At 44.7% G+C, this 64,958-nt stretch overlaps 2 protein-coding genes and 2 long non-coding RNA genes across 10 annotated transcripts; 1 reads left to right on the top strand and 3 right to left on the bottom strand.

Moving 5' to 3' along the window:
- Positions 1-11,376: 11,376 nt before the first annotated feature.
- On the bottom strand, positions 11,377-15,858 carry LOC124670670. Of its 6 annotated transcripts, XR_006992628.1 has the most exons (6): positions 15,328-15,858; positions 14,898-14,993; positions 14,544-14,817; positions 12,759-12,845; positions 12,568-12,663; positions 11,377-11,667 (listed from the first exon to the last, which is right to left on the bottom strand). It is a non-coding gene; the product is annotated as an uncharacterized LOC124670670 (long non-coding RNA). The 6 variants fall into 6 exon arrangements; XR_006992624.1 differs by having other exon boundaries at positions 11,377-11,717; positions 12,663-12,845; XR_006992627.1 differs by having other exon boundaries at positions 12,663-12,845.
- A 65-nt stretch (positions 15,859-15,923) lies between these two features.
- Positions 15,924-17,369, bottom strand: LOC124674835. Of its 2 annotated transcripts, XR_006993081.1 has the most exons (4): positions 16,970-17,369; positions 16,301-16,631; positions 16,069-16,158; positions 15,924-15,977 (listed from the first exon to the last, which is right to left on the bottom strand). It is a non-coding gene; the product is annotated as an uncharacterized LOC124674835 (long non-coding RNA). The 2 variants fall into 2 exon arrangements; XR_006993080.1 differs by having other exon boundaries at positions 15,930-16,158; positions 16,970-17,367.
- Positions 17,370-23,747: 6,378 nt separating this feature from the next.
- On the top strand, positions 23,748-28,630 carry LOC124671922 (sugar transport protein MST1-like). The gene is made up of 4 exons (XM_047208240.1): positions 23,748-23,883; positions 27,027-27,346; positions 27,445-28,077; positions 28,175-28,630. Exons 1-4 carry the CDS (start codon positions 23,748-23,750, stop codon positions 28,628-28,630), a joined length of 1,545 nt encoding a protein of 514 aa, XP_047064196.1.
- Positions 28,631-58,952: 30,322 nt separating this feature from the next.
- LOC124676028 (sugar transport protein MST1-like) lies at positions 58,953-62,852 on the bottom strand. The gene is made up of 3 exons (XM_047212111.1): positions 62,563-62,852; positions 59,727-60,679; positions 58,953-59,622 (listed from the first exon to the last, which is right to left on the bottom strand). The coding sequence occupies exons 1-3, from the start codon at positions 62,696-62,698 to the stop codon at positions 59,185-59,187; spliced, it is 1,527 nt and encodes a 508-aa protein (XP_047068067.1). The 5' UTR covers positions 62,699-62,852; the 3' UTR covers positions 58,953-59,184.
- Positions 62,853-64,958: the final 2,106 nt, after the last annotated feature.

Below are 64,958 nucleotides of genomic sequence, written 5' to 3'. Positions count from 1 at the left end.
CCGTATAACCGGAACATCCTACACGTAGTTGAGCCTAGCAGATACGAAAGATGATGGAAAACTAACCCTAGTAGTTAACCCTAAAAGAGGCCTAAAAACCAACACGGAGTCGATTCCCGGAACATCCCTTCTAGGATCGGCAAACCATACCTAACGCACTACCGGATCGTTCAACCCGTTTGCAAGGCCTAACCATACGGATATCAAACTAATCCTTGAAGAACAAGGAGCAACTATAACAGATCAAATCTACTAAATAAAGATGAAGCAAGATGCTGCCCTTACACCTAAGATAGGTGTAAGGGCAGCTAGATATCGAGGGGCAGCATAGCTAAGCAAGCATATCAGAAGAACAACGATGCAAGCCCCAAAACATCTACGATAAGTAATGTTACTCGCCATCAACAAGGCTTCAGTACGAGCAACACCAGATAACGAATAAACCTATACTGCCTAGATCGCAAGATGCGATCTAGGCAGCATGATGCTTATCCGGGAGAAACCCTCGAAACAAGGGGTGGCGATGCGCCTAGATTGTGTTTGTTGTGAACGTGATTGTCCTCCTTTCTCAATAACCCTAGGTACATATTTATAGTCGAGTGGACTTTCTAATTCGGGAATAAACCTAATCGTGTACGGGCTAAACTCTATCTCTTGATTCTAATCGAAATCTACCATAATATACAGATACACGGGCAATCTAGCCCAAAATCTCGCACGAGGCCGATTCAGAGACACTCCACGTGCATATCCTCCAAGCCCATCTCAATTACGGCCCATGTCTTGCTCTGGCTAAATTCTGGTGATAACACATGCCCCCTGGTTTTGGTAATGATAATTTCAAAACCACTCTATTTTTTCTTCGTAGGGTCACATCGTGGCAGAGCAGAACCGTCGCAGTATCCTTTCATCATGATGCCTTGCCTTCTCAACTTCTCTGCACGACTCGACAGTTTTGGCACCATGTCCTCGGAAACCGCCGTAGCATTAAATCTCCACTATATCCCCTTTATTTAACCGCGTCGAGCAGTTCGCTTCTTCATCCCCTTGCTCCGTAGTAGCCATCGGAAAACCCTCCTTCGCACCATGGATTCCTCCTCCTCCTCCTCTACCTCATCGGATCTTTCCTCTCTATCCTCTTCTTCTCGTGAGCCGACGCCGGAGTGGGGCTCGTTGGCGGCGCACGACATCCTCGCCCCAACAACGTGGGACAAGGAGGATCACGATTCCTCCGTCTGGTCCGAGGATGACAAGTCCTTGACCGACGGAGAAGACGACCTCTAGTTCCTCGTCGATGGGGAGCTGGAGGCGGAGAGCGAGGATGACTCCTTCTCCTGGGATGACTTCACCTCCTCCGACGAGGAGGAGGAAGAGGAGGATGACACCTCCTCCGATGAGCCGCCGGCGAAGCACTTCCGCGCCGGGTCGGACGACGACGACGATGAGGAGGAGGAGGAAGAGGCCCCTGCCGAGGGCTACGGCAGCAGCGACGAGGAGCTCGCTGGTAGCAGCGCCGACGGCAGCCACGACAGCGCCGACGAGGGCAGCGACGGCCCTTAGGCTAGGACTACTAACATAGGACTAGTAGTAGTAATCGGCTCTTTTGTTCTTCCTTTCCTGAGCAATCGGCTCTTCTTTGTAAAAATCCTCTTTATTAATGAAGAAAATGTTTCTACGTCGATTTTGCCTTCATACCAATTTTGCCGATTGTCAAAGCAAGTCAACGCGTAAAGAGCCGATGGCAGCGCATCGGCCTTCACCATAAAACGTGAGTAAGGCCAAATCAGTTGCTTATTTCAAATGGTAACCTGCAACCTTTGCCTGAAGAGTAAACTCAGATCCCCAAATCGCCGTTCGAACAGATCCAACTTACAGCCACGCGAATCTCAGATCTCAATCGCGCAGATTCAACTCTGCAGCGAACCCAATGGCGGAATCATCCAACGCCAACGCTACGGTCTCTGGCCTGAAGGTAATCCTCAACCGCTCCCCTCTATCCGAGCATAGCGTTAGAATTAACAGCAAACATCTGAATTAATGTCTCATTCCGTCATTAATTTTTAGGTACCAGACATTCTGCTGCCGCATCCTTCTCTTCCAAATTCTCTCTGTCTTGGCTCTCGTTCTACTGAAAGTCCTGCCCATTTGATTTCATGCGAGGCCAATAGAATTCCCTTCGTGAACCAGAATTTAGATCTAACTTCTTGGGCCGACCGCTACGAGCCTGGCCTAATCCTCCTGAAGATTGGGTTTCATGGTACAAGAGAATATCCAAAACCCACCAAGCCACCTGGGAAACCACGGGAATAGCCGATGCTTTAGCTTTATCACTGTCTCCACTTGAGAAACATGAAAACCTTCTGAAAACCATCGGCTACTTTTGGTCTGATGCTTTGAATTGCTTCATGTTTGGCCATGGCCCCATGACACCAACCCTACTAGACGTGGCCATGATCACTGGTCTAGACATTGCATCCCCAAGCCCCTCTGCTTTTATGCTGCCAAAGGTCCCTTTCACACTCTCTTCCAAAACAGAGTGTACAAACTGGGGTGCTTATCTTCGACGCCACATGAATCACAAAGGCCCTGTAACAGAGAAAGAACACACGGCCTTCCTGAATTTCTGGTTGGAACACTTCATATTCTGTGGCCCTTCACTCGCTCCAACCAAGAACTATCTCTCCTTGGCCTATGAACTTGCCAGAGGCACACAGCTGGGCATTGACAAACTGTTCTTTGGAGAGGTCTATCGATATCTCCAACTAATGTCTGTCAAGCTGTTTTCCCAAAAGACAGTCAAAACAGGAGGTCCCTGGTGGTTTATTCAACTATGGGCTCAACTGTATTTCCAGAACCATGTCCCAAACTTTCCACCTTTGGCCACTTGCACCTTTCCAGATATTAACGGGAAGCCAATCCGGTGCACTAACTACGGCCAAGCTCTATATAGCCTTCCAGGTAGTAGACTGACCCTCAAGGAAGCATCGGAGTGGTTCAGAATTTTCTACCAAGGCCTGGACAATCCTCTCTTCTTTCCTTATACGGAGTCTGAAAATTTCGAAAATCCAGTCTCCTTCAGGCTAGACAGCTTTGCCGATGACGCCAGCACTCGGCAATTGTATTCCATCATGATCCGTCCCTGCTTCCTTCCAGTTGGCATGAGCACCTCAAACAGGATCATCAAACCTGGTTATGAGTCTTATCAGCCGGTTGTAGCAGCCCGGCAAATTGGTCTTGGGAAGGTGTCTCCCCATTTCTTCCTCCACCACTTAACAGAGAGCAGAGCTGATCTGCTCGATGTCCTCACGAGTCAGAGGTGTTACTCTTTCTTTGATGCTCTAGCCATCCCAATTCCTCACAACCTCTCTTTTACCTCATCAACCGATGGTTTTGAGATTTGGTGGTCAATGTGGAAAACTCATGCCTTCAGAAGAGCTCTGGGACCATTGCTGAAACAACTTGATGCTGAATATGATATCCCTACAGAACAGGTACCACTACCCACGAATTATCTTGAAGTGGCTCACGATGATTTCTTTCCTTTTATAATCCTGCTCTGTCTTCTTTCAGCAACAAGACGGTCCAGAACCTGTACATGATGACGGCTCCCCTTTCAATTTCCTCCCACCAGCTCCGGTGGTCCTCTTCTGCCAAAACTCACCACCCTTGAAAAAGGTCGTGATACAGGGCCAACCGATTTCACCAAAATCGGCTCCCAAGAGCAGAGCATCTTCTAGGCCAGCTGCCCCCCGAGCCTCAGCTAAGGCGAGAACAGCAGTGAGGAAAGTAGCTGCCAGGAAGACCTTGAAGTGCCAAAACCCTACTCCAGCCCAAGAAAGTTTGCACGTAAGCTGATCCATGCCTTGGCTGATTTTATCTATCCTTCTAGGCTTCTGCAACATGCTTGTATTTCTTTTACAGACCTCTACTGAAGAAAACTCCAGCGAGGAGACACGATCCGGTCGAAGGGACTCGAGCTCGGGTAACTCGGGAAAACCACCACACGGAGCCAGCCGGACTTGCCACCGTCGGCTTCCAAGAAAAGGTCAGCTCCCGAACCTCGCTGCTTCCCAAGCTCCCATCACAGCAGGGCAGGGCGGGTTACGCACAAAGAGCCGATGTATCAAGAGAGCTCGCAAGGAACCGCAAACCTCTTCATCAAACCAGGAGGTTTTGGATGTAATTACTCTCCATACTCTCCTTGGCTCATATTTCATGCTAACCTGTTGCTGTTCTTATCGGCTAACCACTTCCTCTGCAGACTGATGACACCTCCAGTGGGGAAGTCGAGGAAGTATTGATGCCATCCGCCACCCTGGACCTAGCAACTCCTGACAGTGTAGCTGACAAGGTTGCCACCTTGGCCAAGCCCACAGCAGAAACACAAGAGCCGATCACCTCTTCATCGGCTGTTCCTCTGGTCTTAGGAGAGGTACACTCCCTTTCCTTAGCTCTACCTTTCTCTTTCGATGTATACTGACATTGTTCTTGTTGTTTGTCAGGGTCATGACCTTTCAAGCTTACTAACGTTCGACCCTGAATCCATCGAACCAGCTACATCTAAAGCCAGCGAAGAGCCAGGACCCAGCGCTACACATGGTCAACTCCAGCATCTCAAGGCCCTGCTCTCCTCCTCAATTGAGACACTGGTCGAAAACCCTGACGAAGTGAAGAGCATCCTTGAAGACGTCCAGCCTCATCTCCCGGTGACGTTGCAGGTGAAACTCTGGCCAGTCGTGACTCTGTCTGCCTACAGGTCAAGGGTGAAATTGGCTCGTCAGAGAATCGGTCTACGCCATGCCCAACTTCCGTTGAAAGCCGATATTGCAGTCAAATGTCAGCGGCTTAATGAGAAGAAGACAGCTTTGGACGCCAAAACTGACACCTCTGTCAGCACTGCTGAACTCGAGACCTTGCGAAAGGAGTTGGAGGACCTTGAAGAGAGGGTCCGGGCAACCAAACAGCTCATCCAAGATAAGGAAGCCCTAATTGCCCACTCCCACGAGGAAGCATAAGACCTCAAAGCTGAACTGAAGACTGATCTGGCCGAAATATGTGCCCTGAACAAGCAGCTGGTGACAGGCAAGGACGAAGATGATGAGGCCGAGATCGCCGAGGTGGATCGTGTTCGCGCTGACGCCCTCCATGCTCTTGAGGCATTCCTCCAGTAGAGCTTCTCTATGTACCCTGATAACTGCTCAATTGAGCTTGTACCTCTGTTTGTAACAGTTTGTATCTCTTGAGTCGATGGCTGCGCATCGGCTTTTTATTCTAAAATCGATGTCTGTGCATCGGCTGTACTTAAAAATTTTATTATTTTTTTACGGCCGATTGATTTATGCATCGGCCCCCATATTTCAATGTCCATCATCCCACATACTTGGGAAATATTTCTTGAGATGCTGGCCATTGACAGCCACTGGGCACATACTTCGTAGCCTCGTACCTTATCCCTTTAAGTGCCCCCCGAGCCGAATCTTTCAAGTAATTGAAGGTATCGGCTCTCCAGTCATCTTACTATGACTACGTGACGTGCTTGAGGTGAGATCATTGTTTTTTATTTTTTGGGGCCGATCGCAGGGATCGGCCTTGCCACGTACGTCTACTGACTTTGGTCTTGCTACTCTGTCAGGCCAGTGGATAAGACCAGCCTCACCCCGTTTTTTGAAGCTTCGATGCGCTCACGGCCGTCCAAAGCTGATTCCGGAGATCGGCTCTTGGTCGTCTGCATCCCATATATTCATGCCAGCTAATGAGATCTCGATCGAGTCATCTGCATGAACGACCTCCACTTCATCTCCATCCCACTGTATCAGGCATTGGTGCATCGTGGATGGAATGCAGCAGTTGGCGTGGATCCAATCCCTCCCTAGCAGGACAGCGTAGGTGCTTTTGCTGTCGACGATGAAGAACGACGTAGGGATGGTTTTCCGTCCTACGGTTAGATCCACGTTCAGAACGCCTTGCGCTTCTGATGCTTGGCCGTTGAAATCGCTTAGTGTGACGTTGGTCTTGATCAGATCTTCGGTAGAGCGTCCCAAACGCCGTAGCATGGAGTATGGCATTATATTGATCGCCGCTCCCGTGTCAACCAACATCTTGTTGACAGGCTGCCCATTGATATAACCTCTTAGGTACAGGGCCTTCAAGTGCCTGTAGCTCCTCTCTCGTGGTTTTTCAAAGATAACCGGCCGTGGGCCGCAGTCAAACTGTGCTACTGGCACTTCTTCAGTTCTTGGAGCATAAAACTCCGATGGCAGTATGAACACCATGTTTGTATCAGCCGATGCCTTTGCATCGGCTTTTGTCTGCTTGGGGCGCCATTCTTTCTTTTGCGGGCGCGTCTCCGTCTCCAATGTTTGCTGAATTTTCACGGCCAGATCGGGCCGTGCTTTCCTCAACGTGTACAGGTACTGCGCTTCGGCTTCCTCCAAGTTACGTAGCCGCTGAACCCTGCGCTTCTGGGAATGACCTGAGTCCATCGGGGCACCACCTTGGCCGGTGGTACCTATCTTCTTCTTCCTCTTCTGACTCCTCGAAGTTTTCATCTTGAGATGACTCAGCTCGTTTATTCTGAGGTGGGAGAGGCCCTAGACGCTTGAACACTGAAACCTCACTTGTGCACTTCCTCTGCTGTCTACATTCTGGGCAGTTGTCGATTGTTGGCAATCGGCTCATTCCTGAGTCCCAGCAGTGCTTAAAGAAAGGACAATCCCAGTGCCTGTCCATGTCTTCCTGCTCTCTTGACCTCCCTTTAGCGCGGTGTTCATATCCTTCGTCGTCTCTGTCATATCGACGATGTTTTCTGTTGTCTGCATCAGACCGACGATATCTGTCGTCATCTACGTTGTACCGCTGACGTCGGTCGTACTGATGCTCATATTTGTTAAGGAGATGCGCGGAGAGTGGTCGTTGGTACCGCACGCTTCTCACTTGTTCCTCGGTGAGGTACCGTTTGTCATCATATCGGGACCGGTCGCGTGGATCGGCCTCCTTCTTATCCTTGCCACGGGAGTGACTGCTCTCCTCTTTATCTTTGCCATGGCAGTCTACAGGCCCTGCCATGTTGATATCGAAAGAGAAACCCGACTGACCCTTCGTGGAATGGTTGAGCTCCACCATGTTGACGCCAAGAAATGGTTGCATGTCCACTTTCATGGCAAACTGACCGAAGATCAATCGGCCTTGTTCTATCGCCATTTGAATCTGTCGACGCAACTCTTTGTAGTCGTTGGTGATGTGGGTGAACGTGTGATGCCATTTGCAGTACGGTCTCCCATTCAACTCTTGCACCGTAGGGATTTTATGGCCTTCGGGTAACTTCAGCTGTTTTTCCTTCAGCAACAAATCGAAAATCTGCTCAGTTTTGCTTAAATCAAAGTCAAACCCTTTTGCAGGCCCTGGTTGTTTCACCCATTTGCAGGACACGGGTACTGCCCCCGAGCCCATTCAGCCACGGCGACTTCCTGATCTTCTGCAGAGTCTTCAACTTCTTCTGCCTCGACCAGGCCTATCGGGCGCTTGAACTTGTCTTGGTATAATTCTGGGTGGCGCTGCTCATACAATGTCAGTTTCTGGACCATATTCGCCAGTGAATTGTAGTCCACTAGGAAAGTCAGATCCTTTAGCGGCGCTGCGAGGCCTGCCACTGCCACCTCGACTGCTTCTTTCTCAGTTAAACGAACCGAATAACATCGGTTCTTGACAGTCCTGAAACGCTGAATGTAATCAGACACCGTCTCTCCCCGCCTTTGCCGCACCTGCGTCAGATCGGCAATGCCAGCTTCGGTAGCTTCTGAGTGATATTGTACATGAAACTGCTCTTCCAGTTGCTTCCATGTCCGAACTGAATCTGGTGGCAACGAGGTGTACCACCCAAAAGCTGGACCCGTGAGCGATTGCGCAAAGAACCTTACACGTAGCGGGTCTGATGCCGAAACCATGCCCAACTGTGCCAAATATCGGCTCACATGCTCAATTGAGCTAGACCCTTCTGATCCACTGAACTTTGTGAAGAAAGGGAGCCGATACTTGGGCGGCAGCGGGATCAGGTCATATTCGTTGGGATATGGCTTGGAATAGCCGATTGTTCTCCTCTTTGGCAGGATACCGAACTGGTCTCTCAGGATTGCACTGATTTGATCCACGGTATGAGCTGCAGGGGTTGAGCTTTCACGACTCGTTTCGGTGGCATATTTAGCTAGCCACGCCTGTTTATCAGCGTCTGCTCCAGTACTCCCTCCTGCTCCAGCAATCCCTCCTGCTCCAGCAATCACTCCTGCTATAATCTGGTTCGCGTGCGCCCAGTTGTTGCAGTCCGGCACGTATGTGCACACGTATCCATGTGGGATCTCTTTGGGCGGCTCATACAGGAATTGGTAATCGCCAGGATCACCTCCAACCTTGTAGACGACGTATGCCGGTGAACCTTGTTGCTTTGGAGCTGCAAGCGTGAATGGCAGTTGCGGTCTGGTGTGGAACGATATTTCTCCTTGGTGAGTCCCTAGGGCAGGTCCTGACGGAGAATACTGATGCTTCATGATTTCCTGAACCACACGAAGCGCAACACGCTCGAAAGCGTTCACCAGGCTCTCAGAATGACGATGTAGAGAATGAGCCACCATATAATTGGTTTCCTGGCGCAGGGCTCTGGTGCGCTCCTCCGAAGGAAGAGACAGATCTACTCCATCGAGCACGCCTTCGGGTGTGAATCCTTTGAACCTAATGCCATGTGAACGGGTTTTTTCGAAAGAGCCGATGAGATCGGCTTCGAAGAGAGCCTTAAGCTCATCATACTTCTTCTTGTGCTCTTCAGGCAGATCTTCGTACTTGACTGGGTTCGTCCGACATCTCAGCCTGCGGATGTTGACGTGGTTGCTCGCGGATTGTCCCACCGGGCGTGCCAGAATGTGTTGCCTGCCAAAACCCACCGGCGAGCAGCGACGAGCAACACGAAGAGCCGGGAGGCTCCCAGGACTGCTGGTGGGCCCTGGTCCCTCGGTCAACGGCCCGCAATGCTCTGGCACACGTCCTGACGGTCCCACCGGGCGTGCCAGAATGTGTTGCCTGCCAAAACTCACCGGCGAGCAGCGACGAGCAACACGAAGAGCCGGGAGGCTCCCAGGACTGCTGGTGGGCCCTGGTCCCTCGGTCGACGGCCCGCAATGCTCTGGCACACGTCCTGACGGTCGCAAGGGCGTGCCACCTGACCTATACCTGGTCAGGGAGGTGTTTGATCGCTTCGATTAGTTTCCTGCATGGTAGACACGTAAACATTAAATGAGCCTCGATCGGCTCTCAGGTTACCCTGCTCATCGGCTCAAAGAGCCGATTGACCCATGGTTCGTATTAGATCATGCAATAACATGGGTATCCTGATTCATTAATATTAAGCTAAATCGATCTACGACAGTTTAGGATTTTCACCGTATAACCGGAACATCCTACACGTAGTTGAGCCTAGCAGATACGAAAGATGATGGAAAACTAACCCTAAAAGAGGCCTAAAAACCAACACGGAGTCGATTCCCGGAACATCCCTTCTAGGATCGGCAAACCATACCTAACGCACTACCGGATCGTTCAACCCGTTTGCAAGGCCTAACCATACGGATATCAAACTAATCCTTGAAGAACAAGGAGCAACTATAACAGATCAAATCTACTAAATAAAGACGAAGCAAGATGCTGCCCTTACACCTAAGATAGGTGTAAGGGCAGCTAGATATCGAGGGGCAGCATAGCTAAGCAAGCATATCAGAAGAACAACGATGCAAGCCCCAAAACATCTACGATAAGTAGTGTTACTCGCCATCAACAAGGCTTCAGTACGAGCAACACCAGATAACGAATAAACCTATACTGCCTAGATCGCAAGATGCGATCTAGGCAGCATGATGCTTATCCGGGAGAAACCCTCGAAACAAGGGGTGGCGATGCGCCTAGATTGTGTTTGTTGTGAACGTGATTGTCCTCCTTTCTCAATAACCCTAGGTACATATTTATAGTCAGTGGACTTTCTAATTCGGGAATAAACCTAATCGTGTACGGGCTAAACTCTATCTCTTGATTCTAATCGAAATCTACCATAATATACAGATACACGGGCAATCTAGCCCAAAATCTCGCACGAGGCCGATTCAGAGACACTCCACGTGCATATCCTCCAAGCCCATCTCAATTACGGCCCATGTCTTGCTCTGGCTAAATTCTGGTGATAACAATATGTTGCTATTTTGTGTAAAAAATGTTCAAATTTGAAAATGTTTGACTTTCAAAAAAAAACGTAGTCTGGAATATAAGACCATTTGCACATAATTAATCATACTCCTTACTATTTATTAGTTGATTGAGTGCCTGAAATATGAGCTTGTGGCCTTATATACAAAAACAGAGGTAATATAGAATATGATGGGTTGTAGAATTTGAAATCATAGGAGTTTTTTCCTATGGTCTAATCCACATGCAGTTCAACAAAAAAAAAATACCGTAGGTCCAACTTCATGAAAAGCCTCCTTTGTTTGTATGATAACTATGACAAAAAAGAAAATACTTCAGGGAAAATCTTGTTTTGTTCCGTGCAACACAACCGAACTATGTGTACTAGATTTAGAAGTGCGCCTTGGCGCACGATCCCGTGAAACTCAAGCCGATGTGCACTTTCTATAACCATGATAAGAATTAGGTGAAATAATAATAATATATCTTTTTAGTTTTATAAAACGAAGCCAATAGGCATGAACTTGGGATAAATAACACAAAAATTACAAATGGAGTAGGAAAAAAGAATTTCAGGGACAAGCCTTGGAGCACGTTCTCCGACTTTCACACTGACAAATAATTTGGCAACTGCTATATTAATCATGTATGAAAATCTAATGTGAGTAGGCGGTAGGGAAGATACACAGAACTTAGTCGTTTAAAAAGGGAAGTACAAAAACAACTTAGCACGAACGAATGGCAAAAGCAATATCCACACAGTTGCACAAGGAGACTTGCAGCGGGAACCTAATTCGTATGTACATGTCAATTACAAAGGAAGGACAGTCTTTAGAGGACACGACATAGCTGATAAAATTGTCTTCCACACTGATTAATAATTTGTACTCCCTCCGATCCTAAAAAAGTGTCGGAAATCATAGTCTAATTAGGTTCTCTAATTAACCCCTTCTAAATCAACCAATTCTGTGCATGAAATCAGTGTCCGTGGCTCCGCTCTATGCACGCAATAGGAAGCACATTTGCGCAGCAGAAGGCCAGCACAGATAGGGGAGTGCGGGTTCATAACACAAGAAGATTGAGGATGTTTTTGTAAAATCATACACCCGACTCTTTTTTAGGATCAGAGGGAGTAAAAAATTATATTTTTCGAAAAAGGAACAAAGAGAATGTAGTTGACTTAATAACTGGGACCAGCACAAAATTACACAGATCAATTAAACAATACAAGCCGATAATAAGTAGTAATTAGTAATAAATAGACGTAAAGAAAAAATAGAGAAATATATTGTACATAGAAGCGGTAGCATAATCTTCAATGACAAGCCCATTCTGGCTATAGTTTTTCAGTATTTTCCTTTCACTCAAAACCATATATCTTGTGCTCTGACTGTTATTTGATTGGGCAGTTGCAGTTTCTTCAGCATGTCCTGGAGCATGGAACATGACCTGGATCATGACATTGGTTATAATTTTGACAACCTCCATTTAACAGCTGGCTGTTGAGTAACAACAAAGACAATATTCAGGTGATATCATACCGTACAGTAGTCAAGAGCAGCACAATATCGTGTTGAATGGATAAAAAAGGTTGGCAACAGTCTATTTTACAAGACATGAGGACGGGAAGAAACATAGTGATGTTTTATTGACATATTTAATTTTGAAGGATAGACCATTTCATCCAGATATGGTTCATAAAAGCTAAAGCAGGAGTATAAGAGACAATACGTATACACAAGTAGCGCAAAACCTGTTACCCATATTCTGGATCATATAAACTGGGAAATTAATCTTCAATACGGTGTCAAGCGGGGCGGGATGCGGGACAAATCTCTTCACTAACACTGCTAATTTTGCATCGATTACTGAGTTCAGTTTGCTCTAGTTTTGATTATGCGGGACACCGCTTGACACCCTACTCTTGATGGAAAAGAGACTCCAGGATATGTATCTATTGCACATGGGGCATCTCTGAAAGATAGGTTTAGAGATATGTACCTATTGTCTGGAGCATCTGTGAGAGATGGGGATATCAAATAAAACATTTCTGCATTTAAGGTACCTTGTATTGAAATTTCTATCAAGAATAGAACAAATTATTTATATATTGGGTTGGTAGATCAACAAACATCAGGTACTTAATGCCACCCTAGGTTTGAATGTGAACTAAATAATTTTTGCACTAAATACAGAGAGTTAGTATGGTGATTATTTATAACAACTCTCCAAAATAAAGGGAGTGGCAGTGAAAGAGGGAAAGACTATAATAGTCATATATCTGAATTAAATGAGAGAACAGAGGATGAAATAGTGGAGTTGACATCTGCAAACAAAACATATACACACATGGTTGTGAGATAATCTCATCGATAGATGGTATGCTTTCAAAATTTGACAGTGAAATGCTTCAGTCCCACAGGATACTGAAAACCAACACTTACCCTGTAAAAAAATAGTGCACCTACTCAAAAACTCCGTAAGTCTAATTAATAGGTCAATCTTGGACGACTCGATATATGGGAACAAAGAAGAAATACATCTGCGGAGATTTATCATTCCCAGTTCAAGCGGAGAAATCCTGTGATATGCTTCTGAAATATCTATGTAAGAATTATATGATTAACCTGAGAAACAAAAATCAAGTTAAACAAAGAAGGATTGAGAGCATGACCATCTGTGTAGTTTTCCTATCCTAACAAAAACGTAAACAGATAACTAAACCAGAACTTATTTCAGATCACGGAAAAAGAAACAACATCAACATCATAAAGCATATCTGAAAACAAAGGAGAACATTGAATAATAATAAATATACTAAGTGAGTTGAAGGTATCCTTTTGCCCAAAAGTCCATCTGATCCGCTAGCCAAGATCAGCAGGAGCTGCAGACAAATCCTAACGGCATTGACAACCAGAAGTGTTTTTGATTGATGTAAATTGATATGGTCAAGTGATTTACTTTTCAGCCTATCAGTAGAAGCTTTTAGCTCATAACCAAGAAAAACAAGCTGAATTTCAAATTGGTGAAATCCACCCTTTTAAGCAACCTGGTATTTTTCTGACGTAAAGTTAATAGGATCACAATTCATATACATCACAGATGGGTTTACTTTTAGTGGACATCCAAGTTGGATATATACAGACTGAACTCCTATTCTCATTTCCTCTTCAGGTCAGAAATGGCGTTGTATATGTACCAATTGGTCACAATTCTATGTCAGCTAAATTAAAATGGAACAAGAAAATATAATTTCAATCCCCTTTACTTCTGAACTCGGAATTATGCAAGAAAGCGCATGCTCAAAAAATAACCAAGCATTAGTGGGCAGACAATCATGGCATCATCACATATAAGTATATACACCAATAGCATCTATCTCCGTAGGAAAGAGAGCAAGCACCCACACATGAAATTGCATGACTGATACGGCTGTTCTGTAGGTTCCCTCATAGGCTACACCAACATATTTCAGACACAGAACAATGGTGAAGAACAGTTTAAAAATCTTACGAATCCAGTGGTCTCAAATTATTTAAGTCATGGGTTTGGCATATGCCTCTAGAAACAAAAATGGCCTATGCGGATGACCCCTACTGAATTGGGATGCACAAGCAACATTATTGCGTAATCAACACCAAAAGAATTAGAAATGTAACCCCAGTGAATTGAATGTGTGCACGTGCAAATGAACTATCAATGCGGAGTTGATTGTTTGAGCATCCATACTCTCTTACTCACAGACCAAAAGGTCAAGAAATGTAACCTATGATTAGACCAATCGGTCCAAATAATTCAGAATAACATGCATGACAGTTTTGCAGGTCACACGGATTCTAAGCAAAGTCGCACAAATGAATCAAACCCTTTTTAGTCAAAGAACCAAAAATTCCAGCGATATCAGAGTATATAATAGTGCAAATATGAAATTTGGCAAGTAATAGCTTCTTAGAAAGAAATGCCATGGAAGTAAATATAATGGGATAGTAAGAGAAAGGTAAACACAAGAAAATTAGTAACTGTGATCATGCTTAAATAGACTTGGAAATATAACAGAGAATAGAAGTAAATCTAATGGAGAATTAAGAGAAAGCTAAATTATGTCAGGTTTGCAGTAATACATAGCAGCACACACCAATTGTGGAGAGAGAACCAATCAACTAAAGGAAGAAGTATAGATGCGAAATTCAGATTGATTAAAAAGCTTACAATTGCAGAGCATATAAAAGTTTGATTGCTGAAAAACATTGCATGTTGGTGTGCAGCTAGTGTTCATAATTTAATTTATAAGAGACGAAAATTATAGTACCAGAGAGAACATATACCTAGGTGTACAGTAGAAGAGGCAAGTGTGCTTGAGTTTCCTCGACGGCCGCCGGCTGCATGCTGGCATTGCAGCACACCTTTTCTGCACTGGCCTACCACAAGCTCGCAAGACCAGAACACCATAGAGCCACCTACGACCAAGTTGTATAACTTCAGCAACAAAATCCTTCATAACAACGGAAGATGTGACCCGTGTCCACTATCTTGAAATCTCCAAGACCTTGCAAGTGATCCAAAGCCAAACAGGCGCCCCAAAAGAATGTGGTTAGCTTCCTATACAAGAATGAATATTCAAAAGTTAAGTTGGCTCACAAAAGGAGGAGAAACGTGCAGATAACCAATATGCAAGTTACCGGTCCTTTCACCGAAGCTGGATATTCTAACAAAATGGGTATCAACTTCATAACTGCTTTGCTTTGATCAAGGCAAATATTTATTAGAACCTGAACCTACAAAACAGAGTCAAAAAAGAAAATAATAGCAGATTAGTTCAAGAACTCAATTATGAAGAAATACTAAACTATAGGTAAGCTGCCTATTCGTCACTCTGTAGAGGCACTAATTATATTTCTCTTGTTACTATCAAAAACTGGGTTTCATATGAACAAAACAAAATCAATCTGTTGGAAACTTTCACTTATGACCCGGTCTATTTCAGCAACAGGCTGGGTGCAAGCTAGTATGCCTTTCTAATTATCAATGTTTCTTGTTTTAAACTTTTACATTAAGATATTTGCTTTTGATCCATAATAAATAAAAATCTAAGAAATAACCCAGTCTTACTTCAAGTTACATCACATCCCAGTATTCTGAATCTTAAGGAAGAAGCACATGACAACCCGGTATTACTTCAAGGGGCACCACTGGTAGGGAGCACGCAGGTAGATAATGTTGTGTCTCCTTTGAACGATCTTTCAAATTTGCATGGAATTACTGAATGAAGGTCAAAAAATACAACCAATCAGCAGAGCATAGTTTTAAGCCATGTTGTGACAATGCAAAGTCAACCCGAAGCATTCGACTCCTTTCCAATTATTATGAACTCAACAGTTAATCGGCTAGATTTCAAGTACTAAAAACAGAATAAAAACCAAACATTTGAGCATAGATGAAATTTCACAGATCAAGAAAAGATTATCATAAACAAATTTTATTAGAACCATCTTAAAGCCTTATAGTATAGTTTAACATCACGTGTTAATTTAAAATATCCATGTCCTTTGACTAACCTAAAGCACAGTCACCGTCAAACTAAAAATGATTATATGTATATCTGGCATGAATCACAGAGCCAAGAAAGCACCAGAGATGCCTTTCTCAATTTCACGGATAAATGGACTTAATAATTGCAGTACATATGTTCTGCAAGCTTTGAACAACAATTGTCTGTAGGCGCAGGGGCATCTGATAATTAATTGCACACAAAGCAATTCCTAGAAATATTGGAGAAGAATATAAACAAGCGCCTTTCTGTTCGGTTATCATATAGTTGAATAGTACAAAAAAAACTTATATGAAGCTTACCAAATAACATCTCCGTCGGCACTATTAATCTCAAAGCAAGCCGACCTACTGATGTTATCCCTTGCCTCTGTTCAACTCTTCTAATGAAAGCTGCAAAGCACACACTAAGCACTTGAGCAAAGCAATATCAAACTAAGGGATCAAAAAACATTGTGGGTGTGTGAGTGAACACTCATTATAACATACACATGGATTCGCATGAAGATAACAAGCAAGCATGAGGAACTAAAACCTTTATACGGAGGAGCAGCCATGGCAACCTTGTCGCTCCAGCGAGCCGCCATGGTACTATTCCTTCCTAGGCCACACACACACATGTTAGTGGAGATGGTTTTTTTTAAGGCACTAATCTGCAAATATAAAAGACTGAAAAGTTCATACATTGGTTGTCTTGTTTTTTCAGTGTAAAACTAATTACCATTGATATTTCTTTTGCACACACAGAGTAATTCAGACCAAGCTCAATACAAAAAGGGGATTTGACGTGGGAGAGGGGAACCTCGGATCCTCATCTTAACACCACCATTATTAGCATCTGTAGCTCTGTCTCAACGAATCTAGGCCTGAAACACAACCCATGAATATTAGGTAGGGAGGAAGAGGTGGGGAATGGATGGCAGGGTATTGAAGAAAAGAAGTCAGTTCAGTTCTTATCCAATAGCATGACCCATATTTTGACCTACTGCAAACAGCTAGACAAACAACTCAATTGTTTATTGAGGCTAAATTTCGGAAGTGAATTTTTTTAGTAAAAAATAGTGCAAAGAGAAGACACAAATTAATATTCTCCTACAGGTTTTTTGTCAAACACCTTGTATGCATAGATGAAACAAAATCTGCACAAACAAAGATGAGAATCTATGAGGATGAGAGTGAGAGGGAGGGAGGGGAAGGTACATACCTGCAGATGGACTTGTTCTTGACGATGAGGGCGGTGGCACGGCAGCAGCGTTGGCTGTGCTGGCCATCAGAGCTGCGCACGGCGCTGCTGCTTCGCTGCAGCCTTTTCCACACCACCTCGAGAACCCATGGCGACGGGGAGGAGAAGGGGTGGAGAGGACGGTTGCAAAGCAGCTCGGCCAGCTGCTGAAAACGACGAAGACGAGCCAGCGGAGGATGAGCTGCGCCGTCGGTCGCCCGGGAAGAAGAGGGCGCAGGAGAGGAGCTGCGGCGTGCGGTTCCCAGGCAATAGCGACATCTCGGCCTGACCTAGGAGCGAGGGAGTGGCGGCGGCTGGCGGCCAGTGGAGGGAGCGAGGAGGGAAGGGGAGGAGACGAGGCTCACGAGACAGAGGATAAGGTTTGGTTGGTTGTTGCCCTTTTCCCCTCGTCCGATCCCTTTTCTTTTTCTCCTCGAGCCAATACTCGCGCGACAGATGGCCCAATCTCTGGAGACAAAGCGAGACGAGCCAGCCAACCCACGCGCGCGAGGTGGCTGCCGTGGATAGCCTTGTTGGTCTCCATGGGGGTGCAGCAATTATACCTTTAGATTGTGTTTTCAGTTCCAGTAGGATTCAACATATTATCACACTATATTCTAGTTTTTCCTATGCCTGCATTTTGAAATTTTAGTGTCTGTACTATAAAGCCTGCCATTTTGCGATGCCTTGGCGTGCATTGAGATTCAAGTGCTGCTTTGTCACTTCCTGGTGTGGGGAATAGTTGATCCACATCATCAAAGGATTTTGTCCTTTGGAGAATTACAACCCCCCCTCCCCCCCTCCAAATTATAAAGACTAACATTTATACAAACATTCGGAGGTGGTGTTTTGGCACATAGGTGCATATAAACCTATCATATAAAATATAGAATAAATATAATTTAAAAATGTTAAAAAATTCTGAGATAAAATTTCTCATGTACATATGGACATTCTATATTCACACACAAGTTTTCGAAGGAAACAGACATTTTATGTGGTCTATATAAAAAGACAAAAAAATGTCTTCATGTTTTGAACATCAATTTTTTTTTGCATGGGACACAAAAAATCTTCCTTTTCCCCGAAAACTTATGTGCGAACATAGAATGTCTAAATGTACATGAGTAATTTTGTTTCATAATTTTCTGATATTTTAAAATGTGTTTTTACATAGTGGTTCATATGCACTCGTGAGCCGAAATGAATATCCCCAAACATTCATTCTTCCTACTGCCTAATCTCTTCGTGAGCTTTTCTTGATTTATGAGATTTATTTCTTCCCAATTATGATAGATTTTAGTATTGTAGCATTTATACAAACCATGATAGGTTGCTAAACATATTATCATTAGTTTTTTTTTAGAAAAATGCTAATTCCAATCTATCCCTTAACACATTGTCATTAATTTGGAGAAAAGAAACCTTCCAACTTTGTAATGACAAATTAGTTATTACACTTATATTCCATATAAATTAATTTATACAACTTCCTCCGTTCCAATTTACTAGGTATTTAAGGAGAAGAGACACGATATAGGTAGGAGCCAATTGGCAGAGAAAAAAGAGAGATGACGTTGTAAATCCCTCCTTTTTCTTGCTCAATTAATTAGCGATCTAAATTGGAGACATGCAACTAGCCTTGTTTTGTCTTCACATAACATTCAGTGACAGCTTCACATGGGAAGGGAGGAAATCGTGGGATTTAAGAGGAGTTGATTTAACACTAATATGCTTGAGAATGAAAACAAGCATATTGACAACACATATCTCCCAAAACAAGCCACGTGTATGTAGTTGTTCATGCACCGACACTACATGCAAATAAATCCAAACAATCATGTGAAAATGAAAGGTCCGTGCTAATCCTCCATGCTACCACCATAAATTTGACTAACTCCGTGGTTAGAAATCATCGGAAATAATGCTCATGTAGTAGAATTGTTACAAATATCCATTTAGTACAACTTCCTAGGATAGAAACCTCCCAAATTTGCGATCACAATAAATCATAGCATTTTATCTATATTCCGTATGACTTGACTTTATAGTGATCTGTTTGTGGATGGAAACAGTGATAAGATTATTTTTGTCAATCAATCATGTCATCATGGGCTTGGTATTGACTTTTTTTTCAGAAATAGTGAGCAATTAATTATATGCAAGTTGTATCATCATTCCACTTATATTCTAGATGAGTTGACTCAATACTAATTTACTTGTGAAGTAAAAACTACAACATGAATTCTTTTGGTCAGCCAAACATGCCAGCATGGGTTGTGAGTTGAATTTTTGTAGAGTAATGAATTATACACAAGGTGTATATGTTATATTGATAGCACATATCCCAACACAAGCCACATGTGTTGTGCAGATGTGCATGTACCAACAATACAAGCAGACAAATAAAAAAATCATGTGAAAATGAAAAATTTATGCTAATCCTCCGTGTTACAATAAAAAATCTAACTAACTCTACGGGTTTTAACTCATCAAAAAAAATATTGTAGTAGAATTTTCAAGAATAGCCATCTCGTACAACTTCCTAGGATAGAACAAATGTTTGGTTGTTAGATCACAAGGGATTTTATTAATAATTTCTAAAATAGGGGAAGGATGTCACAACAAATCAATAGTGAGAGATAAGTGCGCTCCCCCTCCCCAGGGTTTATGAAACCTAAATATGATAGAAAGACTTGTTGAAAGTAATATATGCTTACTTAGAAAGCAGGAGAATCGTCCTATTTTGGCTTACTTCATGAAAAATTTCCTTCGTTTATATGACAACTATGGCAAACACGAAATACTTCCGGGGAACATCCTATTTTGTTCCATGCAAGACAACCAAACTATGTGCATTAAAAATTTGTGTGTTTTCAATTCCAGTATGAAAAACATATTATGACACTATATTTAAAGTTTTTCCTATGCCTGCATTTTGAAATATTGGTGTATGTACTATAAAGCCCAACATTTTGAGATGCCTTGTTGTGCTTTGAGATTTAAGTGTTGCATGACCACCTTCTAGTGTGGAACCATCAAAGGATTTTGTACTTTTGGAGAAAAAAAACTTCCCTCTCCAAATTAATAATAACTAAAATTTATAAAAACATTCATTCTTCCAACCGCCAAATATCTCCCCTCCAGCTTTTCTTCGTTCGGAGATTGATTCCTTGTCAATTATCACAGATTTTAGTATTGTAGCATTTGTACAAACCATAGTAGGTTGCTAAACACATTATCATTCGTTTTTTAGAACAAATACGAACTACAATGTATCCCTTAACATATTGTCATTAATTTGGAGAATAGAAACCTTCCAACTTTGCGATCACAACCTAATTATAGTATTTCACCCGGTCTCTAGCAAACTCACACTGTTAAACTCCGTGATTCGGTCTCTGCCCATGTATGCAATGTGCTCATTCAAAGTGTTGTTTACTATTTTTATTCATTTTGAAAAGAGTGGGAGGCAATTCCTTTGGTCTGATAGAGAGAATAAAATTTAAGGAAAATGCCTAGCTAGCTGGGAAATGATGTGCAGGCCAAAGGATCAAGGAGGCTTGGGAATTTTGAATCTCAGAGTACAGAAGCAAGCACTCCTAATGAAGAACTTGCATAAATTCTATAATCATGCAGATATTCCTTGGGTTAAATTGATCTGGCATGCCTATTATGAAAACAGAGGCACTCCACAAACAATCAATACAAAGGCTTTATTTTGGTGGAGGGATTGTCTGGCATTTCATGACAAATATAAGGAAATGGCAGATGTGGATGTACAAAATGGGAAATCAGTCATCCTGTGGAAGGATAGTTGGAACAGTGATATCAGACAAGATCTTTACCCTTATTTACACTCTTTTGCTAGAAACCAGAAAATCACAATTGACAAGGCAGTAGAGGCAACAAGTGATAATATCTATGATATGTTTCATCTTCCTCTTAGTACTATTGGTCATGAGGAGTTGCATAATTTGAAACAAGAACTGTTGGATTTGAATATTACAGAAGATTATGACATCTGATCTTTTAAATGGGGAAGCAATTTCTTCACAAGAAAAGTATACAGGGAACTTATTGGAAATCATGTAACACCAAACTGCATCTCTGCAATACGGAAAGCTTGTAGTATTCCAAGACACAAATTCTTTGCCTGGTTACTACTCAATGATAGACTGAATATAAAAGAGATGATGAAGCACAAATATTTTTATGTGGAGTTCTCAGATTGCATCCTATGTGATACCAGCCCTAAAGAAACAAATATGCACCTCTTCTTTGAGTGCACTTTCAGTCAAAGCTTCTGGTGATCTCTTGGTATAGAATGGAATGTGGATATGAACCTTTATCAAACGATAGATGAAGCTAAACAGAGGATATCCTTGGACTTCTTTATGGAAATACTTTGCTGGATGCTGGAGCAGTTGGGACCAAAGAAATGATGCTATTTTCAATGGGAATCTTCCCAATATCCAGAGATGTATTGGCAAATTTAAATCCACCTTTACTCTTACTATGCATAGAGTTAAGCCTAGTCTTAAGGAAGGGATGCAATCCTGGATTGACACTCTATGAGCATGTAATAAGTGATACCCCATTGTCAATACTCCACCCATTATTAATAGAAAATGATACAGTTCCCTATTGTATTTGTGTCAAAAAAATGTATATTCAGAACGTCTCTTCAAGAGAAATGTTTGCCATTATTATTGTCGAAGGGCCTGAGGCCGAACTCCCATTAAGATAGAAAAAAGGAGGTATAATGTTCTTGGTACAACATCGGCTGAGGTAGCCGAAGAGGGGGAAAACAAACAAAAAGACCACCGGCACTCTAAAACCCCAACGAAGGTTTTAGTACAACAACAGGCACCCCTTAGAAGTTTACAATGCAACCAGCCGCTCTCCAAGCACGAAGGTCCTCGACGATCAACTCAAACACCCTGTCCGGCTCGCTGAGTATTTGTTGGAAAATACGAGCATTGCGTTCCTTCCATAGCCTCCAGTGTACCAAAATGGTAACCGTGTCGAAGTCTCGCCGCAGATTTTTTGGCGCTCCTTTTCTAGCTTCCAACCACCACTCTTCCGTGCTCCTGAAGTTTTCACTAGGAATGGGGAAGTTAGCCTTGGTCCATGTCCGAAACCTTCTCCAAACCTGATGCGAGAATCTGCAGTGAACAAAGAGGTGTGTGCAATCTTCTGGATTGTTTTGGCATAACGGGCGAATTGTGTTGTGAGACCACCCTCTTCTCTCCAGGTTATCAGCGGTTAGACAACGTCTATGCACTGCCAACCACATGAAAAATTTGCATTTCATAGGAGCTTTCGACTTCCAGATCGGCTTGGCACAAGCAAACTTTATGGTAGCCATGAAGAAGAGGTTATACACGGTTTTGACTGAGAAGGAGCCATCAACAGCGTTTTTCCAAATCACCTTGTCAGCTTCACTATTCACAAGAGTTGTCTCACTTGCAATATCCCAGAGATGCAAGTATTGGGCGATGGCCTGCGAGGAGAGGCCTCCTGAGATATCCCTGACCCATCTTCGGCGTGCCAAAGCAACCGCGACCGAGATCCCTGAGTCCCGCACATAGCTGAAGAGTGCTGGCATCGAGTCCTTTACTGAGCGCTTGTCTGGAAGCCAATTATCTGTCCAAAATTTGGCCTGAGCTCCGTTGCCAAGATGGACGTAGGTGGCAGCACTAAACAGCTCCAGGGAATCGCGGTCGTCATCTGTCGGCACGAGCGACCAAGGTCGTGGCTCTGATACCCAACGCAGCCAAGGCCAGCGGCAACGTAGCGCGGTGCCGAATAGCTTCAAGTTCAGAACGCCCAGACCGCCGCACTTTGGCGGTTGGCAAACACGAGCCCACGGCAGGAGGCAATGTCCGCCGTTCACCTCCTCCTCCCCCTTCCAAACAAATCCTCGGCAGCGCTTGTTAATGATGTCAAGGGCCCATTGAGGAAGTGGAAGGACTGACATCAGGTGTAGGGGGAGCGCCATAAGCACAGAGCGAGTCAGCATCAGCCTCCCTCCAGTCATCAGGAAGCGTGGCTTCCATCCTTTCAGCTTCCGGGAGTATTTGTCAATTAGTGGCCAAATGTCGGAGCGTCGAAGGCGTCCAGTGGCAAGTGGGAGGCCCAGGTAAACAATTGGGAAGTCCTTTCTGGTGCAGCTTAAGTGATTTGCCACCATATTTGCCACCATTATTATTCTTAAGATGGTTCGTTTAGGGTTTACGTAAGTTGATAAATCCTTGGAAATGACTAAGTTATAGGAGCCTGATGAAGACACATCACTTTGTACTTACTTCTCAGTACGAAGATCGGACAAATCTTAACACTGGCTTATATGGTTCATTCTCGATCGAATGAGAAATAGCAAACCTGTAATCAATTTTACTGTCAATGGGGTTATTATATATTAGAGATAAAGGAATCCAAAGTTGTTGCTGCTTCTTTAAGTATTGCCCACTTGCTGTGGCGGCCAGGCTATATATTCACACGTCCAGCTAATATTTGCACTATTCGAACGTTTTCGAAAGACAAATTGTGTATAAAATACTACCATAATAGAGTATGACAACGGTGCGTGCTAGGAAGAGTAGACTTGCTACCGTTACTCGATGCCTCCAAACTTAGGATACAATCCTCTGGCTAAGCTATATATACACGTCGCTGGCGGCCTTGTATCGCAGGTTTGCCGCAGTGTTTTCACAGCTTCAACCCAACAATAGAGCCTAAACAAACGCTTTGAGTTATGGCAGGTGGTGGGTTCGTGGCAGCCGACGGCACTGCTCACGACTACGGCGGCGGCGTGACATTCCCCGTCGTGGTGACCTCCCTCATGGCCGCTTCCTGCGGCCTCATCTACGGCTACGACACTGGCGTCACAGGTCAGTTTGTACTAGTGTATGCTTAATTAATAGGGTTAGTCTGGTTCAAGGTTAAGGTTACTTCCTAAGCTAATCTTGGTCGTGCTAAATTAACTTTTTTTTTTCCGATAAAGGGCGCTTTCATTACTTTTTAAAAGTAGCACACCCGGCCTCTGCATAACAAGATGCACACAGCCGCACACTCACAAAGTGACATAGTAGTACTCACACAAGAAAGATAAAACCCGACACTGAAGGACTACGATACATAAGGACAGCTAAGAGGACTCTATCCTTAGATTACGCCGCCATCCATGTTGGGAAAAAATATCCTTCGCCACATCCTCCAATCGTGTAGAAACCTCCATAAAGAGGTCTCGGCTCTCTGGCTTCTGAAGCAAGGACCACGAACGGAGCAAAGCGGTGGATCGGTAGATAACCTGCAAACAAGAAGAATTAGTATCATGAAAAATCTTGTCATTTCTACATAGCCAAAGCGACCAAATAATGGCAATCGCTCCCACCCTAATAAAAGTTTTATACCTACGATCAACTCCATTGAGCCAACTGCCAAAAAAATTAACTAGCTTAAGTACAATATGTTTATCTTGTTAGTTCGTTTCGTAGAGTTCTGTAAGGGGGCATAAGAGTCGAACTTAACCTGGCTCTGTACTGCTAGGATGCGATCCTAGCTTAGGAAGGTTAACTGAATGAATAGACGGTCTATCTGCAAAATGATAATTTTGAATTCTGGTATCGTCCAATCGACGGCAAGGGATACAAATGCATGTGATCCAGGCATTAGGTTGACCGATCAGAATATATCTATTAAACAATGGAGTATGTAATGGGTTGAAGATACTTTTATGTATGGCCAGAATGGCAGATGCTTCCACAAGACCTAGAGGCAATATATATGGTACTAGTATTAGTACTTCCTCTGTTTCCGTAGCTTATTTTAAAAAGAAGCGAACATATACGTGTTTAGATACATTGTATGTAGACTAAAGCTGACCGAAACCGCGGGAATTTAATTTGAAATGGATAAGTATTAGAATAGGAAGGCACAACCAGACGACAAAAGCAGGTATCCCAACTCAAAGGTCATGTATGAAGGACTATTTTTAACGCTTGTTATGATCTGAACAACTAGTCGTTAGGGAGGAGTTGAGGATCTAGAGATAGGTTTAGAAAGGAGGACTAGGATTGTGATGGGAACCAGGCTGGCATGTTCAGATCATTTTATAACAATTGTTTAGTTGTTCAGATCATAACAGATCGGTAATGACCAGTTACGGATTCAAATGCAGAGATAGTAGATCGCATATTCAGAACGAAAACAAAACAGATTTAAGGCGGAAACAAAAGCAATCAAATAGATATGCGCATAAGTCGATCGATAAACCATCCAACCAATTTTTTTTGAATAAAACAAGTTTAACAAAACACTAATATAGTAAAATTCGGTAACGAATAGAATAGAATGAGTAAATATGGACCACATGAACAAATTAAGTTGGTTAAAATGTATGTAAATAACGCAGATCAATACAAGAGATAGGATAGCGTCGATGCAAGCTTCAATAACCCAGAATCATTAAACGTTGGACTTAATATACGGTATAGTGGCTATGTAAGTAAGCTTTTGTTTAGCAGAGAAACTCGGTAACTCACTATCTACTAATTGTGTTATATTAGCTTTGATGTTTGGGTTCAAAATCAGATTATTTAAATTAAAAAAACTTGATAATCCTAAATAATTTTCGGATGCGGATATACCGTATCCCCATTTTCGGGGAAAAATCTGTATCTAGGTTCAAAATCAGATATCCGTATTCGTCTGTTTCCCTCAAGTCGAATATGGATATTTAATAATAAATTTGAAAACAAATTGGATTGTAAATTATTATATCTGTCCACGTTCCAATATAATACATGTGCCACCCAGGCACACACAACCTACTCTAGTTGGGTCTCTTGCCCTCCTATGTCCATTCTTTACCCACACTGATATGTTACTGTTGGCCACTTCTTTGAATCAATCGTCGCCATGCGCTCACCGTTAGGGGTGTAGAAAGATTAGATTGGGTCGAATATTTCTATTTTAATATATTTTATCATATTTTTTAATGGATTCGGATCAAAGCGGATAATGGTCGAATACGGATTATATCGAATTGCGGATATGAAGCTGATTCAGAGCACACTAGGATTGAAAGCTGATATTCGATACAATACAGAAATAAAATTAGAATTATGATTCTTTTATGTAAAAAAGTAAGCAAAAATGTTTAACACTGGACTATATCCATAGTTGCACACTTGTTTGTACAACTAACCAACTTACGTGCCAACACAATATTCATATTTTGACCCATAGCCTAACTCCATTGTCTAGGTATTTAGGGCTGGACATATTTTTATCGGATTATCTTCTTTGAGGACATCGAATTATCCGCAAAGAGTGTCAGATAATCCGTATCCATCGGATATTAGCAATATCTTATCCGCTACCGTATCCGCTTGATATCTGTCTGACCAATATCCACATCACATCCATATCCAGTGGATTCCTAAAAATGCATACCACCATATCCTCAAAAATAGACGCGTATGCGGATATGTAGCGAAAATTATCCATACCATTTACATTCTCTTTCTTCAATTTCTTTCCTTCAATTAAGTAAAAAATTCAGCATGACAAACGTAGGGATGATTGAGAACCAACCTGTGGTTCGGTGGTTAGGAAGGCAGTAGCACCTCTAGTCCACTAGAGTTCAAATCCTAGATTTAACACTTTGGTGTCTCATTAAAATGCGGAATATTTTTCAGTGGGAGGCGATTCCCGTCGACAGTGAGGCGCTTCTGGTGATTTCGTAAATCTCAATATCCGTCGGATCAGTTTTTTTAGACTCAGTCTCTCAGAGGTGCTCATAGGGGTTGGTTGTACGTGCGTATGTTCATAGGGATGAGTGTATGTACGCATGTATGAACCTCTGCATAGTTTAAAAAAAAAGTAAGAATGACTAATTGCGCCCATTACACATGCCCTTATTACCACAGGCACTTTTCTTCATTAATTACGATCACTAAACTCATGTTGCACTGCAGCGCGCGTGTCTAGAACATTTTACGCTTACACATGTGCACATTTGGCAAGCCAGGTGGCGTGACGCAAATGGATTCGTTCCTGAGCAAGTTCTTCCCGGAGGTGCAGAGTGGTAGGAAGAGCGCGAGGAGCGACCCGTACTGCAAATACGACAACCAGTGGCTCACCGCATTCTCGTCGTCGCTGTTCATCGCCGCCGCGCTGTCGTCTTTGGTGGCCAGCCGGGTTACGAGGAAGATTGGCCGCCAGGCCATCATGCTGGTGGGCGGCGCCATGTTCCTTGCCGGCTCCATCATCAACGCCGCCGCCGTGAACATCGCCATGCTCATCATCGGCCGGATGCTACTGGGCTTTGGTCTTGGGTTCACATTACAGGTATTGCTTGGAGGTCCAGCTATATTATAGTTGCGGGCTTGCGGGCGTAATGTGGATTTTCCATGTAGTGTAGTACTGAAATTTCCTTTGTACCGCAGGCAGCTCCGGTGTACCTGTCGGAGACAGCGCCGGCGAGGTGGCGCGGCGCATTCACCTCGGCGTACAATACGTTCGTCGTGATCGGTATACTGTCGGCGACCATCACCAACTACATCACGAACCGCATCCCAGGCTGGGGATGGCGCATCTCCCTCGGCCTGGCGGCCGTGCCGGGCGTCATCATCGTCCTGGGAGCCTTCTTCATCCCGGACACTCCCAGCAGCCTCGTGCTGCGAGGCCACCCCGACAAGGCTCGCGCGGCGCTGCAGCGTATCCGCGGGCGTCATGCCAACGTCGACGCCGAGTTCAAGGACATCGCCCGCGCCGTGGACGAGGCACGCCAGAACGACGTCGGCGCGTACCGGAGGCTGTTCAGCAAGGAGTATCGGCACTATCTGGTGGTTGGGCTGGCCATACCCGTCTTCTACCAGTTCACCGGCATGATCGTCATCTCCGTCTTCTCGCCGGTGCTATTCCGCACGGTGGGGTTCACCAGCCAGAAGGCCATACTTGGTTCCGTGATCAACAGCATCACCAACTTGGTCGCGACGGTTCTGTCCACCTTCATCATGGACCGCACCGGCCGCAGGTTCTTGTTCATCGTCGGCGGCATTGGCATGATGCTATGCGAGGTATAGTGTTTATCATGTCACTCTGTCACTAGAGGAGTACGTAGCTGTTAAATGCCTCGATCAACCTGACATTTTGCTGACTGCTGAACAAATCAAGGTGGCCATTTCGTGGGTCATGGCGGGCCATCTCGGGAAGCACCAAGGGGTGACCATGCCGCGGAGCTACGCCACCGGCGTGCTTGTCCTGATCTGCATGTGCACCTTCAGCTTCGGCCTGTCCTGGGCGCCGCTCAGGTGGGTGGTGCCCAGTGAGATATACCCTGTGGAGATCAGGTCGGCCGGGCAGGCCATGAGCATCTCCGTGGCTCTTTGTCTCGCCTTCGCGGAGCTGCAGGTGTTCATCGCGCTGCTCTGTGCCATGAAGTACGGCGTCTTCTTGTTCTACGCCGCTTGGCTTCTCATAATGACCATTTTCATGGCGGCGTTCCTGCCGGAGACGAAGGGCGTACCACTAGAAGCCATGCAGTCAATATGGACAAGACATTGGTACTGGAAGAGGTTCGTCGGGGATGCCAAGCACGGAAGCCAAATCAACAATGTGAACAACAATTAATATGTGCAAAATATGGTTGGTGTGATATTGTTAATTTTAAATTTAAGATAACAATATAGTACTACTTTGTATGAAGTGAAGCTGATTTAGTACAACTTTGTACTAACGGCACTTAATATGAATCGAAGCAAGTATATAACTTTTGAAACACAAAAAATGTTTGGTGTTTATTCCAGACTAACATAATACCAGTTCGTTGCTATGGGTGGACCAAGTGTCCATTACATGTTTTTAGCAAAACAATTAAGTTTTACTTATTGACTGCAAATGATGAACGAAAATACACTTTTTTCCATTCATATTCAAATTAAAACATGTTTGTCTGTCTAAATAAGTTTTTTACTATCCATAGCCAGGCATGAGTATTGCGCTAAACCACCACAAAGGTTGTACTTTAACTAATAATATTCTTTATCTCTAACACTCAACCGGTCGGACTCGGAAATACCTTTACAGACCCCAGCCGCACCCCCAACCCTAATCCATCTACCCCCCTCCCCCGCCGCCGGTGGTGCCGCCGGGCAAAGCCCGCGGGGCGTGGCGGTGGATCTTCCCCATGCTGCGCTGGGAGGTGGAGGCCAAGACCCTCCTTGACGTTGCGGCACGCCGGTGGTGGCTAGTGGTGGGCGGCGCGCGGCGGCCAAGTCCTTGATCTGCGCTGCTGCCACCTCTCGTCGGCTCATCGACGATGTGGCACGCCGGTGGGCGGCGGCTAGGTCCTTGATCTGCGCAGCTGGATCTCCCCGCCTCCCGTCGGTGCGAGGTGGTGCTCATGGGCTTCTCCCACGGCACGAGGTCGCCTGGGGCAGCAGCCTTGGGTTGGATGACGGAGGCGGCCCTCTTCTTTGCTGGAGATGGTCGGCCTGCGGATGGTGGTGGTGGGTCTTTCGATCTATCAACGTGTCCCGGCGGCGAGGTGGGGAGGCGTGGAAGCCGGCGATGGCTGAGCAAGGCATGAGCATGCATGTCGCGGGTGGAGGGCCGACCGGCTGCAAGGCGTTGTCCATTCGCTTGGTGTCAGCGCTTTGCCACTGCTGGTCTGGGATGGTCGGCGTTGTCGGGGCCCGACCTGAATAATGGTGGTGGTCCTAGGATCTCTCTTGTGCGAAGATGAAGACCTGCCTGAGGCTTGTCCGTCTAAATCTGGCCGGAGTGATAGGTTCCGGAAAGCTCCGCCGGCGAAAGGAACAGTGCATCTTTTCCCTGAAGTTTGCTGGATCGGGTGGTATTCGATCGCGCGCACCCATAATTTTATTCCGACCGTTTGGTTCTGGAGGGATCGGCGCATGGTGAGGTCAGAAGAAGAGAATATGATGAAGGTCGGATTGGAGGGCTAGCTAAGGGAGGTTTAAGTCTCCGCGTTGTTGAAGGACTTGCTTGGTGTTCCGGGCTCCGCAATAGTGGTATGAAAGTGGGGGCGGCAGTACTGTTGAAGTTCAAAGTCGTACCTTTCAGGTTGAAAACCCAATGTCTGGCCTTAACTAGTTGTGTCTGGCAATGACCTTGTTGGTGGCATTGTTTTGAGAGCGGGGACTATCTTCAAGGTGAAAACCTAAGATCTTTGGTCGGGCGACGACGGCGCTGGTTGTGGCACCCCCGGGATCAGGGTTAGACAAATACCAGATCTTCGTCTGACATAAGCCTAACCTAGAGCTTGAGAGACTATAGTGAGAGAATCGGTAACACAACAGTGACTCTACGACTCAAAGAAGTAATACAAGCTCATAACTGAGCGAAGAACCAAAGCATTACAAGCAGAGGTCACTGACCTGACATACATCAATCAACGGAAGCAAAGTTATGCTATTAGACATAGCAAGATAGCAAAAGGCCTAAGAGGCCAGGAGCATAACGGCGACGTCCCAGCCCATAGATTCCAGGCTGCCACCTGGGAACCCCAAGCTACTCGTCGATGTCGACTTAGAAACCACCATCTGTTGGAGCGACTTCGTCTGAAACAAGAGCATGCAAAGCTGAGTACAGTGACTCAGCAAGACTTAGTACAACCTTTTAGCAAAGCGGATATGCGGGCTTTCTGTGGAGTTTCTTTTGCGTAAAGCCAGTTTTCCTTTAATAAACAAGAGGGAGAAGAAGCTCGACTACTCAGAACCTTTAAAAGGGGATAAGAGAGCGATATCTCTAGCTCTACTGATCATCATATTGTATCCACCAATCTTCATAATCTCGAACCACTATCCTCGGATCACCCCCTCAACACCCGGAGAAGGTATCCGTAAACACACATTGATTGCCAAGTTTTACGATCAGGTTCAAGTTGTCTATGATCACAGAATCCATTCCCAAGTCATCAGTAACCGTGGACACAGCTTTTCGAAAAGATTTAACCCTGCAGGGGTGCACAACTTTACCCACACGTACCAACCGACTCTTAATGCCAAATTATTAGCTCTCTTCCTTGGAAAGCCGGCAGAGGGTGGTTGACCATGACCTTTACCTTGCTGTCGCCGAGACCATGAGTCACGCGCTAAGGATTGTTCCGCCGTAACGGGTCAAGTCCCGAAGTCGGTCCTTAACGATGTGTACCGAGGTGGGTTTCCCCAGAGGCCGCAACCCCCAGCCACCACGACCACGCTTACCTGCCTGTTATGTACCTTTACCCCCAAGAAAAATGCAATGCATATGACCAGATAACGCGCAAACTATGTGACTCATGGAATCTACTAGGCAAGTTAGTGAGTCGAGAGGGTACCATAATAGGGCCTCGTGTGGTTGTACGCTCGGTCTTGGTTCAAGAGGCGAGAACTCGGTTCCTAGGGTCGGCAGAAACGAAACAACCCACCACAACCCAATGTGGCCTCTCGTCGGAGCCTTTAGTTATATTTTAAGAACATCTCTATACTTACCACGTCAACCTGTCATGCTAGATTTATTTCCTTGTAAGACTCCAGTCCGAAGACCGGAGTAGCAGCGTAACATACTAAGCATGGCTAAGCATAAAGATATAAAGGCTCTAGCGATGCACACATGCCAAACCTAGTTATGCTAGGAGAAGTGGATCAGGGATTTGAGGCTACAAGGGTGGAACATGCAATTGATAGGAAAAATCTACCTATCGATAAAAGACAGTTGAATCGCATACAATATGTAGGAACCAGAAGTAAAAGCATTTAGAAATCACATATGAACCAGGCTAGGGCTTGCCTTTGTCCCTGACAAAGAGATATGGAATCTTCGGAGATCTTGTGCTTGACTTGTTCGTCGATGGACAAGTATTGACCTGGGTCGTTGTCGGACTTCATCGTCTCGAACTCGTGCACTATCGGTCGCGAAGAAGCAAACACTAGAAAGAGAAAAATAACAATCAACACATGGCATCGATGCAATGCGCATACAAAGATGATGATATGACATGTTAAAGGTATGGAAACTAACCCTAATACATCATTGTTAAATTAAATGGAATTCGAATGCATAAAACATTGCATTTCGATGACTTCCATAAAGTGTTATTTCGTTATTCTAACAAAATCATTAATTGAAGTTGTTCAAAAATGCATGATGAAAGCTTAGATGGATAGGTTTCACTTTTCCGATCATTTTGACATATTATACTCCTTTTTCTGAATTAAAATGAATTACTTATGAATTAAGCAAGAATTAAACATTTTCTGAAAATTAGAAAAAGGAAATATGACGTGGGCATGACGTCATGATGACGTCAGCCACGCCATGAGCTCCCAGTAGAGCTCGGCCGGATTTCAATCCGCCGAGCCGGAGGGCGATAGGGGCATGCGCTAGGGGGGGAAGGGGCAGGTCGACGCGGGCAACCATTTGGCGGAGGCGCCGCCCGCCAATGGTCGCCGGAGCCGGCCGGCGGCAAGCTTGCGCGAAGGCCGGGGTCGGGCGCACGTCGCGACGGGGCTACGGAGGGGGAGAGGGCAAGGCGAGGCCACCAGAGGGACCACCTGCTCACCGTGATGCTCTTGGTGGCGATGGCGTCGCCGGAGGTGGCCGGGAACACCGGCGAGAGGCGGTGACCGGCGACGCAGAGGTCGCCCGATTCGCGAGATGGAGGGCTCCCCTGCTTGCTTGGCGAGGCGGGGAAGAAGGAGGGCTTCACGGCGGAGCTCCTGGGCGGCTCGGCTGGGCGCGGGGTAGCCCTGAGCGGCGGCGACGGTGATGGCCGGAGCTAGGGTTTCGAACGCGGTCACAGAGAGAGAGGGAGAGAACGATGGGGAGAGGAAGAGAATCAGGACGAGGGAGAGGCGTGTGGGGGAGAGGCTCCAGGACGTCTTCCTCGTCAAGGCGGCGAGCAGGAGGTGGCGGCGTCGGGCGCGCAGGGCAGGGCACGCAGGTGCCTGCCTGTGCCAGGAAGAAGACAAGGGGCGTTTTGCCCATAGCCCCTGGCTTTTTGGGAAAACTCTGGAAAAATTTAAAACAGGGCAAAATCAATTAGATTTTGGCATTTTGCAACCCTTTAGAGATACAAAATAACTTAAAAACTTTAGGGGAAATATTTAGTGGCCTTCCTCATGTATTTGAGGTTCCACATATTTTGGTTTTCAAGATTTGAAACAAATTGGGAGAATTTAAAATAGAGGAAGGTTTGCATACATGTTGGGTTTCCACTTTATTTATTTGCAAATTTCTTAATGAATTTTAATGATGCTCATGAATGCACAAACAATCCTAATTAGGGTTTAGCAAAACAGGGATGTTACAACTCTATCCCCCTTACAAGAATCTCGTCCCCGAGATTCCTAAGGTAGGAAAAGAGAAAGTAACAAAGACTACACTGGTCTTCAACGAGCTTGTCGATACCACGATGATCTTCTTTGTTGAGGAGGTTGATCCACGACATCATGAATTAAGCTCTTCATTTTCTTCCCTTGAGGTTGTTGCTCAACTGCACCTAAAGGAAAGAGGGAATAACACTAGATGGTGGATCTTCGCAAAGATCGAGTATCTCATGGTCAACTCATGGAAGGAGTGCTTAGAAACAACTCTTGAGCTAACAAACATGAAACACGTCAAGGTAATGGAGGAGACGGAAGAAGTTTCAAATTCTGGTAGGCAATTGCTCCACGCTTGAGAAGAATACAAAGGGACAAGATAGCGAAGAGTTTGTTGCCTTTGCTACCATGACGAGGCACTCTTAGAAATGGTGACTCGTAGAAGCACAAATGATTATCCAACCATAGCAACTTTGGATTTAAGAATCATAGTCACTCTTTGGTCAAGGATACATGAAACGATTATTGTCTACTCAAAAGGCTATGGCCTAGATGACTGACGAATTCACACAACGTGTGAATTGATTGGAACTTCAGGTATAAGCCAAAGTAAGGGGAAAAACATCGTCGAAAGACGTAGCAAGGATCACCGGGGAGTGAAATTTCCCGAACGAAGTTTTTGTCACCGGAGAAATGATTTCAAGGGATTGACCGGGAGAATTTAGCAACTTTGTTTCTAATGTCCTTCTTGATGTTCTAGACACCATTATTAGGCTATTGACTAGCCTTCAATAGGTCATAAAGTGAAGGTCTGACTTCGGAATTGAAAATACATCATAAGGGCAACTCCTAGAATAAGTCGCACAAGATCCTTATGGAGAGTGGTTATTCTTGTTGCTTCAGGAATCTTGGCATTAGGTATTCCAACTAATTGTGTTAACCACGACATCAATCTTGCCGGATTTGCAAAGAGACCTATGCCAAAACTCCTTGAGAAACTCTAACCATCATTGCCGCTTGAGATTCAGCTTAGGTTAGGTGTAAAGATATTTCAGACTCAGCATGTCCGAATGAAAATTTGCAACAATTACCACCAAGGTAAAGTCGATGGATTCTCAAGATATGGACCACAATGTCAAGCTCCAAAGGATTGAGCTAGATTGCGTAATACATGTGGTTGCGACTGCAAAGGCAATTGCGTGCACATGAACTTGCAATGTAACACAAGTGAGTCCTTATGGGAACATCCAAGAAGATTTTGAAGTTCTTCAGCTTCTTCTCTTTCTTGAACAAATCAGTCAGTGGCTTAGTGTGCATAGAGAAATGTTTCAAGGAATGGAGGTAACAACCTTCCATCTCAAGAATACTTCGCACATGCCTGACCGACTTGTGATGATTCCCGAGGATAAGAAAGGGAACTCGACTCAGATCCACGGCGACATCTTTCAGCAAGTGCACGTGAACTAGAGAAGGTCACTTCCAACATCCAGAGCATATACTTCATGATAACACGAATATGGTTCTCAAAAGTTTCCAACATTAGTGCCAACTGTTCAATATGAATCTCTTTAAACATGGAGGAAATAAGAATGTCATCGATGGACTCAATAATAACTTATCAAGATACTCCAATGAGGGACTCATATTCTATATGAACTTGTCAGAAATATTGGTCAGACCAAAGGACATGAAGGTATACTCAGACGAGACACCATGAGTATAAACATCATCAAGATAGCCCTTGGAACTGAGTTTGATTTGACGATAGCCCAAACTCAAATCAAATATGGAGAAGATAGCGTATCCATCGAGGAGATACTTTCTGACTTCAACACAAACAACGTTAGATATCCCTTTATGAAGGAACAAAGTTGAGTAGAGCATTTGTCTTGCAAATCTCCAAGTTGTTGTTTAAGCTCAACCAACTAGTCCAGGGTTATCCAGTACGGTTCAAAGAACCAACTTACTCATGAACTCGACAACACGGTCATGTAACAACATGGTAATACTTCTAGAAACACAACTAGAATATCACGATCCACCGGTATATCACTGAATTCAAGAGGGAATCTTGCTTTACAAAGCAAACGATATGGTCTTGAGAGATTTGGTATGAACCTAAGTCTTTGACCGAATATGTGCGCCTGAACAAATGAACTTGGCAGCATGATGGCGTGTAATACACACGTTCGTTGGGAACCCCAAGAGGAAGGTATGATGTACACAGTAGCAAGTTTTCCCTCAGAAAGAAACCAAGGTTTATCGAACCAGGAGGAGCCAAGAAGCACGTTGAAGGTTGATGGTGATGACGCGTAAAGCACACGCCCGTTGGGAACCCCAAGTGGAAGGTGTGATGCGTACAGCAGCAAGTTTCCCTCAGTAAGAAACCAAGGTTTATCGAACCAGTAGGAGTCAAGAAGCACGTTGAAGGTTGATGGCGGCGGGATGTAGTGTGGCGCAACACCAGGGATTCCGGCGCCAACGTGGAACCTGCACAACACAACCAAAGTACTTTGCCCCAACGAAATAGTGAGGTTGTCAATCTCACTGGCTTGTCTGTAACAAAGGATTAGATGTATAGTGTGGATGATGATTGTTTGCAGAAAACGGTAGCACAAGTATTGCGATAGATTGTATTCGATGTAAAAGAATGGACTGGGGTCCACAGTTCACTAGAGGTGTCTCTCCCATAAGATAAATAGCATGTTGGGTGAACAAATTACAGTCGGGCAATTGACAAATGGAGAGGGCATGACAATGCACATACATGATATGATAAGTATAGTGAGATTTAATTGGGCATTACGACAAAGTACATAGACCGCTATCCAGACATGCATCTATGCCTAAAAAGTCCACCTTCAGAGTTATCATCCGAACCCCTTCCAGTATTAAGTTGCAAACAACAGACAATTGCATTAAGTATGGTGCGTAATGTAATCAATAACTACATCCTCGGACATAGCATCAATGTTTTATCCCTAGTGGCAACAAGCACATCCACAACCTTAGAACTTTCCGTCACTCGTCCCGCATTTAATGGAGGCATGAACCCACTATCGAGCATAAATACTCCCTCTTGGAGTTAAGAGTAAAAACTTGGCCGAGCCTCTACTAATAACGGAGAGCATGCAAGATCATAAACAACACAAAGGTAATAGATTGATAATCAACATAACATAGTATGCTCTATCCATCGGATCCCGACAAACACAACATATAGCATCACAGATAGATGATCTTGATCATGTTAGGCAGCTCACAAGATCCGACAATGAAGCACATAAGGAGAAGACAACCATCTAGCTACTGCTATGGACCCATAGTCCAGGGGTGAACTACTCACTCATCACTCCGGAGGCGATCATGGCGGTGAAGAGTCCTCCGGGAGATGATTCCCCTCTCCGGCAGGGTGCCGGAGGCGATCTCCCGAATCCCCCGAGATGGGATTGGCGGCGGCGGCGTCTCGCATAGGTTTTCCGTATCGTGGCTCTCGGTACCGGGGTTTCGCGACGGAGGCTTTAAGTAGGCGGAAGGGCAGGTCGGGGAGGCGACGCGAGGGGCCCACACAACGAGGCCGCGCGGCCAGGAGGTGGGCCGCGCCGCCCTGGCGTGTCGCCGCCTCGTCGCCTCACTTCGTTTCCCTTTCGGTCTTCTGGAAGCTTCGTGTAAAAATAGGCCCCTGGGCGTTGATTTCGTCCAATTCCGAGAATATTTCCTTTGTAGGATTTCTGAAACCAAAAACAGCAGAAAACAGCAACTGGCTCTTCGGCATCTCGTTAATAGGTTAGTGCCGAAAAATGCATAAATACGACATAAAGTATGCATAAAACATGTAGATATCATCAATAATGTGGCATGGAACATAAGAAATTATCGATACGTCGGAGACGTATCAATGGCGGCGGGATGTAGTGCGGCGCAACACCAGGGATTCCGGCGCCAACGTGGAACCTGCACAACACAACCAAAGTACTTTGCCCCAATGAAACAGTGAGGTTGTCAATCTCACCGGCTTGCTGTAACAAAGGATTAGATGTATAGTGTGGATGATGATTGTTTGCAGAAAACAGTGGAACAAGTATTGCAGTAGATTGTATTTAATGTAAAAGAATGGACCGGGGTCCACAGTTCACTAGAGGTGTCTCTCCCATAAGATAAATAGCATGTTGGGTGAACAAATTACAGTCGGGCAATTGACAAATAGAGAGGGCATGACAATGCACATACATGATATGATAAGTATAGTGAGATTTAATTGGGCATTACGACAAAGTACATAGACCGCTATCCAGACATGCATCTATGCCTAAAAAGTCCACCTTCGGGTTATCATCCGAACCCCTTCCAGTATTAAGTTGCAAACAACAGACAATTGCATTAAGTATGGTGCGTAATGTAATCAATAACTACATCCTCGGACATAGCATCAATGTTTTATCCCTAGTGGCAACAGCGACATCCACAACCTTAGAACTTTCCGTCACTCGTCCCGCATTTAATGGAGGCATGAACCCACTATCGAGCATAAATACTCCCTCTTGGAGTTAAGAGTAAAAACTTGGCCAGAGCCTCTACTAATAACGGAGAGCATGCAAGATCTTAAACAACACATAGGTAATAGATTGATAATCAACATATCATAGTATTCTCTATCCATCGGATCCCGACAAACACAACATATAGCATTACAGATAGATGATCTTGATCATGTTAGGCAGCTCACAAGATCCGACAATGAAGCACATAAGGAGAAGACGACCATCTAGCTACTGCTATGGACCCATAGTCCAGGGGTGAACTACTCACTCATCACTCCGGAGGCGACCATGGCGGTGAAGAGTCCTCCGGGAGATGATTCCCCTCTCCGGCAGGGTGCCGGAGGCGATCTCCTGAATCCCCCGAGATGGGATTGGCGGCGGCGGCGTCTCAGTAAGGTTTTCCGTATCGTGGCTCTCGGTACTGGGGGTTTCGCGACAGAGGCTTTAAGTAGGCGGAAGGGCAGCCTCGGAGGGGTCACGAGGGCCCCACACAACAAGGACGCGCGGGCCCTATGCTGGCCGCGCCGCCCTAGTGTGGCGGCGCCCCGTGGCCCCACTTCGTCTTGTCTTCGGTCTTCTGGAAGCTTCGTGGCAAAATAGGCCCCTGGGCGTTGATTTCGTCCAATTCCGAGAATATTTCCTTTGTAGGATTTCTGAAACCAAAAACAGCAGAAAACAACAACTGGCTCTTCGGCATCTCGTTAATAGGTTAGTGCCGTAAAATGCATAAATATGACATAAAGTATGCATAAAACATGTAGATATCATCAATAATGTGGCATGGAACATAAGAAATTATCGATACGTCGGAGACGTATCAGCATCCCCAAGCTTAGTTCCTGCTCGTCCCGAGCAGGTAAACGATAACAAAGATAATTTCTGGAGTGACATGCCAGCATAACCTTGATCATACTATTGTAAGCATATGTAATGAATGCAGCAATCAAAACAATGGTAATGACATGAGTAAACAACTGAATCATAAAGCAAAGACTTTTCATGAATAGTACTTCAAGACAAGCATCAATAAGTCTTGCATAAGAGTTAACTCATAAAGCAATAAATTAAAGTAAAGGTATTGAAGCAACACAAAGGAAGATTGAGTTTCAGCGGTTGCTTTCAACTTATAACATGTATATCTCATGGTTATTGTCAATGTAAAGTAATATAACAAGTGCAATATGCAAGTATGTAGGAATCAATGCACAGTTCACACAAGTGTTTGCTTCTTGAGGTGGAGAGGGATAGGTGAACTCGACTCAACATAAAAGTAAAAGAAAGGTCCTTCAAAGAGGAAAGCATCGATTGCTATATTTTTGCTAGAGCTTTTATTTTGAAAACATGAAACAATTTTGTCAACGGTAGTAATAAAGCATATGTATCATGTAAATTATATCTTACAAGTTGCAAGCCTCATGCATAGTATACTAATAGTGCCCGCACCTTGTCCTAATTAGCTCGGATTACCGGGATTATCATCGCAATACACATGTTTTAACCAAGTGTCACAAAGGGGTACCTCTATGCCGCCCTGTACAAAGGTCTAAGGAGAAAGCTCGCATTTGGATTTCTCGCTTTTGATTATTCTCAGCTTAGACATCCATACCGGGACAACATAGACAACAGATAATGGACTCCTCTTTAATGCATAAGCAATTAGCAACAATTAATGTTCTCATATGAGATTGAGGATATATTTCCAAAACTGAAACTTCCACCATGATTCATGGCTTTAGTTAGCGGCCCAATGTTCTTCTCTAACATTATGCATCCTCTAACCATTAAATGAGTGGTAAATCTCCCTTACTTCAGACAAGACGGACATGCATATCAACTCACATGATATTCAACAAAGTGTTGATGGCGTCCCCAGGAGCATGGTTATCGCACAACAAGCAACTTAATAAGAGATAAAGTGCATAAGTACATATTCAACACCACAATAGTTTTTAAGCTATTTGTCCCATGAGCTATATATTGCAAAGGCGAATGATGGAAATTTAAAGGTAGCACTCAAGCAATTTACTTTGGAATGGCGGAGAAATACCATGTAGTAGGTAGGTATGGTGGACATAAATGGCATAGTGGTTGGCTCAAGGATTTTGGATGCATGAGAAGTATTCCCTCTCGATACAAGGTTTAGGCTAGCAAGGTTATTTGAAACAAACACAAGGATGAACCGGTGCAACAAAACTCACATAAAAGACATATTGTAAACATTATAAGACTCTACACCGTCTTCCTTGTTGTTCAAAACTCAATACTAGAAATTATCTAGACTTTAGAGAGACCAAATATGCAAACCAAATTTTAGCAAGCTCTATGTATTTCTTCATTAATGGGTGCAAAGTATATGATGCAAGAGCTTAAACATGAGCACAACAATTGCCAAGTATCAAATTATTCAAGACATTTTAGAATTACTACATGTAGCATTTCCCGATTCCAACCATATAACAATTTAACGAAGAAGATTCAACCTTCGCCATGAATACTATGAGTAAAGCCTAAGGACATACTTGTCCATATGCAACAGCGGAGCGTGTCTCTCTCCCACACAATGAATGCTAGGATCCATTTTATTCAAACAAAAACAAAAACAAAAACAAACCGACGCTCCAAGCAAAGCACATAAGATGTGATGGAATAAAAATATAGTTTCAGGGGAGGAACCTGATAATGTTGTCGATGAAGACGGGGATGCCTTGGGCATCCCCAAGCTTAGACGCTTGAGTCTTCTTAAAATATGCAGGGGTGAACCACCGGGGCATCCCCAAGCTTAGAGCTTTCACTCTCCTTGATCATATTGCATCATTTCCCTCTCTTGATCCTTGAAAAACTTCCTCCACACCAAACTCGAAACAACTCATTAGAGGGTTAGTGCACAATAAAAATTTACATGTTCAGAGGTGACATAATCATTCTTAACACTTCTGGACATTGCACAAAGCTACTGGACATTAATGGAACAAAGAAATTCATCCAACATAGCAAAAGAGGCAATGCGAAATAAAAGGCAGAATCTGTCAAAACAGAACAGTTCGTAAAAACGAATTTTAAAGTGGCACCAGACTCGCTCAAATGAAAATACCCAAATTGAATGAAAGTTGCGTACATATCTGAGGATCACGCACGTAAATTTTCATATTTTTCTGAGCTACCTACAGAGAGGCAGGTCGAAATTCGTGACAGCAAAGAAATCTGTTTCTGAGCAGTAATCCAAATCTAGTATGAACCTTACTATCAACGACTTTACTTGGCACAACAATGCACAAAACTAAGATAAGGAGAGGTTTCTACAGTAGTAAGAACTTCCAAGACTCAAAAAATAAAAGTACTTTAGTAAAAACATGGGTTGTCTCCCATAAGCGCTTTTCTTTAACGCCTTTCAGCTAGGCGCAGAAAGTGTATATCAAGTGTTATCAAGAGATGAAGCATCAACATCATAATTTGTTCCAATAATAGAATCAAAAGGTAACTTCATTCTCTTTCTAGGGAAGTGTTCCATACCTTTCTTGAGAGGAAATTGATATTTAATATTACCTTCCTTCATATCAATGATAGCTCCAACAGTTCAAAGAAAAGGTCTTCCCAATATAATGGGGCAAGATGCATTGCATTCAATATCCAAGACAACAAAATCAACGGGGACAAGGTTATTGTTAACGGTAATGCGAACATTATCAACTCTCCCCAAAGGTTTCTTTATAGCATTATCAACAAGATTAACATCCAAATAACAATTCTTCAATGGTGGCAAGTCAAGCATATAATAAATTTTCTTAGGCATAACAGAAATACTTGCACCAAGATCACATAAAGCATTACAATCAAAATCATTGACCTTCATCTTAATGACGGGCTCCCAACCATCCTCTAACTTTCTAGGAATAGAAGTTTCAAGTTTTAGTTTCTCTTCTCTAGCTTTTATGAGAGCATTTGTAATATGTTTTGTGAAAGCCAAGTTTATAGCACTAGCATTGGGACTCTTAGCAAGTTTTTGTAAGAACTTTATAACTTCAGAGATGTGGCAATCATCAAAATCCAAACCATTATAATCTAAAGCAATGGGATCATCATCCCCAATGTTGGAAAAAAATTCAGCAGTTTTATCACAGACCGGTTCAGCAGCTTTAGCAGCTTCCATAGCTTTTGCAGGCTTTGCATTAGAAGTAGTAACATTGCCAACACCAATTATTTTACCATTGATAGTAGGAGGTGCAGCAACATGTGAATCATTAACATTACTAGTGGTGGTAATAGTCCAAACTTTAGCTACATTATTCTCTTTAGCAAGTTTTTCATTTTCTTCTCTTTCCCACCTAGCATGCAATTCAGCCATCAATCTTATATTCTCATTAATTCTAACTTGGATGGCATTTGCTGTAGTAACAATTTTATTTTCAATATCCTTATTAGGCATAACTTTCAATTTCAAAAGATCAACATCAGAGGCAAGACTATCAACCTTAGAAGCAAGAATATCAATTTTATTGAGCTTTTCCTCAACAGATTTGTTAAAAGCAGTTTGTGTACTAATAAATTCTTTAAGCATAGCTTCAAGACCAGGGGCTACACTCCTATTATTGTTGTAAGAATTCCCATAAGAATTACCATAACTATTACCATTAGCAGAAGGATATGGCCTATAGTTGTTACCAGAATTATTCCTATAAGCATTGTTGTTGAAATTATTATTTTTAATGAAGTTCACATCAACATGTTCTTCTTGGGCATCCAATGAAGCTAACGGAACATTATTAGGATCAACATTAGTCCTACCATTCACAAGCAAAGACATAATAGCATCAATCTTATCACTCACGGAGGAGGTTTCTTCGACAGAATTTACCTTCTTACCTTGTGGAGCTCTTTCCGTGTGCCATTCAGAGTAATTAATCATCATATTATCAGGAAGCTTTGTTGCTTCACCAAGAGTGATGGACATAAAGGTACCTCCAGCAGCTGAATCCAATAGGTTCCGTGAAGAAAAATTCAATCCTGCATAAAAGGTTTGGATGATCATCCAAATAGTCAGTCCATGGGTTGGGCAATTTTTAACCAAAGATTTCATTCTCTCCCATGCTTGTGCAACATGTTCATTATCCAATTGTTTGAAATTCATTATGCTACTTCTCAAAGATATAATTTTAGCGGGAGGATAATATCTACCAATAAAAGCATCCTTACATTTAGTCCAAGAATCAATACTATTTCTAGGCAGAGATAGCAACCAATCTTTAGCTCTTCCTCTTAAGGAGAAAGGAAACAATTTTAATTTTATAATATCACCATCTACATCCTTATACTTTTGCATTTCACACAATTCAACAAAATTATTGAGATGGGCAGCAAGCATCATCGGAACTAACACCGTAAAATTGCTCTCATAACAAGATTCAAGAAAGCAGTGTTTAATTTCAAAGAATTCTGCTGTAGTAGCAGGTGGAGCAATAGGTGTGCATAAGAAATCATTATTATTTGTGGTTGTGAAGTCACACAACTTAGTATTTTCAGGAGTACCCATTTTAGCAGTAGTAAATAAAGCAAACTAGATAAAATAAATGCAAGTAACTAATTTTTTTTGTGTTTTAGATATATAGAACAAGATAGTAAATAAAGTAAAACTAGCAACTAATTTTTTTGTGTTTTGATATAAGTGCAGCAAACAAAGTAGTAAATAAAATAAAGCAAGACAAAAACAAAGTAAAGAGATTGGATTGTGGAGACTCCCCTTGCAGCGTGTCTTCATCTCCCCGGCAACGGCGCCAGAAAAAGAGCTTGATGGCGTGTAATACACACATTCGTTGGGAACCCCAAGAGGAAGGTATGATGTACACAGTAGCAAGTTTTCCCTCAGAAAGAAACCAAGGTTTATCGAACCAGGAGGAGCCAAGAAGCACGTTGAAGGTTGATGACGGCGGGATGTAGTGCGGCGCAACACCAGGGATTCCGGCGCCAACGTGGAACCTGCACAACACAACCAAAGTACTTTGCCCCAACGAAACAAGTGAGGTTGTCAATCTCACCGGCTTGCTGTAACAAAGGATTAGATGTATAGTGTGGATGATGATTGTTTGCGAGAAAACAGTAGAACAAGTATTGCAGTAGATTGTATTTAATGTAAAAGAATGGACCGGGGTCCACAGTTCACTAGAGGTGTCTCTCCCATAAGATAAATAGCATGTTGGGTGAACAAATTACAGTCGGGCAATTGACAAATAGAGAGGGAATGACAATGCACATACATGATATGATAAGTATAGTGAGATTTAATTGGGCATTACGACAAAGTACATAGACCGCTATCCAGCATGCATCTATGCCTAAGAAGTCCACCTTCGAGTTATCATCCGAACCCCTTTCAAGTATTAAGTTGCAAACAACAGACAATTGCATTAAGTATGGTGCGTAATGTAATCAATAACTACATCCTCGGACATAGCATCAATGTTTTATCCCTAGTGGCAACAGCACATCCACAACCTTAGAACTTTCTGTCACTGTCCCAGATTTAATGGAGGCATGAACTGACAAGGGATTAACTTGTCAATGCCTACGGATTATAGGCTAGGGTTTAGTTAGAAGTAGAGGGCAAGTAGATCTCGAAGGTTTCAGCCGAAAAGTACTCGACGAATATGAAAACTAGGGTTTGCAGACAATGATTCGATGATCTTCTCGTCCCTCGACCCCCTTTATATAGGTGGAGCCGAGGGATTCGTGCTATACAAGGATTACAGAGTCCGGGATGGTTTCTAACTTATCCCGCCAGATTACAAATAACACTTCCTATTACAACTCTATCTTTTCCTTAAATACATCTTGGGCTCTCGAGTCTTCTTATTCTTCGAGTAGTGGGCCTTCAATAAACCCCGGGTACTATATTCGGCAGGCCCATTTGGGATGCCTATGTCGAGTAGCTCCCGAGATTTTGCTTGAGTCGTAGAGTCGTGGAAAATCTCTATCGCTTATTTTTATTCGAAAGCTCTAACTTTCATATTTTTTCTCATAAAAGTCTATATTGTTCAGGGATATTGGTAGTTGGGGCTAGTTCATCCGACGGATCAGGTACTAGTTAACCGCTCTAGTGGCAATCCGCAACAACCTACTTCAAAATCACGTCCCCGGACATGATCTCGGGATACTGGTGTAAACTTCGACGAGTGCCGCTTAAGGTCTTACCATTCTGTCGAGTCCCAGTCGAATTTATCGAGTACCTAACGCGTCCGTTAGGATTTTTCTTCGTATCTGTTGATACGGATAAAAGTAGCAGAGCGCAGTCTTCGGCGATGCCACGCCCAGCAGAATAATTCTGGGGTCTTACCTTCGCACATTTGCGGCATTCAGAAATTGATCGCAACTTTGGCGTTCTGAGAATATATTGTCGAGTGCTTTTCCGGCTGTTGGAATGGCACATTTTATCGAGTCAAATATGACTTATATTGCTCTCCCGATGGGAGTATATGTAGAGTTAATTTATAACTCGAAATATACTCTCTTGCTGTTCTATTTTTCCTTTGGTAATTTCATCGGGCACGCGAACAGCGTTCCCGATGGGAGTAGCCCCCGAGGCTACAGCCAAGAACTTGTGCTTGGTTGTAGGCTCAACATTTTAGTCCATCTTGTCGCTATATTGCCATTATCTCCCGATATTTTTTCCTCTCCTTCTTCTTCTTTCTTTCTTTTTTCTCTTTTCTTTTCTTTTTTTTTTCTCTTTTTTTTTTTTTTTTTTTGTTACTCGGGTGCGCGAACAGCGCTCCCGATGGGAGTAGCCCCCGAGGCTACAGCCAAGAACTTGTGCTTGACTGTAGGCTCAACATTTTCTATATTTTCCATAGTCGAAACTTTACTTTATTCGAAGTAGCCCCCGAGCATTTGGGCAAAAACTTGTTTCTGACCAAAGGCTCCCGAAGTATGCAAATAAGTCATCCTATCGCCATTCTCCTTTTATTTTCCTTGTCGACAAATTTTCCCTTGGCAAAATTTCTTCAACTCCATCAATTTCCGAGATTTTTCTGTTTTGTGGGTCCATCGTTTCCACCATGTTGACACGTCGTGCAAGTGGGGGACACACGTCCTCCGCTTTTTCTGGCGCACGTACTGTAACGCCTATCCCAGTAAAAATACTTTTTTGCCCTTGTGTCTAGAAGATCTATTCTCACCACACGATTTCCTCATCCAACGGCACACCGCTTCACCCAATTCTTTATATAAACCTGTCTTCAACCTCCGTTCATCCCTCGCTCGCGCCGCTCGCCTCGTTCCTCTTCGCAAAAATTTCCCCGCGCCCAACTCTCTCTCGATTTCCCGCACGCGCATACATTGCTCTGCCCATTGCCGTTGATGCCACCGCGCGCGCGCTCGACTCGCCACAGCACTCCAGAGTCCACGATGGCTGCTGAAGATCTTGAGTGGGAGAGATCTAAAATCTCCAATCAAGACGCCAACCTGATGAAAAGGCTCGGCCTTATGAAGAAGGAAGACGCCATCCGCTTTCCTAGCGAAGAAAGCTATCCCAAGCCTCCAATGGAGTATCGGGTTAGTTTTGTTGATCATCTTATCCGCGGCCTCTCTACCCCAATCCATGATTTCCTCCGCGGTCTTCTCTTTGTCTATGGGATTCAACTGCACCAGCTGACCCCCAATTCTATTCTTCACATTTCTATTTTTATCACACTTTGCGAATGCTTTCTTGGAGTTGCTCCCAATTGGGCTCTCTGGAAACGCATTTTCTGCCTTCGCCGTAATGGCGCTCACAACGCCACCTACAACATAGGTGGCGTAGTTATCTGTGTCCAAACCGATGTCGATTATTTCGACGTCAAATTTCCCGACTCGTCCAAGGATGGCGCAAGAGGTGGCTCTATATACACGAAGAAAGCGCCAATTCCGTGGAACACAACATAGTTCCCTTCGACGGAAACGCGAAGATTCAACGCCGCCACTCCGGGACGCCGAAGCTTCCGAAGAAGAGAAGAAAGCGACAGAAGCTCTTATGTCTCGTATTCATCAGCTCCAAAATACTCGAGGCAAAGAGTTATCTGGTGTCCAAATCACAGCCTATTTTCTTAGAATTAGAGTGCAGCCTCTTCAGGCTCGCAAAAATCCCCTTTGGACGTACTCTGGTGCCAATGACGCCAATAGGCTCTCCAGTGATCTTTCTGTGAAGGACTTGGAGAAGCTTATTCGAAGAATTACCTCTCTGAGTAAGAAGGATCCTATTCCTTCCTCCCGTCGCGTGGCACCCTACAACTCCACCAATCCTCTCCCCGAGGTATTTTGTCTTCTCGAATTTTTATCTTGTTCTGAATTTTCCCCGCATCTCATTGTATTAATATCTCGCTATTTTTCCTTTGTCGCTATTTTTTTATAGAATCACCCTACTATGGCTTCCCTTCCTCCTCTTCCTGAGGATGGAGAAGTCGAAGAAATGGGTATAGTTGCCGAAGATGCTCAAGGCTCTTCTCGTTCCTGAAAGTGAAGTCGCGGGTTCTCACAAATCTGCGGCTTCCCATGAGAAAGAAGTTGAGTCTGAGGCCAGTGAATCAACTGAATCCCTTCCTCCTGCTCGTTTCTCCCAAAAACAAAAGGAAAAGGACTCGATGCCGAGGATTCCGGCATTTCTAAGGTCGAAGAAGTTGTTCCTTCTCATCCGAAGGCAGCTTACGATCCTTATGTTGAATCCCTCATCAGCTCGTAAGTCGACTTTTATCTCTCCTCCCCTTTTTATGTACTCGAAAGATTTATCTTGTCTTGCTTTTTATACTGTCGATTTTTGTTCACTAGTGATGAGGAAGAAGAAATACCAGTTACTGACGTAGCTCCTCGGACCAGCACGTCACGTACTGTGCTTGTTTCAGACACACTAGTTGAAGGAGATGAAACATCGCCTCCCCAACAAAACGTCGTCACCACTACTCCACCATCGAGCCCCCTTGTCCCTTCGCCAAAAAGGGCAAGGGTTGAAATGATCGTTGAGCCTTCTCCTCAATTGAGCAGCTCTTCGTCGCAGCTCTTGGATGATGTAAGTTTATCGAGATCTATATTTCCTCTATTTTGCTTTTGTGGACCCTTACTTTTTGTAATGCCGAAGTTTTTCCCCTTCTTTTTCTTCTTCTTTGACAGCCTATGATCAAGGATCTTATCCGCATCGGGTCCCAATTTATTGGGTACCGCGAGTATGCCCGACAGGGCCGAAGGTAACGACTTTTATACTTGCTTGTTTTCCCTTGGTTTTTTACTCTTGCCGCTCGTCGCTATTTTTCATCTTTCTTCTCTTTCTTTTCCACATCTCAACAGTAAAAACTTGCGAGAGGCTAACAAACGTGCCGAGGCACTTGCTCAAAAACTCGAGCAAAGTGAGACGGCTCGCAAGAAAGCTGAGCTTGCCGCTAGCGAAGCTAGAGCTGAAGCTGATGATGCCAAAGCAAAGGCCGCTAGTGTCGAAGAATTGCAGCAAAGGCTCAAAGATGCTGAATCCGCCTTGCACGAGCGGAAATCTGCACAGGCTGCGCGTGAGCAAGGGATCATCAAACGCTTGAAGACGCAAAGTCGACGTACGCTGAGTAATATCCTCAATTCTTCTATTCTATTGTATTCTTTGTATCTTTGTTTTCAACTAATGTTTTGTCTCGTGTGGCAGCCCAAACAGACCAAGATTTTGATCTGGAGAATCCCGTCAATGACCCTCTCCTTGACGCACTTTCTCTTTTGGAGCTCCATGGACGCGAGATTCGTGAAGGCGTGGTCAATGCCAATGCGAGTTTGTCGGCGTTGTTCCCTTATTTCTTCCCGAAGAAAGAGGAACCCTCGACTTTCCTTGATCTCGCCAAGATGTTCAATACATCGGAGGATCTTGGGCTGAAGATGCGCCATGAAAATATGAAGGTGGCTGTTGAAAATACTGTTGCTCTGGTTGCTGACAGCCAGCAGACTCTCGACTGGATGAAGGTTGGCGACACCGATCAGATAGAACAGTCGAGGTGGAAGTCACTGATGAAGGCGGCCAAGCCCAATACGAAGAAAATCTTGGCGTATCTCGGGATCAAGCCAACTTCGACTCCTAGCTCTTCGAGGCCGGAGGTCTAGTGGCATGCCTCCTTGTTTCCTTTTCTGTTTCTTTTGCTCTTGTCGCCATTTTAGCCTTGGCGACAATTACTCACTTAGTCTTCCTGGAGAACTTTCTTTTGTAATACCCATGTAAATATTCTAGCAAGTAATGAAATTTCCCTTCGTGCTTTTCATTGATCCTGGGCCTTTCTTTTCCTGTTAATATTTGATAACTACTCGACTCCTCCTTGCTCGCCGTTGCTTCACCTGCATCTTCCTTCTCGAAGAAAATATTAGTCGACCCTGGTCTCCTCAAGAATTCATCAAGCGGACATTTGTCGGAAGATTTACAAGAACTTCGACAACAACTTCAGTCTATGAAGAAACAAACTTTGGCCATGATGGAACAATCTCGAAAAGCCTCTGAAGGAGAAAGACTTGCTCTTCAGCAAGCCGAAGAAGCTCGTGGCTGCTAGGGATGCTGCTGTACTGGAAGCAAAGGGAGCCACAACCCGAGAGAATAGTATGCTTGAGCTGATGCTAGAGGCTAGCTCAGATATGCTAGGTGCGTTTTTGCCTTCTTTTGATGCCTCTTCTTTATCCTACTGTGCCTTTCTTCCAATTTCTTGCCCTGTCGCTTTTAACGAGCTCAGCTCTTGATTCTGCTGCCGAAGATCGTAGAGTGAATGAGAGGACAAATCTTCTTGTTAATCTCTCCCTTAACCATGGGTGTTTGTTCCGGGCCACTCTCGAACGAACCCAACAAATTGTTAGGTTCCAAGATCGTGCTTGCCAGGTGCGCGATTTTCTCAGCTTTTGTACGTCGACATTGACCCTTGTCTATAGGAATCTGTTTCCGAGAAACGAGGTTCCAAAACTCTTCCCGAATTATTGGAGGTATTCGAGAGATGCTCCTCGCATCCATAACTTCGTGCGGGCTCAACTCACCGCTGGAGCTAGATTTGCCATGATTATGATAAACATTTGTTATCCAAAGTTGGACTCGACGAAGATTGTTGTCTGGTTGCCCGGCCAAGAAAACGCGTCGGAAAAATGATATTGACTCAATCGATGCCATGGTAGCTCCTGTGGCTGAGTCGATGATTGATGAACTTCTTCGGATGGATTCCGAGTTCTTTACCAAGGGTTCGTATGTCGAACACAAAACAACCAGGGGTTTGTCGGTAGATACTATCTTGGGATTTAATTGACTTGTATCATTGTTAGAAAACCTTGTGTCTCCTCTCTCTTTTTTGTATTTCCGAAGTAACTTATTGTATGTTGCTGAGGTCTTCTATGTTGTTGAAGCCCCCGAGCCTGACTAGGCGAAGATTGCACTATTTTTCCTTCCTTGAAATCTGTTTTTTCTGCTGGAATAGAACATCTTTGTTTGTCCCTTGAGTATCTTTGATGTCGAAGTTCTATATTTACATGGCGAGGTTTTTAAACCAAGGCACTTACGTTGTTTTGATGTGTATACTATATTTATTATTGCTGTCTTCCGATTTTGTTATATTTGGCGAGGTATTAATGTACCAAGGCGAAATATTCAATGAATCTATATTGTATGTATTTTGAGACTTGGGCGTTTGAGCCCCCGAGCGTGTCGAAGAATAAGAAGTGTATCTCCACTATCTTTATTATATTGCAGCACCACGAGCCCGCCTCATTAAAAACCTTTCCCGGCCCCACTCGGTGCCCCGAAAAAGGAAAAGAGTGCGTCTGAAAACTCGTGGGCGTTTCAGTACATTGAAGTTTTACAAGGACTATATTTCGACTCTAGGCGTAGAACCGCCTAAGTTGCGCCACGTTCCGGGGTTTGGCTCCTCCACCCCCGTCTTCTTGTCTTTTATCCTGTATGCTCCTCCTCCGATTACTTCCGTGACGATGTAGGGACCAAGCCATGGTGACTCGAGTTTTTCATGACTTTTTTGCGTGAGCCGAAGAACTAAGTCCCCCACTTGAAAAGACCTTGGCCGCAAACGTCGACTGTGGTAATTTTTCAAGTCCTGTTGATATTTTGTAACCCTTGATAATACCTCGTCTCGAGCTTCATCAAGTGCGTCTACATCGTCTTCCAATGCTATCTTTGAAGCTTCTTCATCATATGCTGTGACTCTAGGAGAGTCGTGCTCTATTTCTATTGGAAGTACTGCCTCCGCGCCATGGACCGAAAAAACGGGGTTTCTTGTGTCGCCGTATTTGGTGTTGTTCGGATGCTCCACAAGCACACTTGGTAGTTCTTCGGGCCGGGTATGTCGAGCTTTTTCTAAAGGTCCCAACGGACGTTTCTTGATGCCATTGCGAGATGATGCCATTGGCTTTCTCGACTTGCCCATTGGTTTGAGGATGTGCAACCGACGCGAAGTTCAGCTTGATACCCACCTCTTTGCAATAGTCTTTGAATTCATTGGATGTGAAATTGCTGCCGTTGTCCGTGACTATCGCTGTAGGGCACTCCAAATCGAAGACGAGGCCTTGTATGAATTTTACCGCGGATGCTCCGTCCGGTGAATTTATCGGCTTCGCTTCTATCCACTTTGTAAATTTGTCGACAGCCTACTAGCATGTACTCCTTTCCTCCTGGCCATGATTTATGTAACTTGCCCACCATATCGAGTCCCCATTGTGCAAAGGGCCACGACAAAGGTATTGGTGCTAGCTCGCTCGTCGGAGAGTGAGGTTTTGCGGCAAACCTTTGACACGCGTCGCAAGTTCGTACTATGTCCTTAGCATCCTCAATTGCTGTTAACCGAGTAGAATCCTGCCCGAAAAACCTTGGCTGCGATAGCTCGACTACTTGCGTGGTGGCCACATATTCCTTCGTGTACATCCTTCGAATTATTCTTCCTTCTTCGGGTGTGACGCACCTTTGCAAGACGCCTGAAATACTTCTCTTATATAATTCTCCCTTAACCACCGTGAAAGCTTTGGATCGTCGAATTACTCGCCTTGCCTCGACCGGATCATCGGGTATTTCTTTCCCGAGTATATATGATATGTATGGCTGCATCCATGGTATTTGTATTACCATGACCAGGTCTTGCTCTTCTTCTTCTTCCTCTTGCTTCTCCTTGGTAGCCCCCGAGGGTTTCTTCTCCTTCTTTTTTGATTTTGTCGACTCGGTGGATCTCTCCGTTATCTCTTCCCAAAATACACCTGGTGGGACCGCAAGGCACCTGCGACCCGATGTTTGCCGTAACGTCGGCTTCGTCGTTGCTCAATCTACTAATATGATTTACTTCGCATCCATCGAACAACTTCTCGAGCTCATTGTACACCTCCTTGTATGCCATCATGCTATCATTGACTGCGTCACATTGGTTCATAACTTGCTGAGCTACCAACTCGTGAATCGCCAAAGATTTTTAATCGAGTTGCTCCGTGAGCTTTCGCCATCTTCATCCCGTGTATGAGAGCCTCATATTCGCTTCATTGTTAGACGCGTTAGGGAACGTCATCCGAAGGATGTACTTCAACTTGTCGCCTTCGGGTGATATGAGTACTACTCCCGCGCCAGCCCCTTCTAGTCTCTTGGACCCATCAAAGTTCATAGTCCAGGTTCTCGATAAATCTGGGGTTCCTGTATTTTGCTACTCCATCCACTCTGCGATGAAGTCCGGTAGTATTTGCGACTTTATTGCTTTTCTTTTTTCATACGTGATGTCCCGAGGGGAAAGTTCTATTCCCCAAAGGGAGACACGACCCGTAGCTTCGGGTTGTTCAAGTATATTTGACAAAGGAGCTTCATTGACCACTATGATCGGGTGTGCCGAAAAATAGTGGCGCAATTTTCGTGCTTGTCGTGAACACTCCATATGCTAGCTTTTGGTACCGAGGGTACCTTTGTTTTGAGGGAGACAAGACTTCGCTCACGAAGTATACCGGTCGTCGTACTCCATGGATTTTCCCTTCTTCTTCTCTTTCGACAACTAACACCGTGCTAACCACTTGGGGTGTGGCTGCAATATACAGCAGGAGAGGTTCCTTTTCCTTTGGAGCCACCAGGATTGGTGGTGTCGATATTTTACGCTTCGGATCCTCGAAAGCTCTATCGGCTTCTTCGTTCCACCGGAATTTATCTCCTTGTTTGATCAGCGCATAAAATGGTAACGCTTTTTCTCCTAACCTGGCGACGAATCTGCTCAAAGCTGCGACTCGCCCAGTTAGCTGCTGTATTTCTTTCAACTTCGTTGGCTTCCTCATTGTTACTATGGCTTGTATTTTGTCGGGATTTGCTTCAATCCCTCTTGCTGAAACTAAAAATCCCAGAAGTTCTCCTGCTGGGACGCCAAAAGAACACTTCGTCGGGTTCAGCTTGAGGCAGAATTTGTCGAGATTGTCAAAAGTTTCTTTGAGATCCTCGATCAGCGTTGTCCCCTTTTTTGATGTTATGACGACATCATCGATATATACTTGCACATTTTTCCCGATCTGTGTTGCTAAACACTTCTGCATCATCCTCTGATATGTTGCTCCCGCATTTTTTAGACCAAAGGGCATTGTCTTGTAGCAAAACACGCCGTAAGGTGTAATAAACGCTGTTTTGGCTTCATCATCTTCTTTTAATCTGATCTGGTTATAACCAGAGTATGCATCCAAAAAGGAAAGACGTTCACAGCCTGCCGTGGAGTCGATGATTTGATCGATCCTTGGGAGGGGGAAGTGATCCTTAGGGCAATGTTTGTTGAGACACGTAAAGTCGACGCACATGCGAAGGATCTGTCGTGTTTTTCTTCGGCACCATCATCGGGTTAGCTACCCATGTGGCTTCGTAGATATCTCTCCGATAAAACCAGCTTCCTCTAGTCGATTTATTTCCGATAGCATGGATTTGCGGTTTGGTTCCGAAAACGCCGCAAAGGTTGTCCGATTGGTTTTGCTCGTTGGATCCAAATTTAGGTGGTGCTCGGCAAGTTCCCCGGGTACTCCCGGCATGTCAGCTGGACACCATGCGAAGATTTTCCAGTTCTCACGGAGGAACTCGACGAGCGCGCTTTCCTATGCGATATCCATGTTGTTTGCAATGGATGTCGTCTTTTTTGGATCTGTCGGGTGAATCTGCACCTCCTTAGAATTTTTCTCTGTGTTGAAAGTTGATTCTTTGTTTGGCCTTCCAACGACGCCAAGTATTCAGCCTGCATCCCGAAGGTTTCTGATAACCGATGGAAATCCTTGTCGCACTTATCAGCTAAGGCGAAACTCCCTTTGACCGTGATTGGTCCCTTGGGTCCAGGCAATCTGCATAACAGGTATGTATAGTGTGGTACTGCCATAAATCTAGCGTATGCTGGTCGTCCCAACAAAGCGTGGTACTGCGATGGAAAATCCACGACTTCGAACTCCGGTTTCTCGATTCTATAATTTTCTCGGGTTCCAAACTGAACGTCGAGGTTGATCTTCCCCAATGGGTAACTTGGTTTCTCCGGTGTGATGCCGTGGAACCTTGTGTCCGTTGGCTTCAGGTTTGCTAAGGATATGTTCATCTTCCTTAATGTATCTGCATACATAAGGTTTAAGCTGCTGCCACCATCTATGAATACTCGAGAAACGTCAAATCCTGCGATAACCGCTGGCAGTATGAGTGCTGACTGCCCTGGTCGAGGAACCTGTTGCGGGTGGTCTGCTATGGTGAAACCGATGTCTTGCCCTGACCAATTGAGGTACTCAACTGTTGGTGGAGGCATTTTCTCTGCCATGAACACCTGTCGCGAGATTACTTTTTGAGCTCTATTGGACGGCCTTCCCTTCTGAATCATCGACACTGCTCCGTTGGAGTTAGGATCAACATAGGGTGGTGGTGCAGGTGCTGCCGCTATTCTGAGCTGGTGTCGATTGTCCTCTGTAATCGCGGGAGGTGGCGGTAGATGAACTTCGCTCCTAGGCTCCCGAGGGTTTCTTTGTGCTGCTCGTGCGTGAGCGTTTTCTGCACATCTGAACATTGCTTGAAAATTTCGACAATCTTTCTGTAGATGCCCTGACTGTCTTTTCCCATTGCTGTCGAGGAAGAAGTGCATCTGGCACGGTCCGTTCAGCATTTCTTCGGGAGACACAAAAGGTCGTGGAAACCTTGGCCCACTATTTTGCCTGTTGCGGGAGTCGTCCCTATTATCGCTTCGCTGCTCATTGCTTCCCTGATAATCGTCTCTGTTGCTTCCTCCTGTATTTGCCCGAAATCCCGCCGAAATTTGCCCCGGGGCGTCATAATTCGGATACCGCCGAGGAAATCGTCGCCTCGCTTCGATAATTTCGACCACGGTCCTCTTCCGGCGACCTGTGTCGTTTATTGTGGACAGCGTCTTCTCCGTCCGCCCATCTATTTGCTATCTCCATCAACGCGGATACTCGTTTTTGGATTGGTCCTTCCCAAATCCTCGACAAAATCTCCGCGCTCGATTCCTGCGACAAACGCATCTATTGCTCTCTCGTCAGATATATTTTCTGCCGAGTTTTTTATGATGTTCCACCTTTGGATGTACTTTCTCATTGACTCATCTGGCTTTTGTCGACACGCCCTCAGCTCTTCCAACGATGCAGGCTTCTTGCATGTGGACCTGAAGTTTTTGACGAATATGTCCTCGAAACTTTCCCAGCTGTCGATGGATCCTGGCGGGAGTTTTTTGATCCAAGATCGTGCGGCTCCACTTAAGTGCACCTGAATACTTTGCATCGCTGTTGCTCTAGTTCCTCCAGTTAGCTTCACCGTCTCGAGGTAATCAATTAACCAGATCCTCCGGATCTTGCAGGCCGTCGAACTTTTTGAAGTGATCGGGTAACTTGAATCCTGAGGGGACTCGAGTTTTTCGAACTCTTCTCGTGAAGCACGGTAGACCGCACATATCCTCGTCATTAAGCTCCGGGGACTGCCGATGATCCCTTCTGTTTTGTCTTGCTCTATCAACCCTTGCTTGTACTCCTGTGTCTCTTGCTCCACTTGGTCCTTCAGGAACTGCCGCCGTTGCTGCCGCAGGTCGTGGACTATTTTGCCTTGCCGCTTCTTCGGGAGGCGTTGCTACGAACGCTGTCCCCATAGCTCCAACCCCTGCTAACGCCATATTGTATAATGTTTCCCTTGGATCTCCTGGGGTGGTCCGGATGCAAGGATGTAAGCTTGTGTCGCCATATACCCAGCTTCCGGTGTCTTAGGGATAATATTTCCTCTTGTATCTATCGTCATAAAAGACATGTCGAGGTTTTGAATCAAGTGCTCTCTTTCGCTTCGGGTATGTGTTGTAACCTTGATCTTCCTCCGTTCCGAGCCTCCCTGTGGCTATCACCCGAAACTCTAGATTGTCCACTTAAATCTGCCCTTCTCTGCTCGGATGCGAAGGCTGCCTCCTTTCTCTCCGTTCAACTCAGCCGTCCGTTTTTCTATTTCTCGGGCAGTTCGTGCGAGCATATATTGATAAGCTTGCAGTTCTTGAGCCGTAGCCGTCGTCGTCATTGGTTCTGAACCATCTATGGCTTTTGCCGCTCTATCCCGAGGCTGCTCGTGGAAGTTGAACTCTGACGCGTGGTGTGGGCCCGACATATTTAGTGCCCATACCTCTCCTTAAATCTGAGGGATCGACAAAAGGATTTCCCAACTCGTCGAAAGCCTCGGATGTTTCCTCTTGATTTTCTATAGCATAAATCCGATGATGTTTTGTACTCGGATCTATGTTGGGTTTGGTGACATCATTGTTGAGATTGATGAAGACCTTGCCCACTGTGAGAGATTTGTCGATGAAGTCGTAACTGTCGACATCGCTTGAGCCATCGCTTATATATGAGTCCGCAGATGACTCAAACGATGCGTTGCTGAAGATCTTGGCGAGTTTCTCTCTTGCTCTGATGCTAACGTAACGTGTTGCCGAAGTTTCTTCTTCTGACTCAGTTGACGATGCATAGCTTGAAAAATCAGAATCGACCGCCGACGATCCCGACGACATCGGAATTTCGACACGATACGACCCTTCCTTCTCGACGCGAAAGTGGAACCTTCCGAACGTCATCTCCAAGGGCTCCGCCAGATATGCATATGCATCCAAACGGGAGGGTGGGTGAGGAACAAAATCAACAAGACCAGCAGTGATCTGTTTACCTCGATCCATAGTGTTGCTTCCGGTTGACGATGTCGAAGATCTTGAACGTGCCATCGAGATCAGCTCCTTACGCCTCTAATTCCCACAGACGGCGCCAATTGACAAGGAATTAACTTATCAATGCCTATGGATTGTAGGCTAGGGTTTAGTTAGAAGTAGAGGGCAAGTAGATCTCGAAGGTTTCAGCCGAAAAAGTACTCGACGAATATGAAAACTAGGGTTTGCAGACAATGATTCGATGATCTCTTCGTCCCTCGACTCCCCTTTATATAAGAGGTGGAGCCGAGGGTTTCGTTTTGTACAAGTTACGGAGTCCGGGACGGTTTCTAACTCATCCCGCCGGATTACAAATAACGCTTCCTATTACAACTCTATCTTTTCCTTTAACACATCTTGGGCTTCCGAATCTTCTTATCCTTCGGGTAGTGGGCCTTCAATAAACCCCGGGTACTATATTCGGCAGGCCCATTTGGGATGCCTATGTCAATACGTATCATAGTATCTTATGATTTTACGATACTGCCGTGGACAATCGATTGGTATGTTGATGGTATCTTAATCAGGTAATATCCAACAATATTATGATACATATGCGAACCATACAATTCTATGCTAAAAAAAAAGTATGCACAAACGACACGGAAAGCTACAGAGTAGAAGTGGATTTGTAATCTCAAGGTTAACTAAGTATTTAAACAATGTAATGTCAATAAGTTTGGGTGAGAGGGGTTTAAAAAGGAGTTTCAATATGCAAGAAAGCAAACAACTACAATCCGTAATCCGGATCAAAAGTATTAAGGACCCCTCTCGCTATCGTCATCTTGTAGGAAACTTTGTGTACCTCACCGTGATCCAACCGTATATTGTTCATGTTATTCACATTCTCATTCAGTTTGTTAGTGCTTCTACACTAGCTCACTCTAGCCACTTGCTTCGTGTTCTTCGGTATTTGAGGGGGACGTCATGTCGCCAATTATACCATGCTCGCTCTAACCATCTTGAGCTTCATGCTTAGACTGACTCTAGGTAAGCAAGTGATCCTGTTAATCGTGGTCTAGTCACTGGCTACTATCTTTATATTGACACTTCTCTCATTGCATGGACGTCCAAGACACTAACAACCGTGTCTCGCTCTAGTGTTGAAGTTAAACTCCGTGCCATTGCCACTATCACGTAAGAAATTGTATAGCTTCAGTGGCTACTAGGTGATCTTGGAGTCTCATGTGATGCAACCCACAAATGTTCTTTGCGATAGTACAACTGCCATTCAGATTGTCAATGACCCTGTCAACCATGAGCTAACCAATCATATTGGTGTGGATGCCTCTTTTACTCGTTCACATTGTCAACTATCAACTATCCATCTTCAATATGTTCCATCAGAGATTCAAGTGGTAGATTTGTTCAGCAAGTCCTAGAGTAGAGAACAATATAGTCTTTATGTTGTCAAACTCAATGTTTCAGATCCACCTTGACTTTGAAGGGGGTGTTAAGTTTTTTTTTTTAAGGAAATGAAGGGGGTGTTAAGTTTATAGGATAATATCATGTATAGCTTTCAGGTCTATATAGACTTTAGGCCCAAATGATCAGGCCATCCCTTGTACATGTACTGGTTCTCAGTGTAATGGTAATGGAAATTGATTTGGCGCGTTTCGACTCCTCTGTTTATCAGGTCTATATAAACTTCAATGCATTGCTCAAATTCTGGCTTTGTTACTCAATCTTTAGTGTATTCTTTATTGATGCTAAAAATGTCTAACGTGGAAGAGTATAAAATGTCTATCTCGCGTTCTACATGCCCAAATCTACATACATAGACTACTTCAGTTTCTTATGTATATTGTGTTGCCTGTAATAAACATCGTTCAAGTGCTTTCAGTTGTTTCTCTTGTACCTAGTAGAAGGTACTGTAATGCACACCCTCTCATATGACTGATAAGTAGAAGGTATTGTAAAACACGCCCTCCTGGATTTCATGTACACACCGGTTTGCTTTTTCGCTGATGGAGACTTATAGCACTACACGAATTTTGACGCTTAAAGATCGGATGGTTATAGACCGGACTGAGAACTAACTTAGTTCTCAACAACTAGCTAATCATTTTTTATACTATGCCTTGGTATAATTCCAAAGGAGCACACAATTGATATTTAGGAGGTCAACACCGCAGGTGCTGTGCTGGGTCTCAGGTGGACTGCTCATTGCCAAACTTGTGATCCTTGAGGAACCTGCCCCAGTACCAGTGTCGCGCAAAGACGTGGCCCATGGAGTCGAGCGGCACGCCCTTGGTCTCGGGCACGAGCGCCATGGCGAAGGCCGTCATGACGACGAGCCAGCAGGCGTAGAAGATGAAGATGCCGTACTTGAAGCAGCAGAGCATGGCGAGGAAGCACTGCGCCTGCACGAAGTTGAGGCAGAGGTTGAGCGCCACCGCCGTGCCCTGCCCCGCGGAGCGCACCTCGACGGGGTATATCTCGCCGGGGACGGTCCAGAAGAGCGCGCCCCAGGACCAACTGAAGCTGGCGGAGAAGAAGCAGGTGAGGACCAGCACCGCCACCGCGTACCCCTTGGCCATCTTGCTCCCGTTCCCGAGCTGCGACCCCACGATGCTCGCCATCGCCACCTGCAAGCAAATGCAAAGCCAGGCGCCCGTCAATGGTGTGTCCGATGCGCCCGTTGGGACCGAAATGTACGCGATGAACTGAATGGTGTTTGTTGTGTCCATGCCTGGCAAGTGAACATGACTGCGCCGCCAATCATGAAGAGCAGCTTCCGGCCGTAGCGGTCCATGGCGAAGCCCGAAGCGACGACGCCGCCGATGTTCATCAGGCCGAGGATGACGGCGCCCATTAGCGCGGCGTCGCTCCCGAACCCCATCGTCCGAAAAAGTATCGGCGAGAAGAAGGCCGTGACGGTCACTCCTGTCAGGTTCAGGAACACGGGGAAGGCCACGGCCATCACCAGGTACGGCCTGTACTCCCGCCGCAGGATCCTCCGGAACGCGCCCTCCTCGTTGCGCGTGTCGTGCTCCACGGCAGCGACTATGTCGCTGAACTCCGCGTCGATGTCCACGCCCTTGCCGCGCACGCGCTGGAGCGCGGCGCGGGCATGGTCGTTCTTCCCGCGCAGGACGAGGCTGCTCGGGCTGTCCGTGATGAGCGCGGCGCCAACCACCATCACCGCGGCCGGCACCGCCGCGAGGCCCAGGGACAGGCGCCAGCCCCAGACAGGGATCTTCGAAGTGCCGGTGTTGATCACGGTGGCGACGAGGTAACCGATGCTGATGAACAGAGGGAACGCGGAGATGAACCTGCCACGCCACCGCGGCGGCGACATCTCGGCGAGGTAGACCGGCGTGGCCTGTCCGGAGAACCCGAGGCCCAGGCCGAGCAGCATCCGCCCCACGATGAGCATGGCGAGGTTGGCGGCGCCGGCGTTGACGAGCGCGCCGACGAGGAACATGCTGCCGCCGATGAGCATGATGGCCTGGCGCCCGACTCGCCGGGTGACGCGGCTCGCCACCAGCGTGCCCACCATGCCGAACGCGTAGAGCGACGAGGTGAAGGCCGTGAGCGCCTGGTTGTTGTACATGCAGTACACGTCCTTGCCCGCGCGCGGCTTCGCCTTGAGCAAGTCCGGGAAGAACTTCTTCAGGAAAGACTCCATCTCCGACACTCCCCCTGGTCATTTCATTGCCATGTTTTACAATAATTAGTGTTGATTCAGGTGAAGGCATTGTGCTATGAACAAGATTTCATTCAGGTGAAGGAAAATTCATCATTTAACTGCAAAGCGCTATGAGTGTCATCTGTCACAGTACTATTTCCCGTTGGTAAAAATAGCTGTCGATAATAGTGTTGATTATTCATTGCTCCTTGAAGCAGCTGCTTAGCCAGATAACTGGTTCTTAATCGCAAATTCACTTTTGATCTTGATGCATATGGTCCTGCACTCCTGCCACCGGAACAAAAACATAGATCGTCCAGATGTACGCGTGATTTTTTTTAAGAAATTCTTTTGCATTTCAAAACGCTTTTAAAACTCATTTCAAAAACGTGCAAATATTCTTTACCAATTGTTCCTGCAATAGTATATTATTCTTGGGTCTCATATCGCACCCAAGCGCGATTTTAATCTCATTGCGCGACAAATCTCAGCCCCACGATTTCGGAACGGCGGTTTGACGATGGAACTTTTCATTTTTTTCCCAAAAGAAGGTAAAGTTGCAAGACCCACGAAAGCTGGTTCTTTGTACGTGTTCCTTTTAGCAAAACCAATTGGTTACTTACTATCTGAAGTTATTAATCTTCACCAGTCATTCCGGTAAAAGATATATTCCTTAGCAATTATCTTGTGATTGTATCGGCTACCCTATAGTGTCACAGAAATAGTGTCGAATAAACCTGGGCTAGGCCTAGCCACTAATTCGGCTGGCAAAGCAGCTACACTATCTGCTTTTCGCTCGGAGAAACTGAGAAACGTATCACAATCTCGCAAGGGAGATGCGTAACAATCATCACAGCTTTGGCGGGTGAGTCCAGCGAGAAAAGCCGGATGCCTCCCAGAAATATCGGGAGGGTTTTAGCTCAAAACACGCCTCGCTGTCCTACACGACACCTTATCCCGTTCCCGTCGGAGATTACGTCCAAAACCGGTGATGCGCGTGGTGCGCGCCGCTGATAGACCAAAGTTAGAAACGCCGAGCTGAAATTGGGGCTCCCTCTGCTCGTCTGGACTTGTGAAGTCGCCGATGAGAGTGAAAGCTAACGAACTGTACCCGATGGAGCTGGCGTGTCTACTCTGCGCACCACGAGATCATCGGCCATGGAGCTGCCGTACGGTTGCCGGCCCCGTCTCGTGAGCAGTGATAGGGCCATCCAACTCGGTCGAGCTGTGTGCGTCCTCTCTGCAGGTCCCTGTCGACCTCCATGACTGAAAACCATGGGGGAAGAAATGGTGGCCGGACCCACCGGCAAGAGCTTCTGCCTGGCGGGCCCCCTATCAACTCGATGCCCCTGCTAGTGGTCTTGTCATACTCATAAGATGGACAGGCGAACAGACCATTTGGCTCAATTCACGTCTACCTAGGGCACAAGCTCCTGAAGATACAAATATCTTGCTGCGATTCTCTTCTCCCGGCCATGTATTGGGCACTGTTACCGAGAGTAGTTTCTGCAGTAGACAGTAGTACGATCTGAAGTGCAGGGGCTCCAGCGCTTTCAATTGGATCTAGTCGCACGTACTATGATTTTAAAACTGTTCAGTGGCAGTTGTGTGATCGAGGAAGATGCCGGGCAGATTAAAAATTGCAGTCCGATTTGGATATATTTGGGGATCGGATCGGACGCGGAACAAGCTAAGCAGAAGAAATATTCAGTATTTTAGCAAGATGTAAACAACGCATCTCCAGCCGCCACGGACTTCATCATGGCGCAAAGAGGATCGAGATATGAGCGGCACTACTTCCCCTCCCCAAACTCCAAAGAAAGAAACGAGGCAAGAACGACGTACACCAGAGGCAAGAAAACCATGTATACCGGCGGCGAGGGGAACGGTGACGCACCTGAGATGCCAATGTCGTAGCCGAAGATGAGGCCGCCGGAGGCCGCCATGAGGCAGGTCACCACCACGGGGACGGTCAGGGCGCCGCCATAGTCCGGCATGTCGCGGCCGCTTAGCAGGAAAGCGCCACTGGGCATCCGATTCCGGTCAAAGGCACGGAGCCTGAACCGGAGGCTTGTATATATCACTGGGAGGACGGAGCACGAGGTTGTAGCCGAAGTACGAGAGCAAGCTAGTAGGTAGCGCGAGCAGTGCTGATGATGCTGATGCACTTTGGCTCTTCTCTGGCGTGTCTCTCCAAAATGTTAATGTCGACGCCTGCTGGGAGAGCCTTTATATATTGTCTTGACCCCTTAGAGACGTTGATGACCTCATTTTTCACGTGATAAACAAATTGAGTTACTACTGTATATACTACCGCGTTTTGTTCTTCTGCCCCCCGCAAAAGGCATCTTATAATTAGTTGATGGTGAATGGCTAGCATTAAATTATATTTTGCAGGCCGAGGCTAAACAACAAAACCTCGATTGATAGACAATCACACTACAGGAATACTACTGTACAAAAAGTGCATCCTATAATTAGTTGACGGTGAGGTGAACGTTGAACGGGCTGTATACGAAACAACAAAGAAAACCCACCCTAAGGAAACCAATTAATTTTCATTACAAAGTTTAGCACCAAGAAAGTATTTTCCCTTATCCAAATTATCTTTTTTATAATAACCTTATCCAAATTATCTGTTGCAGGTTGTAACGTGCGATAAATATACCTGCAGCAAATAATTTAGATAAGAGGGTGCACTATATATTGCCTATAATAGGCACTCCCTCCAGTTTAAAATAATTGATAAAAAATGGATGTATCTACACACTAAAAGATGTCTAGATACATCTAATTTTAGGCAATTATTTTGAACCGGAGGGAGTACTTAACACTTTGCCTAAACGTTGCTACTGTACATCGGGCATTATTTTTCGTTTACAGAAGGCCGTGAACAATAATTTGTTGTTGATATGTGGTTTACATGACATGAAATTGAGTACCAATAGTTGAAAGTACTAATGAAGTTTTTTTTGGTACAAAAGCTTATCTTTACACATTCTACTTACGAAAATGGAGAGAGTGGTAATTAAGAAGACAAGCATTCGACCCGGATTTGGTGGACGTGGGCATATGCGCACCTTTTTTTAATAAAAAAAAATGCTATTTCAAAGTTTCACAAAACATTATGTTCCAAAATGAGTTTCAGAAAAAATAAAATAATTCAGGCATGTATATATTGCCTAGATACTTACCTGTGCAAAATTTCGAAGCAACATACAACCGTATGTGGGCTACAAAAAAAAGGAGCAAACTGAAATTCATATTTCTTTGAAAAGTAGAAATCCAATCATTATAGTGTTATTTGGACATTTTGTCATTTTTCATGTAGGTCAAATATAACATATTTTCTTTGAAAATTTATTCTAGTAAGTATCAAGAAAATATGTACATGCAAAAAAAAATATTTCAAATTTCCGAAACTTCAAAATAGCATTTTTCATATTTTATTTTAAAAAAAAACAGGCGCGCCTAGACCTAAGTTCCACTAGCTATTTCCGGTCCAGACTTGTCATTTTATAGTCAGCATAACTTGCGTATAAAATTAGCTTATGTTGATGCTTGATCGTGATGCTCCATTAGCAGCACAACATAGCTGATGGCTGTCGCGTTCTGACCGCAAGCTCAACGTACAACCTGCTGATCACATCAGGGTGCTTATCTTTTGGGTTAGGCGAGAACGCGAGGGCGAGATTACGACGCGAGCGGCTTGGGGTTATGCAAAGTGTGTTTCAGACTTTCAGTCACTCGTTAGTTGGGGCTTTTGTAGATTTCAACTTTGAGTTGCGCACCGTATCGAGTCACTGTTGGTCGGCACCAGATTAGCACTTCACTCGCTCAATCTGTAATTAGCGGGGGGGCTTCAGGGTCACACTTCATGCTTCAAGTTCAAGAGGAGGACAACACTGAACACGTTCAGTTGCAGTGTGTGTACTCTAGACCGGTCTGGTTTAAGGTGTTCTCTCGACTGAAAATTGATGCTCGAAAGCCATCCTGCACTGATCAGCAATCTTATTGGTGGGCTTCTGAAAGAAGGTATCACGAAAAGACCAAGAGAAAAGGTTTTGATTCGATAGTAATCCTCATCCGCTGGCGCCTCTCGAAACATAGGGATGCTTGGGTTTTTGGCAATGTTCAGAAACAGTGGGATGCAACTACACTGAGCAGACTCGTTGTGTAAGAAACCAAGCAGTGGAGGAATACACTGCCTAGTCTCTTTTCATTAGTTCGGACTTTTTTATTCAGTTGGCTAGTGCATATATCTTTCATGATATCAAAGCCAATAGGTCTCAA

The sequence above is a fragment of the Lolium rigidum genome, chromosome 7 (assembly GCF_022539505.1).
Source record: "Lolium rigidum isolate FL_2022 chromosome 7, APGP_CSIRO_Lrig_0.1, whole genome shotgun sequence".
Lineage (NCBI taxonomy): Eukaryota > Viridiplantae > Streptophyta > Magnoliopsida > Poales > Poaceae > Lolium > Lolium rigidum.
The sequence above is the reverse complement of the archived record's forward strand: the minus strand, read 5'-3'. Positions and strand labels throughout refer to the sequence as shown.

Coding starts and splice junctions, on each gene's coding strand:
- LOC124671922 (XM_047208240.1), top strand. CDS start 23,748: ATGGCAGGTGGTGGGTTCGTGGCAGCCGACGGCACTGCTCACGACTAC. Junction 27,347..27,444: donor GTCTTGGGTTCACATTACAG/GTATTGCTTGGA, acceptor TTTGTACCGCAG/GCAGCTCCGGTGTACCTGTC. Junction 28,078..28,174: donor TTGGCATGATGCTATGCGAG/GTATAGTGTTTA, acceptor GAACAAATCAAG/GTGGCCATTTCGTGGGTCAT.
- LOC124676028 (XM_047212111.1), bottom strand. CDS start 62,698: ATGCCCAGTGGCGCTTTCCTGCTAAGCGGCCGCGACATGCCGGACTAT. Junction 60,680..62,562: donor CTACGACATTGGCATCTCAG/GTGCGTCACCGT, acceptor TGAAATGACCAG/GGGGAGTGTCGGAGATGGAG. Junction 59,623..59,726: donor CAGTCATGTTCACTTGCCAG/GCATGGACACAA, acceptor ATTTGCTTGCAG/GTGGCGATGGCGAGCATCGT.